Source organism: Durio zibethinus, chromosome 2 (genome assembly GCF_047325235.1).
Source record: "Durio zibethinus cultivar Kanyao isolate XHJ-2024 chromosome 2, ASM4732523v1, whole genome shotgun sequence".
NCBI classification, from domain to species: domain Eukaryota; kingdom Viridiplantae; phylum Streptophyta; class Magnoliopsida; order Malvales; family Malvaceae; genus Durio; species Durio zibethinus.
The window spans coordinates 21,629,194-21,701,282 of NC_143163.1; positions in this window are offsets into that span (position 1 = coordinate 21,629,194).

A 72,089-nucleotide genomic window follows, 5' to 3' on the forward strand; every position below is an offset into this window, starting at 1 on the left:
AGTCTAAGATCAGACCAGACCGAGGGTCATGGCAGCAAGATGGACAACATGCAGAGGGGGACTCGATCGATCCCCGGCTTGCGTATCCTGCCTCTCTGGCTGGCTGAGCGCCCGCACGCTCGTTTTGTGGGTTGACTTAGGCATATGGAGTTCATTCCTACTCTAAGCATAGGGAGTTCATTCCCAGTCTAAGATTGGACATGATCGAGGGTGGCGGCAGCACATACTGGGCTCGGGCATGTGTTGGTGCCGCATTTTTCTTCGTCGGGGCACCATCGCCAGAGCATCATCGGAGAACCTGACCGATGGAATTGGGGTTCCAACGATCGGGGGGCCGGGGGGTGTGCGGACATGATGTGCGATGGGTGCTGGTACTTGGCCCTTATATTAGCCCTCTATCCCTCATCAAATCTTAAGAACTCACACCCCCTTAAAGAGCATTTGAGGTTTTACAGGTTTGCTGCCAGTAGCCATTAAAGTGTCTGAAATGGGGACACTTTTTTCAAATGGTCACAAAATCTTGTACACTTCGAGTTTTTAGCTGAATTTTTTTTGCATGCTAAAAAAAATACAAGGATCACGTCTACCAAGTTTGGGGCTAAAAATCCTTTCAAAAAAATTTTAAAAAATCCCAAACCGTAAAATGTTTCAAAAATCATGAAAAATAGAAAATGAGTCATCTTGCCATGAAACTTCACGTGAAGGCTTAAGGGACCATTGTATGAATTTGCAAGCCATAAAAATGGCATTGGCACACAGAAATATGAAGATGTGTTTAAACCCACCTACCACCCTACCGATCCACGGCTTGCGTATCCCGTCTCTCTGGCCAGCGACTGCCCGCCCGCCCGCCTGCCCGCTCGTTTCGTCGGTTGGCTTAGGCATACGAAGTTCATTCCCAGTCCAAGATCGGACCAGACCGAGGGTTACGGCGGCAAGATTGATAGCAAGCAGAGGGGGACTCGGCTGATCCCCGACATGTGCAAGCCGCCCCTCTGGCCTCTGAGCGCCCGCAGGCTCATTTCGTGGTTTAACTTAGGCATACGGAGTTCATTCCCAGCCTAAGCATACGGAGTTCATCAGACTTTGTTTCTGAACGTGGTTTGACTTAAGGGACCATTGTACGAATTTACAAGCCATAAAAATGGCATTGGCACGTAGAAATATGAAGATGTGCCTAAACCCACCTAGCACCTTATCGATCCACGGCTTGCGCATCCCGTCTCTCTGGTCGACGTAGTGCCTGCCCACCCGTCTGCCCGTCCGCTCATTTCGTCGGTTCACTTAGGTATACGGAGTTCATTCCCAATCTAAGATTGGACCGGATCAAAGGTTACAATAGCAGGATCGACAGTACGCAAAGGGGGACCCGACTGATCCCCGGCTTGTGCATCCTGCCTCTCTAGCCAGCTGAGCACCTGCACGCTCGTTTCGTGGGTTGACTTAGGCATACGGAGTTCATTCCCAGTCTAAGCATACGGAGTTCATTCCCAGTCTAAGATCGGATTGGACTGAGGGTTGCGGCAGCACATGCTAGGCTCGGGCATGTGCTGGTGCCGTATTTTTCTTCGTCGGGGCACCATCGCCGGAGCATCACCGGAGAACCTGACTGGCGGCATTAGGGTTCCGACGATCGGGGGGGCCGGGGGGGTGTCGCACATGATGTGCGATGGGTGCTGGTACTTGGCCCTTATATTGGCCCCCTATCCTCATCAAACCTCGAGAACTCACACCCCCTTAAAAAGCATTTGAGATTTTACAGGTTTGCTGCCAGTAGCCATTAAAGTGTCTAAAATGGGGACACTTTTTTCAAATTGTCACAAAATCTTGTACACTTCGAGTTTTTACCTGAATTTTTTTGTGCATGCGAACAAAAATACAAGGATAATGTCTACGAAGTTTGGGGCCAAAACTTCTCGCGAAAAAATTTTAAAAAATCCGAAACCGCAAATTGTTTTGAAAATCGTGAAAAATAGAAAATGAGTCGTCTTGCCATGAAACTTCATGTGAAGGCTTAAGGGACCATTGTATGAATTTACAAGCGATAAAAATGGCATTGGCATGCAAAAATATGAAGATTTGCCTAAACCTACCTACCACCCTATCAATCCATGACTTACGCATCCCGTCTCTCTGGCAGGCGTAGTGCCCGCCCGTCCGCCCGCTCGTTTCATTGGTTGGCTTAGGCATACGAAGTTCATTCCCAGTCTAAGATCAGACCGAACCGAGGGTTGCGGTAGCAGGATCGACAGCACGCAGAGGGGGACCCGACCGATCCCCGGCTTGTGCATGCCGCCCTTCTGGCCAGCTGAGCGCCCGCACGCTCGTTTTGTGGTTTGACTTAGGCATACGGAGTTCATTCCCTGCCTAAGCATACGGAGTTCATCAGACTTTGTTTCTGAATGTGGTTTGACTTAAGGGACCATTGTATGAATTTACAAGCCAAAAAAATTGCATTGGCACGCAGAAATATGAAGATGTGCCTAAACCCACCTAGCACCCTATCGATCCACGGCTTGCGCATCCCGTCTCTCTAGTCGACGTAGTGCCCGCCCGCCCGTCCGCCCACCCGCTCATTTCGTCAGTTCGCTTAGGCATACAGAGTTCATTCCTAGTCTAAGATTGGATCGGATCGAGGGTTATGACAGTAGGATTGACAGTACGTAGAAGGGGACTCGACCGATCCCCGACTTGTGCATCCTGCCCCTCTAACCGGCTGAGCGCCTGCACGCTCGTTTCGTGGGTTGACTTAGGCCTACGGAGTTCATTCCTAGTCTAAGCATACGAAGTTCATTCCCAATCTAAGATCGGATTGGACCGAGGCTTACGGCAGCACATGTTAGGCTCAGGCATGTGCTGGTATCGCATTTTTCTTCATCGGGGCACCATCACCGAAGCATCATCGGAGAACCTGACCGGCGGCATTGGGGTTTCGACGATCGGGGGGGCCGGGGGGGTGTACGCACATGATGTGCGATGGGTGCTGGTACTTGGCCCTTATATTGGCCCCCTATCCCTCATCAAACCCCGAGAACTCACACCCCTTTAAAGAGCATTTGAGATTTTACAGGTTTGCTTCCAGTAGCCATTAAAGTGTCTGAAATGGGGACACTTTTTTCAAATGATCACAAAATCTTGTACACTTCGAGTTTTTAGCTGAATATTTTTGTGCATGCCAACAAAAATACAAGGATCACGTCTACCAAGTTTGGGGCCAAACCTCTTTTCGAAAAAATTTTAAAACATCTTGAACCGTAAAAAGTTTCAAAAATCATGAAAAATAGAAAATGATTCGTCTTGCCATGATACTTCACATGAAGGCTTAAGGGACCATTGTATGAATTTACAAGCCATAAAAATGGCATTGGCACATAGCAATATGAAGATGTGCCTAAACCCACCTATCACCCTACCGATCCATGGCTTGCGCATCCCGTCTCTCTGGCTGGCGTAGAGCCTGCCCGCCCGCTCTTTTCGTCGGTTGGCTTAGGCATACGGAGTTCATTCCCAGTCTACGATCAGACCAGACTGAAGGTTGCGGCAGCAAGATCGGTAGCACGCAAAGGGGGACCGGGCCGGTCCCCGGCTTGCGATCTCACCCCTCTGGCCGGCTGAACGCCCACACACTCATTTCGTGGGTTGACTTAGGGATACAGAGTTTATTCCCAGTCTAAGCATACGTAGTTCATTCCCAGTCTAAGATCGAACCAGATCGAGGGTTATAGCAGCACCTGCCGGGCTCGAGCATGTGCTGCTGTCACAATTTGCTTCGTCGGGGCACCATCGTCGGAGCATCGTCGGGGAACCTGACCGACGGCATGGGGTTTCGACGATCGGGGGGGCCGGAGGGGGGTGTGCGCACATGATGTGTGATGCATGCTGGTGCTTGGCCCTTATATTGGCCCCCTATCCCTCATCAAACCTCGAGAACTCACACCGCCTTAAAGAGCATTTGAGATTTTACAGGTTTGCTGACAGTAGCAATTAAAGTGTCTGAAATTGTGACACTTTTTTCAAAGGGTCACAAAATCTTGTACACTTCGGGTTTTTAGCTGAAATTTTTTGTGCATCCCAACAAAAATACAAGGATCACGACTACCATGTTTGGGGCCAAAACTTCTTCCGAAAAAATTTTAAAAAATCTCGAACCGTAAAAAGTTTTGATAATCGTGAAAAATAGAAAACGAGTCGTCTTGCCATGAAACTTCATGTGAAGGCTTAAGGGACCATTGTATGAATTTACACGCCATAAAATATAGCATTGGCATACAGAAATATGAAGATGTGTTTAAACCCACCTGCCACCCCATCGTTCCACAGCTTGCGCATCCTGTCTCTCTAACCGATGTAGTGCCCACCCGTCTGCTCGTTTCGTCGGCTGGCTTTGGTATATGGAGTTAATTCGTAGTCTAAGATCGGACCGGATCGAGGGTTGCACCAGCAAGATCGGCAGCACATAGAGGGGGACCCGATCGATCCCCAGCTTACGCATCGCAGCCCTCTGGCCGGCTGAGCGCCCGCACGCTCGTTTCATGGGTTGACTTAGGCATGCGAAGTTCATTCCCAGTCTAAGATTGGACCGGACAGAGGGTTACGGCAGCACATGCTGGGTTTGAGCATGTGCTGGTGCAGCATTTTTGTTCATCAGGGCACCATCGTCGGAGAACCTGACCGGTGGCATTGGGGTTCCGACGATCGGGGGGGCCGAGGGTGGTGTGCGCACATGATGTGCGATGGGTGCTGGTACTTGGCCCTTATATTGGCCCCCTATCCCTCAACAAACCTCGAGAACTCCCACCCCCTTAAAGAGCATTTGACATTTTACAGGTTTGCTGACAGTAGCAATTAAAGTGTCTGAAATGGTGACACTTTTTTCAAATGGTCACAAAATCTTGTACACTTCGAGTTTTTAGCTGAATTTTTTTGTGCATGCCAACAAAAATACAAGGATCATGTCTACCAAGTTTGAGGCCAAAACTCCTTCCGAAAGAATTTTAAAAAATCCTGAACCGTAAAAAGTTTTGAAAATCATGAAAAATAAAAAACGAGTTGTCTTGCCATGAAACTTCGCGTGAAGGCTTAGGGGACCATTGTATGAATTTACAACCCATAAAAATGGCATTGGCACACAGAAATATGAAGATGTGCCTAAACCCACCTACCGCCCTATCGATCCACGGCTTGCGCATCCCGTCTCTCTGGCCGGTGTAGTGCCCGCCCGCCCGCCCGCTCGTTTCGTCGGTTGGCTTAGACATACGGAGTTCATTCCCAGTCTAAGATCGGACCGAACCGAGGGTTGCGGTAGCAGGATCGACAGCACGTAGAGGGGGACACGACCGATCCCCGGCTTGCACATCCCGCCCCTCTGGCCGACTAATCGCCTGCACGCTCATTTCGTGGGTTGACTTAGGCATACAGAGTTCATTCCCAGTCTAAGCATACGGAGTTCTTTCCCAGTCTAAGATCAGACCAGATCGAGGGTTGCGGCAGCACATGGTGGGCTTGGACATGTGCTGGTGCCGCATTTTTCTTCACCGGGGCATCGCCGGAGAACCTGACAGGCGGCATTGGGGTTCCGACGATCGGGGCGGTCGGGGGGGGTGTGCGCACATGATGTGCGATGGGTACTGGTACTGGGCCCTTATAATGGCCCCCTATCCCTCATCAAACCTCGAGAACTCACACCACTTTAAAGAGCATTTGACATTTTACAGGTTTGCTGCCAGTAACCGTTAAAGTGTCTTAAATGGGGACACTTTTTTCAAATGGTCACAAAATATTGTACACTTCGAGTTTTTACCTGAATGTTTTTGTGCATGCCAAAAAAAAATACAAGGATCATGTCTACCAAGTTTGGGGCCAAAACCCCTTCGAAAAAAATTTTAAAAAATCCCGAACCGTAAAAATTTTCGAAAATCATGAAAAATAGAAAATGAGTCGTTTTGCCATGAAACTTCACGTGAAGGCTTAAGGGACCATTGTATAAATTTACAGGCCATAAAAATTGCATTGGCATGCAAAAATATGAAGATGTGCCTAAACCCACCTACCACCCTATCGATCCACGGCTTGCACATCCCGTCTCTCTGGTCGACGTAGTGCTCGCCCGCCCGCCCGTCCGCACGTTTCGTCGGCTGGCATAGGCATACAGAGTTCATTCCCAGTCTAAGATTGAACCAGACCAAGGGTTACGACAGCAAGATCAGTAGCACGTAGAGGGGGACCCGGTTGATCCCCGGCTTACGCATCCTGCCCCTCTTGCAGGCTGAGCACCCGCACGCTCGTTTCGTGGGTTGACTTAGGCATACGGAGTTCATTCCTAGTCTAAGCATACGGAGTTCATTCCCAGTCTAAGATCGGACCGGATCGAGGGTTGCGGCAGCACATGCTGGGCTTGGGCATGTGCTGGTGCAGAATTTTTCTTCATCGGGGCACCATCGCCGGAGAACCTGACCGGCGGCATTGGGGTTCCGGTGATTGGGGGGGCCGATGGGGTGTCGCACATGATGTGCGATGGGTGCTAGTACTTGGCCCTTATATTGGCCCCCTATCCCTCATCAAACCCCGAGAACTCACACCCCCTTAAAGAGCATTTGAGATTTTACAGGTTTGTTGACAGTAGCCATTAAAGTGTCTGAAATGGGGACACTTTTTTCAAATGGTCACAAAATCTTGTACACTTCGAGTTTTTAGCTGAATATTTTTGTGCATGCCAACAAAAATACAGGGATCATGTCTACCAAGTTTGGGGTGAAAACTCCTTTCAAAAAAATTTGAAAAAATCCTGAACCGCAAAAATTTTGAAAATCGTGAAAAATAGAAAACGAGTCGTCTTGCCATGAAACTTCACGTGAAGGCTTAAGGGACCATTGTATAAATTTATAAGCCGTAAAAATGGCATTGGCACATAGAAATGTGAAGATGTGCCTAAACCCACCTACCACCCTATCGATCCATGGCTTGCGCGTCCCGTCTCTCTAGCTGACGTAGTGCCCGTCTGCCCGCCCGCCCGCCCGCTTGTTTCGTCAGTTGGCTTAGGCATACGGAGTTCATTCCAAGTGTAAGATCAGGCTAGACTATGGGTTGCAGCAGCAGGATTGGCAGCACGTAGAGGGGGACTCGGTCAATCCTCGGCTTGCACATCCCACCCTTCTGGCCAGCTGAGCGCCCGTACACTCGTTTCGTGGGTTGACTTAGGCATACGGAGTTCATTCCCAGTCTAAGCATACAGAGTTCATTCCCAGTCTAAGATCAGATTAGATCGAGGGTTGTGGCAGCACATGTTGGGCTTGAGCATGTGCTGGTGCCGCATTTTTCTTCGCCGGGGCACCATCGTCGGAGCATCGTCGGAGAACCTGGCCGACGGCATTGGGGTTTCGACGATCGAGGGGGCTGGGGGTGTGCGCACATGATCTGTGATGGGTGCTAGTACTTGGCCCTTATATTGGCCCCCTATCCTTCATCAAACCTCGAGAACTCACACCCCCTTAAAGAGCATTTGAGATTTTACAGGTTTGCTGCCAGTAGCCATTAAAGTGTCTGAAATGGGGAGATTTTTTTCAAATCGTCACAAAATCTTGTACACTTCGAGTTTTTAGCCGAATTTTTTTGTGCAAGCCAAAAAAAATACAAGGATCACGTCTACCAGGCTTGGGGCCAAAAATACTTCCGAAAAAATTTTAAAAAATCCCAAACCATAAAAAGTTTCAAAAATCATGAAAAATAAAAAACGAGTCGTCTTTCCATGAAACTTCACGTGAAGGCTTAAGGTACCATTGTATGAATTTACAAGCCATAAAAATGGCATTGGCATGCAAAAATATGAAGATGTGCCTAAACCCACCTACCACCCTATCGATCCACGGCTTGCGCATCCGGTCTCTCTGGCCGACGTAGTGCCCGCCCGCTCGTTTCATCGGTTGGCTTAGGCATACGGAGTTCATTCCCAGTCTAAGATCGGATCAGACTGAGGGTTGCAGCAGCAGGATCAACAGCACGCATAAAGGGACCCAATCGATCCCCGGTTTGCACATCCCGCTCCTCTAGCCGGCTAAGCACCCGCACGCTAGTTTCGTGGGTTGACTTAGGCATTCGGAGTTCATTCCCATTCTAAGCATACGGAGTTCATTCCCAGAGTAAGATCAGACCTGACCGAGGGTTGTGGTAGCATATGCTGGGCTCTAGCATGTGCTGGTGTCGCATTTTTCTTTGCCGGGGCACCGTCGTCGGAGCATCACCGGAGAACCTGACCGACGGCGTTGGGGTTTCGATGATCGGGGGGCCGGGGGGTATACGCACATGATGTGCGATGGGTGCTGGTACTTGGCCCCTATCCCTCATCAAACCTCGAGAACTCACACCCCCTTAAAGAGCATTTTAGATTTTACAGGTTTGCTACCAGTAGCCATTAAAGTGTCTGAAATGGGGAAACGTTTTTCAAATGGTCACAAAATCTTGTAGACCTCGAGTTTGTAGCTGAATTTTTTTGTGCATGCCAAAAAAAAATACAAGGATCACGTCTACCAAGTTTGGGGCCAAAATTCCTTCTGAAAAAATTTTGAAAAATCCAGAACCGTAAAAAGTTTTGAAAATCATGAAAAATAGAAAACGAGTCGTCTTGCCTTGAAACTTAACGTGAAGGCTTAAGGGACCATTGTATGAATTTCCAAGCAACAAAAATGGCATTGGCACGCAGAAATATGAAGATGTGCCTAAAACCACCTACCACCCTATCGATCCACGGCTTGCGTATCTCGTCTCTCTGGCCGGCATAGTGCCCGCCCGTCCTTCCGCTCGTTTCGTCGGTTGGCTTAGGCATAGGAGTTCATTCCTAGTCTAAGATCAGACCGGACTGAAGGTAGCGGCAGCAAGATCGACAGCACGCAGAGAGGGACCCGGTCAATCCCTGGCTTGCGCATCCTGCCCCTCTGGCTGGCTGAGCACCCGCACGTTCGTTTCATGGGTTAACTTAGGCATACAGAGTTCATTCCCAGTCTAAGCATACAGAGTTCATTCCCAGTCTAAGATCGGACCAGACTGAGGGTTGCGACAGCACATGCTGGGCTCGGGCATGTGCTGCTGCCGTATTTTTCTTCGTCGAGGCACCATCATTGGAGAACCGGACCGGCGGCATTGGGGTTCCGGCAATCGGGGGGGCCGGGGGGGTGTGCGCCCATGATGTGCGATGGGTGCTAGTACTAGGCCCTTATATTGGCCCCCTATCCCTCATCAAACCTTGAGAACTCACACTCCCTTAAAGAGCATTTGAGATGTTACAGGTTTCCTGCTAGTAGCCATTAAAGTGTCTGAAATTGGGACACTTTTTTCAAATGGTCACAAAATCCTGTACACTTCGAGTTTTTGGCTGAATTTTTTTGTGCAGGCCAACAAAAATACAAGGATCATGTCTACCAGGCTTGGGGCCAAAACTCCTTCCGAAAAAATTTTAAAAAATCCCAAACCATAAAAAGTTTCAAAAATCGTGAAAAATAGAAAATGAGTCATCTTTCCATGAAACTTCAGTGAAGGCTTAAGGTACCATTGTATGAATTTACAAGCCATAAAAATGGCATTGGCACACAGAAATATGAAGATGTGCCTAAACCCACCTACCACCCTATCGATCCACGTCTTGCGCATCCGGTCTCTCTGGCCGACGTAGTGCCCACCCGCCCGCCCGCTCGTTTCGTCGGTTGGCTTAGGCATACGGAGTTCATTCCCAGTGTAAGATCGGATCAGACCGAGGGTTACGGCAGAAAGATCGACAGCACGTAAAAAAGGACCCGACCGATCCTCGGCTTGTGCATCCCGCCCCTCTAGCCGACTGAGTGCCCGTACGCTAGTTTTGTGGGTTGACTTAGGCATACGGAGTTCATTCCCAGTCTAAGATCAGACCGGACCGAGGGTTGTGGTAGCATATGCAGGGGCACCGTCGTCGGAGCATCACCGAAGAACCTGACCGGCGGCGTTGGGGTTCTGACGATCGGGGGGCTGGGGGGTGTGCGCACATGATGTGCGATGGGTGCTGGTACTTGGCCCCTATATTGGCCCCCTATCCCTCATCAAACCTCGAGAACTCACACCCCTTAAAGAGCATTTGAGATTTTACAGGTTTGCTGCCCGTAGCCATTAAAGTGTCTAAAATGGGGACACTTTTTTCAAATGGTCACAAAATCTTGTACACTTCGTGTTTTTAGCTAAATTCTTTTGTGCATGCCAAAAAAAATACAAGGATCATGTCTACCATGTTTGGGGCTAAAACTCCTTCCCAAAAAATTTTAAAAAATCCCAAATTGTAAAAAGTTTCAAAAATCGTGAAAAATAGAAAACGAGTCATCTTGCCATGAAACTTCACGTGAAGGCTTAAGGGACCATTGTATGAATTTACAAGCCATAAAAATGGCATTGGCAGGTAGAAATATGAAGATGTGCCTAAACCCACCTACCACCCTATTGATCTATGGCTTGCGCATCCCGTCTCTCTGGCCGGCGTAGTGCCCGCCCGCATCGCTGGAGAACCTGACCAATGGCATTGGGGTTCCGGCGATCGAAGGGGCCGGGGGTGTGTGCGCACATGATGTGTGATGGGTGCTGGTACTTGGGCCTTATACTGGCCCCCTATACCTCATCAAACCTTGAGAACTCACACCCCTTAAAGAGCATTTGAGATTTTACAGGTTTGCTGCCAGTAGCCATTAAAGTGTCTGAAATGGGGACACTTTTTGCAAATGGACACAAAATCTTGTACACTTCGAGTTTTTAGCTGAATTTTTTTGGGCATGCCAACAAGTATACAAGGATCACGTCTACCAAGTTTGGGGCCAATAATCCTTCTGAAAAAATTTTAAAAAATCCCAAACCGCAAAAAGTCTTGAAAATCATGAAAAATAGAAAACGAGTCCTCTTGCCGTGAAACTTCACGTGAAGGCTTAAGGGACCATTGTATGAGTTTACAAGCCATAAAAATGGCATTGGCATGCAGAGATATGAAGATGTGCCTAAACCCACCTACCACCCAATCGATCCATGGCTTGCGCATCCCGTCTCTCTAGTCGGCGTAGTGCCCGCTGGCTCGTCCGCCCGTTCGTTTCGTTAGTGGGCTTAGACATACGGAGTTCATTCCCAGTCTAAGATTGGACCAGATTGAAGGTTGAGGCAGCAGGATCGGCAGCACGCAGAGGTGGACCCGGTCGATCCTTAGCTTGCGCATCCCGCCCCTTTGGCCGGTTGAGCGCCCGCACGCTCGTTCCGTGGGTTGACTTAGGCATACGGAGTTTATTCCTAGTATAAGCATACGAAGTTCATTCCCAGTCTCGGATCAGATCGGACCGAGGGTTGTGGCAGCACATGCTGGGCTCGGGCATGTGCCGGTGCTGCATTTTTCTTCATCGGGGCACCATCGTCGGAGAACCTGACCGGTGGCATGGGGTTCCGACGATCGGGGGGGTCGGGGGGGTGTTCGCACATGATGTGCAATGGGTGCTTGTTCTTGGCACTTATTTTGGCCTCCTATCCCTCATCAAACCTCGAGAACTCACACCCCCTTAAAGAGCATTTGAGATTTTACAGGTTTGCTGCTAGTAGCTATTAAAGTGTCTGGAATGGGGACACTTTTTGCAAATGGTCACAAAATCTTGTACACTTCGAGTTTTGAGCTGAACTTTTTTGTGCATGCCAACAAAAATACAAGGATCATGTCTACAAAGTTTGGGGCCAAAACTATTTTCAAAAAAAGTTTAAAAATTCTTGAACCGTAAAAAGTTTAAAAAATCATGAAAAATAAAAAACGAGTCGTCTTGCCATGAAACTTCATGTGAAGGCTTAAGGGACCATTGTATGAATTTACAAGCCATAAAAATGGCATTGGCACACAGAAATATGAAGATGTGCCTAAACCCATGTACCACTCTATCGATCCACGGCTTCCGCATCCCGTCTTTCTGGCCGGCATAATGCCCACCCGCCCACCCGCTCATTTCTTCGGTTGGCTTAGGCATACGGAGTTCATTCCCAGTCTAAGATAGGATCAGACCGAGGGTTGCGGCAGCAAGATCGGCAGCACGCAGAGAGGGACCCGGCTGATCCTCGACTTGCGCATCCCGCCCCTCTGGCCGGCTGAGCGCCCGCACGCTCATTTCGTGGGTTGACTTAGGCATACGAAGTTCATTCCCAATCTAAGATCAGACCAGACCGAGGGTTGCGGCAGCACATGCTGGGCTCGGGCATGTGTTGATGCTGCATTTTTCTTCGCCGGGGCACCATCGTCGGAGCATCGTCGGAGAACCTGATCGACGGCATTGAGGTTCCGGCAATCAGGGGGGTCGAGGGGTGTGCGCGTATGATGTGCGATGGGTGCTGGTACTTGGCCCTTATATTGGCCCCCTATCCCTCATCAAACCTCGAGAACTCACACCCCTTTAAAGAGCATTTGAGATTTTACAGGTTTGCTGCCAGTAGCAATTAAAGTGTCTGAAATGAGGACACTTTTTTCAAATGGTCACAAAATCTTGTACACTTCGAGTTTTTAGCTGAATTTTTTTGTGCAAGCCAAAAAAAATACAAGGATCATGTCTACAAAGTTTGAGGCCAAAACTCCTTCCAAAAAAATTTTAAAAATTCCCGAACCGTAAAAAGTTTCAACAGTCGTGAAAAATAGAGAACGAGTTGTCTTGCCATGAAACTTCACGTGAAGGCTTAAGGGACCATTGTATGAATTTACAAGCCATAAAAATTGCATTGGCACACAGAAATATGAAGATGTGCCTAAACCCACCTACCACCCTATCGATCCACGGCCTGCGCATCTCGTCTATCTGGCCGACGTAGTGCCCGCCCGCCCGCCCGCTTGTTTCGTCGGTTGGCTTAGGCATACGGAGTTCATTCCCAGTCTAAGATCAGACCAGACCGAGGGTTGCGGTAGCAGGATCGACAGCACGTAGAGAGGGACCCGGCCGATCCTTGGCTTGCGCATCCCGCCCCTCTGGCCGGCTGAGCGCCCGTACGCTCGTTTCGTGGGTTGACTTAGGCATACGGAGTTCATTCCCATTCTAAGCATACGGAGTTCTTTCCCAGTCTAAGATCGGACTGCACCGAGGGTTACGGCAGCACATGCTGGGCTCTAAAATGTGCTGGTGCCGTATTTTTCTTCGTCAGGGCACCATCGCCGGAGCATCGCCAGAGAACCTGACAGGCGGCATTGGGGTTCCGACGATCGGGGGGGCCGGGGGGTGTGCACCCATGATGTACACTTCGAGTTTTTAGCTGAATTTTTTGTGCATGCCATCAAAAATAGAACGATCACGTCTACCAAGTTTGGGGCCAAAACTCCTTCCGAAAAAATTTTAAAAAATCCCGAACCGTAAAAATTTTCAAAAATCGTGAAAAATAGAAAACGAGTCGTCTTGCCATGAAACTTCAGGTGACGGCTTAAGGGACAATTGTATGAATTTACAAGCCATAAAAATGGCATTGGCATGCAAAAATATGAAGATGTGCCTAAACCCACCTACCACCCTATTGATCCACGGCTTGCGCATCCCGTCTCTCCGGCCGGTGTAGTGCCCGCCCGCCCGCCTGCTCGTTTCGTTGGTTGGCTTAGGCATATGGAGTTCACTCCTAGTCTAAGATCGGATTGGACCAGGGATTGTGGCAGCAGGATCGGTAGCACGCAGAGGGGGACCCGATCGATCCCCGGCTTGCGCATCCCGCCCCTCTGGTCGGCTGAGCGCCCGTACGCTCGTTTCGTGGGTTAACTTAGGCATACGGAGTTCATTGCCAGTCTAAGCATGCAAAGTTCATTCCCTGTCTAAGATCGGATCGGATCGAGGGTTGGGGCAGCACATGCTAGGCTCAGGCATGTGCTGGTGCCGCATTTTTCTTCGCCAGGGCATCATTGCCGGAGCATCGCCGGAGAACCTAACCGGCGGCATCGAGGTTGCGGAGATCGGGGGGGCCGGGGGGGTGTGCGCACATGATATGCGATGGGTGCTGATACTTGGCCCTTATATTGGCCCCCTATCCCTCATCAAACCTCGAGAACTCACACCCCCTTAAAGAGCATTTGAGATTTTACAGGTTTGCTACCAGTAGCCATTAAAGTGTTTAAAATGGGGACACTTTTTTCAAATGGTCACAAAATCTTCTACACTTCGAGTTTTTAGCTGAATTTTTTTGTTCATGCCAACAAAAATACAAGGATCATGTCTACCAAGTTTGGGGCCAAAACCCCTTCTGAAAAAATTTTAAAAAATCGCGAACCGTAAAAAATTTCAAAAATTGTGAAAAATAGAAAACGACTCGTCTTGCCATGAAACTTCACGTGAAGGCTTAAGGGACCATAGTATGAATTTACAAGCCTTAAAAATAGCATTGGAACACAGAAATATGAAGATGTGCCTAAACCCACCTATCACCCTATCAATAAACGGCTTGCGCAACCCGTCTCTCTGGTCGACATAGTGCCCACCCACCCGTCCGCTCGTTTCGTTGGTTGGCTTAGGCATACGGAGTTCATTCCCAGTCTAAGATCGGATCAGACCGAGGGTTCCGGCAGCACATGCTGGGCTTGAGCATGTGCTGGTGCCACATTTTTCTTCGCCGAGGCACCATCGTCGGAGCATCGCCGGAGAACCTGACCGGAGGCATTGGGGTTTCGGAGATTGGGGGGGCCGGGGGGTGGGCACACATGATGTTCGATGGGTGCTGGTACTTGGCCCTTATATTGGCCCCCTATCCCCCATCAAACCTCGAGAACTCACACCTCCTTAAAGAGCATTTGAGATTTTACAGGTTTGTTGCCAGTAGCAATTAAAGTGTCTCAAATGGGGACACTTTTTTCTAATGGTCACAAAATCTTGTACACTTCAAGTTTTTAGCTGAATTTTTTGTGCATGCCAAAAAAAATACAAGGATCATGTCTACCAAGTTTGGGGCCAAATCTCCTTCCGAAAAAATTTTAAAAAATCCCGAACCGTAAAAAGTTTCAAAAATTGTGAAAAATAGAAAACGAGTCGTCTTGCCATGAAACTTCACGTGAAGGCTTAAGGGACCATTGTATGAATTTACAAGCCATAAAAATGGCATTGGCATGCAGAAATATGAAGATGTGCCTAAACTAACCTACCACTCTATCGATCCAAGACTTTCGCATCTGGTCTTTCTGGCCGGCGTAGTGCCCGCCCGCTCGCCCGCCTGTTTGTTTCGTCGGTTGGCTTAGGCATACGGATTTCATTCCCAGTCTAAGATCAGACCAGACCGAGGGTTGCGGTAGCAGCATCGGCAACATGTAGAGGGGGACCCGATCGATCCCCGGCTTGCGCATCCCGCCCCTCGGCCGACTGAGCGCCCGCACGCTCATTTCGTGGGTTGACTTAGGCATACGTACTTCATTCCCCGTCTAAGCATACGTAGTTCATTCCCCGTCTAAGCATACGTAGTTCATTCCCAGCCTAAGATCGGACCATACCGAAGGTTGCGGCAGCACATGCTGGGCTCGGGCATGTGCTGGTGCAGCAGTTTTCTTCATCGGGGCACCATCGCCGGAGAACTTGACCGACGGTATTAGGGTTCCGACGATCGGGGGGGCCGGAGGGGCTGTGCGCACATGATGTGCAATGGGTGCTAGTAATTGGCCCTTATATTGGCCCCTTATCCCTCATCAAACCTCGAGAACTCACACCCCCTTAAAGAACGTTTGAGATTTTACAGGTTTGCTGCAAGTAGCCAATAAAGTGTCTGAAATGGGGACACTTTTTTCAAATGGTCACAAAATCTTGTACACTTCGAGTTTTTAGCTGAATTTTTTTGTGCATGCCAAAAAAAATGCAAGGATCACGTCTACCAAGTTTGGGACCAAAACTCCATCCGAAAAAATTTTAAAAAATCCAGAACCCCAAAAAGTTTTGAAAATCATGAAAAATAGAAAACGAGTCGTCTTGCCATGAAACTTCACGTGAAGGCTTAAGGGACCATAGTATGAATTTGCAAGTGATAAAAATGGCATTGGCATGCAGAAATATGAATATGTGCCAAAACCCACCTACCACCCTATCGATCCACGGCCCGCGCATCCCATCTCTCTAGCCGGCGTAGTGCCCGTCCGCGCGCTCGTTTCCTCAGTTGGCTTAGGCATACGGAGTTCATTCCCAGTCTAAGATCGGACCGAACAAAGGGTTGTGGCAGCAGGATCGGCAGCATGTAGAGGGGGACCCGGTCGATCCCCGGCTTGCACATCCCACCCCTCTGGCCGGCTGAGCGCCCGCACGCTCATTTCGTAGGTTGACTTAGGGATACGGAGTTCATTCTCTGTCTAAGCATACGGAGTTCATTCCCAGTCTAAGATCGGACCATACCGAGGGTTGCGACAGCACATGCTGGGCTCAGGCATGTGCTGGTGTCACATTTTTCTTCGCCGGGGCACCATCGTCGGAGCATCGCTGGAGAACCTGACCGACGGCATTGGGGTTCTGGTGATCGGGGGGGCCGGGGGGGTGTGGCACATGATGTGTGAAGGGTGCTGGTACTTGGCCCTTATATTGGCCCCCTATCCCTCATCAAACCTCGAGAACTCACACCCCCTTAAAGAGCATTTGAGATTTTACAGGTTTGCTACCAGTAGCCATTAAAGTGTCTGAAATTGGGACACTTTTTTCAAATTGTCACAAAATCTTGTATACTTCGAGTTTTTAGCTAAATGTTTTTATGCATGCCAACAAAAATACAAGGATCACGTCTACCAAGTTTGGGGCAAAAACTCCATCCGAAAAAATTTTAAAAAATCCCGAACCGCAAAAAGTTTTGAAAATCATGAAAAATTGAAAACAAGTCATCTTGCCATGAAACTTCACGTGAAGGCTTAAGGGACCATTGTATGAATTTACAAGCCATAAAAATGGCATTGGCACACAAAAATATGAAGATGTGCCTAAACCCACCTGCCACCCTATCGATCCATTGCTTGCGCATCCCATCTCTCTGGCCGGCGTAGAGCCTGCCCGCCCGCCCAGCCGCTCGTTTCGTCGGTCAGCCTAGGCATAGGGAGTTCATTCCCAGTCTAAGATCGGACCAGACCGATGGTTGCAGCAGCATGATCGGCAGCACGCAGAGGGGGACCCGATCGATCCTCACCTTGCGCATCCCGCCCCTCTAGCCGGCTGAGCACCCGTACACTCATTTCGTGGGTTGACTTAGGCATACGGAATTCATTCCCAGTCTAAGCATACGGAGTTCATCCCCAGTCCAAGATTGGACCGGACCGAGGGTTGCGATAGCACATGCTGGGCTCAGGCATGTGCTGGTGCCACATTTTTCTTCGCCGGGGCACCATCATCGCAACATCGTCGGAGAACCTGACTGGTGGCATTGTGGTTCCGACGATCGGAGGGGCCGGGAGGGGGGTGTGCACACATGATGTGCAATGGGTGCTGGTACTTGGCCCTTATATTGGCCCCCTATCCCTCATCAAACCTTCAGAACTCACATCCCCTTAAAGAGCATTTGAGATTTTACAGGTTTGCTCCTAGTAGCCATTAAAGTGTCTAAAATGGGGACACTCTTTTCAAACGGTCACAAAATCTTGTACACTTCGAGTTTTTAGCTGAATTTTTTTTTCCATGCCAACAAAAATACAGGGATCATGTCTACCAAGTTTGGGGCCAAAAATCCTTCCAAAAAAATTTTAAAAAATCCCAAACCTTAGAAAGTTTCAAAAATCATGAAAAATAAAAAATGAGTCGTCTTGCCATGAAACTTCACGTGAAGGCTTAAGGGACCATTGTATGAATTTACAAGCCATAAAAGTGGCATTGGCACGCAGAAATATGAAGATGTGCCTAAACCCACCTACCACCCTATCGATCCACGGCTTGCGCATCCTGTCTCCATGGCCGGCGTAGTGTCCGCCCACTCGTTTCGTCGGTTGCCTTAGACATACAGAGTTCATTCCCAGTCTAAGATTGGACCGGATCGAGGGTTGGGGTAGCAGGATCGGCAGCACGTAGAGGGGGACCCGTCCGATCCCCGACTTGCGCATCCCGCCCCTTCAGGCCGGTTGAGCGCCCGCACACTCATTTCGTGGGTTGACTTAGGCATATGGAGTTCATTCCCAGTCTAAGCATGTGGAGTTCATTCCCAGTCTAAGATCAGACCGGACCGAGGGTTGCCGCAGCACATGCTGGGCTCGGGCGTGTGCTAGTGCCGTATTTTTCTTCACAGTGGCACCATCGTCGGAGAACCTGACCGACGACATTGGGGTTCCAGCGATCGGGGGGCCGGGGGGTGTGCGCACATGATGTGTGATGTGTGCTGGTACTTGGCCCATATATTGGCCCCCTATCCCTAATTAAACCTCGGGAACTCACACCCCCTTAAAGAGCATTTGAGATTTTACAGGTTTGCTGCCTGTAGCCGATAAAGTGTTTGAAATGGGGACATGTTTTTCAAATGGCCACAAAATGTTGTACACTTCGAGTTTTTAGCTGAATTTTTTTATGCATACCAACAAAAATACAAGGATCACGTCTACCAAGGTTGGGGCCAAAACTCCTTTCGAAAAAATTTTAAAAAATCTCGAATCATAAAAAGTTTCAAAAATCGTGAAAAATAGAAAACGAGTCGTCTTGCCATGAAACTTCATTTGAAGGCTTAAGGGACCATTGTATGAATTTACAAGCCATAAAAATGGCATTGGCATGCAGAAATATGAAGATGTGCCTAAACCCACCTACCACTCTATCGATCCAGGGCTTACGCATCCCATCTCTCTGGTCGGCGTTGTGCCCTCCCGCCCGACCGCCCGCTTGTTTTGTCGGTTGGCTTAGGCATATGGAGTTCATTCCCAGTCTAGGCATACAGAGTTCATTCCCAATGTAAGATCAGACCGGACCGAGGGTTGCGACAGCACATGCTGGGCTCGGGCATGCGCTGGTGATGCATTTTTCTTCGTCGGGGCACTATCGTCGGAGAACCTAACCGACGGCATTGGGGTTCCGGCGATCGGGGGGGCCGGGGGTGTGTGCGCACATGATGTGCGATGGGTACTGGTACTTGGCCGTTATATTGGCCCCCTATCCCTCATCAAACCTTGAGAACTCACACCCCCTTAAAGAGCATTTGAGATTTTACAGGCTTGCTGCCAGTAGCCATTAAAGTGTCTGAAATGGGGACACTCTTTTCAAATGGTCACAAAATCTTGTACACTTCAATTTTTTAGCTGAATTTTTTTGTCCATGCCAACAAAAATACAAGTCGGTCGATCCCCGGCTTACGCATCTCACCCCATTGGCCGGTTGAGTGCCCGCACGCTCGTTTCGTGGGTTGAATTAGGCATGCGGAGTTCATTCCCAGTCTAGGCATACGGAGTTCATTCCCAGTGTAAGATCAGACCGGACCGAGGGTTGCGACAACACATGCTGGGCTCGGGCATGTGCTGGTGACGCATTTTTCTTCACCGGGGCACCATCACTGGAGAACCTGACCGACGACATTGGGGTTCCAGCGATCGGGGGGCCGGGGGGTGTGCGCACATGATGTACGATGGGTGCTGGTACTTGGCCCCTATAGTGGCCCCTTATCCCTCATCAAACCTTGAGAACTCACACCCCCTTAAACAACATTTGAGATTTTACAGGTTTGCTGCCAGTAGCCATTAAAGTGTCTGAAATGGGGACACTCTTTTCAAATGGTCACAAAATCTTGTACACTTCGATTTTTTAGCTGAATTTTTTTGTCCATGCCAGCAAAAATACAGGGATCATGTCTACCAAGTTTGGGGCCAAAAATCCTTTCGAAAAAATTTTAAAAAATCCCAAACCGTAGAAAGTTTCAAAAATCATGAAAAATAAAAAATGAGTCGTCTTGCCATGAAACTTCACGTGAAGGCTTAAGGGACCATTGTATGAATTTACAAGCCATAAAAGTGGTATTGGCATGCAGAAATATGAAGATGTGCCTAAACCCACCTACCACCCTATCGATCTACGGCTTGCGCATCCCGTCTCTCTGGCGGGCGTAGTGCCCGCCCGCCCGCCCGCTCGTTTCGTCGGTTGGCTTAGGCATACGGAGTTCATTCATAGTCTAAGATCGGTCCAGACCGAAGGTTGCGACAGTAGGATCGACAGCACGCAGAGGGGGACCCGGCCATTCCTGGCTTATGCATCTCACCCCACTGGTCGGCTGAACGCTCGCACGCTCGTTTCGTAATTTCAATTGGGCATACGGAGTTCATTCCCAACCTAAGCATACAGAGTTCATTCGCAATCTAAGATCGGACTGGACCGAGGGTTGCGGCAGCACATGCTGGGCTCGGGCATGTGCTGGTGCCACATTTTTCTTTGTCGGGGCACCATCGCCAAAGAACCTGACTGACGGCATTGGGGTTCCGACGATTGGGGGGCCGGGGGTGTGCGCACATGATGTGCGATGGGTGCTGGTACTTGGCCCTTATATTGGCCCCCTATGCCTCATCAAACCTTGAGAACTCACACCCCCTTAAACAGCATTTGAGATTTTACAGGTTTGCTGCTAGTAGCCATTAAAGTGTCTGAAATGGGGACACTCTTTTCAAATGGTCACAAAATCTTGTACACTTCGATTTTTTAGCTGAATTTTTTTGTCCATGCCAACAAAAATACAAGGATCATGTCTACCAAGTTTTGGGCCAAAAATCCTTCCAAAAAAATTTTAAAAAATCCCAAACCGCAAAAAGTTTCAAAAATCATGAAAAATAAAAAATGAGTCGTCTTGCCATGAAACTTCACGTGAAGGCTTAAGGGACCATTGTATGAATTTACAAGCCATAAAAATGGCATTGGCACACAGAAATTTGAAGATGTGCCTAAACCCACCTACCACCCTATCGATCCACGGCTTGCGTATCCCGTCTCTCTGGCCGGCGTAGTGCCTGCCCGCCCGCCCGTTCATTTTGTCAGTTGGCTTAGGCATACGGAGTTCATTCCCAGTCTAAGATTGGACCAGACCGAGGTTTGCGGTAGTAGGATCGGCAGCACGCAGAGAGGGACCCGATCGATCCCTGGCTTAGGCATCTCACCCCACTGGCCGGTTGAGCGCTCGCACGCTCGTTTCATAATTTGAATTGGGCATACAGAGTTCATTCCCAATCTAAGCATACAGAGTTCATTCCCAATCTAAGATCAGACTGGACTGAGGGTTTCGGCAGCACATGCTGGGCTCGGGCATGTGCTGGTGCCACATTTTTCTTCGTCGGGGCAAAATCGTCGGGGCACCATCGCAGGAGAACCTGACCGACGGAATTGGGGTTTCGACGATCGGGGGGGCTGGGGGTGTGCGCACATGATGAGCGATGGGTGCTGGTATTTGGCCCTTATATTGGCCCCCTATCCCTCATCAAACCGCGAGAACTCACACCCACTTAAAGAGCATTTGAGATTTTACAGGTTTGCTACCAGTAGCCATTAAAGTGTCTAGAATGGGGACACTCTTTTCAAATGGTCACAAAATCTTGTACACTTCGAGTTTTTAGCCAAATTTTTTTGTGCATGCCAACAAAAATACAAGGATCATGCCTACCAAATTTGGCACAAAAAATCATTCCGAAAAAATTTAAAAAAATCCCGAACAGCAAAAAGTTTTAAAAATCATGAAAAAGAAAAAATGAGTCGTCTTGCCATGAAACTTCACGTGAAGGCTTAGGGGACCATTGTATGAATTTAGAAGCCGTAGAATTGCCATTGGCATGCTAAAATATGAAGATGTGCCTAAAGCCACCTACCACCCTATCGATCCACGGCTTGCGCATCCCGTCTCTCTGGCCGACGTAGTGCCCGCCCGCCCATTCGTTTTGTCGGTTAGCTTAGGCATATGGAGTTCATTCCTAGTCTAAGATTGGACCAGACCGAGGGTTGTGGTAGTAGGATCGGTAGCACGCAGAGGGGGACCCGACCGATCCCTGGCTTACGCATCTCACCCCACTGGCCAGCTAAGCGCTCGCACGCTCGTTTCGTAATTTGAATTGGGCATACGGAGTTCATTCCCAATCTAAGCACAAAGAGTTCATTCCCAATTTAAGATCGGACTGGACTGAGGGTTGCGGCAGCACATGCTGGGCTCGGGCATGTGCTGGTGCCACATTTTTCTTCATTGGGGCACCATCGTCGGAGAACCTGACCGACGGAATTGGGGTTCTGGCGATAAGGGGGTCCGGGGGGGTGTGCGCACATGATGAGCGATGGATGCTGGTACTTGGCCCTTATATTGGCCCCCTATACCTCATCAAACCTCGAGAACTCACACCCCCTTAAAGAGCATTTGAGATTTTACAGGTTTGTTGCCAGTAGCCATTAAAGTGTATGGAATGGGGACACTTTTTTCAAATAGTTACAAAAGTTGTACACTTCAAGTTTTTAGCTGAATGTTTTTGTGCATGCCAACAAAAATACAAGGATCACGTCTACCAAGTTTGGGGCCAAAACTCCTTTCGAAAAAATTTGAAAAAATCCTGAACCATAAAAAGTTTTAAAAATCATAAAAAATTGAAAATGAGTCATCTTGCCATGAAACTTGTGCCACGACTAGTGCATCCCGTCTCTCTGGCCATCATTGTGCCTGCCGGCCCACTCGCCCGCTCGTTTCGTCGGTTGGCTTAGGCATAGGGAGTTTATTCCCAGTCTAAGATCAGACCAGATCGAGGGTTGCGACAGTAAGATCGGCAGCAGGTAGAGAGGGACCTGACCGATCCCGGGCTTGCGCATCCCACCCCTCTAGCCAGCTGAGCGCCTGCACGTTCGTTTCGGGGGTTGGCTTAGGCATACGAAGTTCATTCCCAGTCTAAGCACACGGAGTTCATTCTTAGTCTAAGATTGGACGGGACCGAGGGTTACGACAGCACATGCTTGGCTCGGGCTTGTTCTGGTGCCACATTTTTCTTCATCGGGGCACCATCGTCGGTGCATCGTCGAAGAACCTGACCGACGACATTGGGGTTCCGATGATCGGTGTGGCCGGAGGGGGTGTGCGCACATGATGTGTGATGGGTGCTGGTACTTGGCCCTTATATTGGCCCCCTATCGCTCATAAAACCTCGAGAACTCACACCCCCTTAAAGAGCATTTGAGATTTTACAGGTTTGCTGCCAGTAGCCATTAAAATGTCTAAAATGGGGACACTTTTTTCAAATGGTCACAATGTGTCTAAAATGGACACTTTTTTCAAAGCACACGGAGTTCATTCCCAGTCTAAAATCAGACCGGACCGAGGGTTGTCGAAGCACATGCTGGGCTCGGGCATGTGTTGGTGTCGCATTTTTCTTCGTCGGGGCACCATCGTCGGAGCATCACCAGAGAACCTGACCGGCGGCATTGGGGTTCCGGCGATCGGGGGGGCGGGGGGGTGGGCGCACATGATGTGTGATGGGTGCTGGTATTTGGCACTTATATTGGCCCCCTATCCCTCATCAAACCTCTAGAACTTACACCCCCTTAAAGAGCATTTGAGATTTTACAGGTTTGCTGCCTGTAGGCATTAAAATGTTTAAAATGGGGACACTTTTCTCAAATGGTCGCAAAATCTTGTACACTTCGAGTTTTTAGCTGAATTTTTTTGAGCATGCCAAAAAACATACAAGGATCACGTCTATTAAGTTTGGGGCCAAAACTCCATTTGAAAAAATTTTAAAAAATCCCGAACCATAAAAAGTTTCAAAAATCGTGAAAAATAGAAAACGAGCCGTCTTGCCATGAAAGTTAACGTGAAGGCTTAAGGGACCATTGTACGAATTTACAAGCCATAAAAATGGCATTGTCACACAGAAATATGAAGATGTGCCTAAACCCACCTACCACCCATCGATCCACGGCTTGCGCATCCCGTCTCTCTGGCTGACGTAGTGCCCGCCCGCCTGCCCGCCCTCTCGTTTCGTCGGTTGGCTTAGGCATACGGAGTTCATTCTCAGTCTAAGATCGGATCAGACCGAGGGTTCCGACAGCAGGATCGACAGCGCGCAGAGGGGGAACCGACCGATCCCTGGCTTGCACATCCCGCCACTCTGGCCGGCTGAGTTTTCGCACGCTCGTTTTGTGGGTTGACTTAGGCATACGGAGGTCATTCCCAGTTTAAGCATACAGAGTTCATTCCCAGTCTAAGATCTGAATGGACCAAGCGTTACGGTAGTACATGCTTGGCTCGGACATGTGTTGGTGCCGTAATTTTCTTCGCTGGGCACCATCGCCGGAGCATTGCCGGAGAACCTGACCGGCGGCATTGGGGTTCCGATGATCGGGGGGGTCGGGGGGGTGTGCACACATGATGTGCGATGGGTGTTGGGACTTGGCCCTTATATTGGCCCCCTATCCCTCATCAAACCTCGAGAACTCACACCGCCTTAAAGAGCATTTAAGATTTTACAGGTTTGCTGCCAGTAGCCATTATAGTGTCTGATATGGGCACACTATTTTCAAACGGTCACAAAATCTTGTACACTTCGAGTTTTTAGCTGAATGTTTTTGTGCATGCTAACAAAAATACAAGGATCACGTCTACCAAGTTTGGGACAAAAACTCCTTCTGGAAAAATTTAAAAAAATCCTGAACCGCAAAAAGTTTCAAAAATCATGAGAAATAGAAAACGAGTCATCTTGCCATGAAACTTCACGTGAAGATGTGCCTAAACCCACCTACCACCCTATCGATCCACGGCTTGGGCATCCCGTCCTCTGGCCGGGGTAGTGCCTGCCCACCTGCCCATTCATTTCATCGATTGGCTTAGGCATACGGAGTTCATTCCCAGTCTAAGATCTGACCAGACTGAGGGCTGCGGCAGCAAGATCGACAGCATGCAGAGGGGGACCCGATCGATCCCCGCCCCTCTGGCCGGCTGAGCGTTGCACGCTCGTTTCATGGGTTGACTTAGGCATACGGAGTTCATTACCAGTCTAAGCATACAGAGTTCATTCCCATATCGGACCGAGGGTTGCGGAAGCACATGCTGGGCTCAGGCATGTGCTGGTGCTGCATTTTTCTTTGTCGGGGCACCATCGTCAGAGCATCGCCATGATGTATGATGGGGGTGTGCACACATGATGTATGATGGGTGCTGGTATTTGGCCCTTATATTGGCCCCCTATCCCTCATCAAACCTCTAGAACTGACCCCCCTTAAAGAGCATTTGAGATTTTACAGGTTTGTTGCCAGTAGCCATTAAAATGTCTGAAATGGGGACACTTTTTTCAAATGGTCATAAAATCTTGTACACTTCGAGTTTTCAGCTGAATTTTTTTGTGCATGCCAAAAAAACTACATGGATCACGTCTATTAAGTTTGGGGCCAAAACTCCGTTCAAAAAAATTTTTTAAAATCCCGAACAACAAAAAGTTTCAAAAATCGTTAAAAATAGAAAACGAGCCGTCTTGCCATGAAACTTAACGTGAAGGCTTAAGGGACCATTGTAAGAATTTACGAGCCATAAAAATGCCATTGGCACACAGAAATATGAAGATGTGCCTAAACCCACCTACCACCCTATCGATCCGCGGCTTGCGCATCCCGTCTCTCTAGCCGACGTAGTGCCTGCCCGCCCGTCCACTCGTTTCGTCGGTTGGCTTAGGCATACGGAGTTCATTCTCAGTCTAAGATCAGACCAAACCGAGCGTTTTTGCAGCAGGATCAGCAACATGCAGAGGGGGACTCGATCGATCCCCAGCTTGCACATCCCACCCCTCTGGCCGACTGAGCTTCCGTACGCTCATTTTGTTTGTTGACTTAGGCATACGGAGTTCATTCCTAGTTTAAGCATACGGAGTTCATTCCCAGTGTAAGATCAGATCGGACCGAGGGTTACGGTAGCACATGCTGGGCTCGGGCATGTGCTGGTGCCACATTTTTCTTCGTCGGGCACCATCGTCGGAGCATCACCGGAGAACCTGACCGGCGGCATTGGGGTTCCGACGATCGGGGGGGCCGGGGGGTGTGTGCGCACAAGTTGTCCGATAGGTGCTGGTACTTGGCCCTTATATTGGCCCCCTATCCCACATCAAACCTCAAGAACTCACACCCCCTTAAAGAGCATCTTAGATTTTATAGGTTTGCTACCAGTAGCCATTAAAGTGTCTGAAATGGGGATACTTTTTTCAAATGGTCACAAAATCTTGTACACTTCGAGTTTTTAGCTCAATTTTTTTGTGCATGCCAACAAAAATACAAGGATCACATCTACCAAGTTTGGGGCTAAAACGCCTTTCGAAAAAATTTTAAAAAATCTCGAACCATAAAAAGTTTCAAAGATCGTGAAAAATAGAAAACGAGTCGTCTTGCCATTAACTTCACGTGAATGGTTAAGGGACCATTGAATGGATTTACAAGCCATAAAAATGGCATTGGCACATAGAAAATGAAGATATGCCTAAACCCACCTACCACCCTATCGATCCACGACTTGTGCATCCCGTCTCTCTGGCCAACATTGTGCTTGTCGGTTGGCTTAGGCATAGGGAGTTCATTCCCAGTCTAAGATCAGACCAGATCGAGGGTTGCGGTAGTAAGATCGGCAGCAGGTAGAGAGGGACCCGACCGATCTCGGGCTTGCACATCCCGTCCCTCTGGCCAGCTGAGCGCCCGCACGCTTGTTTCGGGGGTTGACTTAGGCATACGAAGTTCATTCCCAGTCTAAGCACACGGAGTTCATTCTTAGTCTAAGATTGGACAGGACTGAGGGTTACGGTAGCACATGCTTGGCTCGGGCTTGTTCTGGTGCCACATTTTTCTTCGCCGGGGCACCATCGTCGGTGCATCGTCGGAGAACCTGACCGACGGCATTGGGGTTCTGACGATCGTGTGGTCGGAGGGGGTGTGCGCACATGATGTGCGATGGGTGTTGGTACTTGGCCCTTATATTGGCCCCCTATCCCTCATAAAACCTCGAGAACTCACACCCCCTTAAAGAGCATTTGAGATTTTACAGGTTTGCTGTCAGTAGCCATTAAAGTGTCTAAAATGGGGACACTATTTTCAAATGGTCACAAAATCTTGTACACTTCGAGTTTTTAGCTGAATGTTTTTGTACATGCCAGCAAAAATACAAGGATCACGTCTACCAAGTTTGGGACAAAAACTCCTTCTGGAAAAATTTTAAAAAATCTTGCCATGAAACTTAACGTGAAGGCTTAAGGGACCATTGTATGAATTTACAAGCCATAAAAATGGCATTGGCATGCAGAAATATGAAGATGTGCCCAAACCCACCTACCACCCTGCCGATCCACGGCTTGCGCGTCCCGTCTTTTTGGCCGGCGTAGTGCCCGCCCGCCCGCCCACCCGCTCGTTTCATCGGTTGCCTTAGGCATACGGAGTTCATTCCCAGTCTAAGATCAGACCAGACCGAGGGTTACGGCAGCAGGGTTGGCAGCACGTAAAGGGGGACCCGATCGATCCTCGGCTTGCGCATCCCACCCCTCTGGCCGGCTGAGCGCCCGCACGCTCATTTCGTGGGTTGACTTAGGCATACGGAGTTCATTCCCAGTCTAAGTTCGGACCTGACCAAAGGTTGCGGCAGCACATGTTGGGCTCGGGCATGTGCTGGTGCCACATTTTTCTTCGCCGAGGCACCATCGCCGGAGCATCACCGGAGAACCTGACCGGCAGCATTGGGGTTCCGACGATCGGGGGGGCCGGGGGGCTGTGCGCACATGATGTGTGATGGGTGCTGGTACTTGGCCCTTATATTGGCCCCCTATCCCTCATCAAACCTTGAGAACTCACACCCCCTTAAAAAGCATTTGAGATTTTACAGGTTTCTTGCCAGTAGACATTAAAGTGTGTAAAATGAGGACACTTTTTTCAAATGGTCACAAAATCTTGTACACTTCAAGTTTTTAGCTGAATGTTTTTGTGCATGCCAAAAAAAATATAAGGATCACGTCTACCAAGTTTGGGGCCAAAACTGCTTCCGAAAAAATTTGAAAAAATCTCGAACCGCAAAAAGTTTTGAAAATCATGAAAAATAGAAAACGAGTCGTGTTGCCATGAAACTTCTCGTGAAGGCTTAAGGGACCATTGTATGAATTTTCAAGCCAAAAAAAATGGCATTGGCACACAGAAATATGAAGATGTGCCTAAACCCACCTACCACCCTATCGATCCACGGCTTCCGCATCCCGTCTCTTTGGCCGGCGTAGTGCCCACCCGCCCGCCCTCTCGTTTCATCGGTTTGGCTTAGGCGTATGGAGTTCATTCCCAGTCTAAGATTGGACTAGACCAAGGGTTGCGGTAGAAGGATCGGCAGCGCAAAGGGGGACCCGACCGATCCCCGGCTTGCGCATCCCGCCCCTCTGGCCGGCTGAGCACCCGCAAGCTCGTTTCGTGGGTTGACTTAGGCATACGGAGTTCATTCCCACTCTAAGATCGGACCGGCCGAGGGTTGCGGCAGCACATGCTGGGCCCAGGCATGTGTTGTGCCGCATTTTTCTTCGTCGGGGTACCATCGTCGGAGCATCGCCAGAGAACCTGACCGGCGGCATTGGGGTTCCGGAGATCGGAGGGGCGGGGGGTGTGCGCATATGATGTGCGATGGGTGCTGGTACTTGGCCCTTATATTGGCCCCCTTTCCCTCATCAAACCTCGAGAACTCACACCCCCTTAAAGAGCATTTGAGATTTTACAGGTTTGCTTCCAGTAGCCATTAAAGTGTCTGAAATGGGGACACTCTTTTCAAATGGTCACAAAATCTTGTACACTTCGAGTTTTTAGCTAAATTTTTTTGTGCACGCCAACAAAAATACAAGGATCACGTCTACCAAGTTTAGGGCCAAAACTCCTTTCAAAAAAATTTAAAAAAATCCTAAACTGCAAAAAGTTTTGAAAATCGTGAAAAATAGAAAACGAGTCATCTTGCCATGAAACTTCACGTGAAGGCTTAAGGGACCATTGTATGAATTTACAAGCCATAAAAATGACATTGGCATGCAGAAATATGAAGATGTGCCTAAACCCACCTATCACCCTATCGATCCACGGCTTACGCATCCCGTCTCTCTAGCCAGCGTAGTGCCCGCCTGCCCTCTCGTTTCGTCGGCTGGCTTAGGTATACAGAGTTCATTCTCAGTGTAAGATCGGACCGGACTGAGGGTTGCGGCAGTAGGATCGGTAGCACGCAGAGGGGGACCCGGTCGATCCTCGACTTGCGCATCCCGCCCCTCTGGCCGGCTAAGCGCCCGCCCGCTTGTTTCGTGGGTTGACTTAGGCATACATAGTTCATTCCCAGTCTAAGCATACGGAGTTCATTCCCAGTCATGATCCAATCGGACCGAGGGTTACGGCAGCACATGTTGGGCTCGGGCATGTGATGGTGCCGCATTTTTTTTCGTCGGAGCATCGTCGGAGAACCTGACCGGCAGTATTGGGGTTCCGACGATCGGGGGGGCCAGGGGGTGTGCGCACATGATGTACGATGGGTGCTGGTACTTGGCCCTTATATTGGCCCCCTATCCCTCATCAAACCTCGAGAACTCACACCCCCTTAAAGAGCATTTGAGATTTTACAGGTTTGCTGTGAGTAGCCATTAAAATGTCTGAAATGGGGACACTTTTTTCAAATGGTCACAAAATCTTGTACACTTCAAGTTTTTAGCTGAATTTTTTTGTGCATGCCAACAAAAATACAAGGATTGTATCTACCAAGTTTAGGGCCAAAACTCCTTCCAAAAAAAGTTTAAAAAATATCGAACTGTAAAAAGCTTCAAAAATCATGAAAAATAGAAAATGAGTCGTCTTGCCATGAAGCTTCACGTGAAGGCTTAAGGGACCATTGTATTAATTTTCAAGCCATAAAAATGGCATTGGCACACTGAAATATGAAGATGTGCCTAAACCCACCTACCACCCTATCGATCTACGGCGTGCGCATCCCGTCTCTCTGACAGGCGTAGTGCCCACCCGCTCGTTTCGTCAGTTGGCTTAGGCATACGGAGTTCATTCCTAGTTTAAGATTAGACCGAACCAAAGGTTGCAACAGTAGGATTGGCAGTACACGGAGGGGGACTCGATCGATCCCCGACTTGCGTATCCCGCCCCTCCGGCCGGCTGAGCGCCCGCACGTTCATTTTGTGGGTCGACTTAGGCATACAGAGTTCATTCCCAGTCTAAGCATACGGAGTTCATTCCCAATCTAAGATCGGATCAGACCGAGGGTTGTGGCAGCACATGCTGGGCTCGAGCATGTGCTGCTGCCGCATTTTTCTTCACCGAGGCACCATCGCCGGAGCATCGTCGGAGAACCTGACCGGTAGTATTGGGGTTTCGGTGATCGGGAGGGCCGAGGGGGGTGTACGCACATGATGCGCGATGGGTGCTGGAAATTGGCCCTTATATTGCCCCCCTATCCCTCATCAAACCTCAAGAACTCACACCCCCTTAAAGAGTATTTGAGATTTTACAGGTTTGTTGCGAGTAGCCATTAAAGTGTCTGAAATGGGGACACTTTTTTCAAATAGTTACAAAATCTTGCACACTTTGAGTTTTTAGCTGAATTTTTTTTGCATGCCAACAAAAATAAAAGGATTATGTCTACCAAGGTTGGGGCCAAAAATCCTTCTGAAAAATTTTTAAAAAATCCCGAACCGTAAAAAGTTATGAAAATCGTGAAAATAGAAAACGAGTCCTCTTGCCATGAAACTTCAAGTGAAGGCTTAAGGGACCATTGTATGAATTTTCAAGCCATAAAAATGGCATTGGTACGCAGAAATATGAAGATGTGCCTAAACCCACCTACCACCCTATCGATCCATGGCTTGAAAATCCCATCTCTCTGGCAGGCATAGTGCCCGCCTGCTCGTTTCGTCGGTTGGCTTAGGCATACGGAGTTCATTCCTAGTCTAAGATCAGACCGGACCGAAGGTTGCAACAGTAGGATTAGCAGCATGCAAAGGGGGACCCGATCGATCCCTGGCTTATGGATCCCACCCCTCTGGCCGGCTGAGCGTCCGCACGCTCATTTCATGGGTTGACGTAGGCATACGGAATTCATTCCCAGTCTAAGCATACGGAGTTCATTCCCAGTCTAAGGTCGGACTGGGCCGAGGGTTGTGGCAGCACATGCTGGGCTCAGGCATGTGCTAGTGCCGTATTTTTCTTCGCCAGGGCACCATCACCGGAGCATCGTCGGAGAACGTGATCGGTGGCGTTGGGTTTTCGACGATCGGGGGGGTCGGGAGGGGGTGTGCACACATGATGTGCGATGGGTGCTGGTACTTGGCCCTTATATTGGCCCTCTATCCCTCATCAAACTTTGAGAAGTCACACCCCCTTAAAGAGCATTTGAGATTTTATAGGTTTGCTGCCAGTAGCAATTAAAGTGTTTGAAATGGGGACACATTTTTCAAATGGTCACAAAATCTTGTACACATCGAGTTTTTAGCTGAATTTTTTTTTGCATGCCAACAAAAATACAAGGATTATGTCTACCAAGTTTGTTACCAAAACTCCTTCTGAAAAATTTTTAAAAAATCCTGAACCGCAAAATGTTTTGAAAATCATGAAAAATAGAAAACGAGTCGTCTTGCCATGAAACTTCACGTGAAGGCCTAATGCGTCATTGGGGTTCCGGTGATCGGGGGGGTCGGGGGGCTCTGCGCACATGATGTGCGATGGGTGCTGGTACTTGGCCCTTATATTGGCCCCCTATCCCTCATCAAACCTCGAAAACTCACACCCCCTTAAAGAGCATTTGAGATTTTACAGGTTTGCTGTGAGTAGCCATTAAAATGTCTGAAATGGGGACACTTTTTTCAAATGGTCACAAAATCTTGTACACTTTGAGCTTTTAGATGAAGTTTTTTGTGCACGCCAACAAAAATACAAGGATCACGTCTACCAAGTTTGGGGCAAGAACTCCTTCCGAAAAAATTTTAAAAAATCCCGAACCACAAGAACTTTTGAAAATCGTGAAAAAAAGAAAACGAGTCGTCTTGCCATCAAACTTCACGTCAAGGCTTAAGGGACCCTTGTATGAATTTACAAGCCAAAAAAATGGCATTGGCATGCAGAAATATGAAGATGTGCCTAAACCCACCTACCACCCTATCGATCCACGGCTTGTGCATCCCGTCTCTCTGGCCGGCATAGTGCCCACCCGCCCGCCAGCCCGCTTGTTTCGTCAGTTGGCTTAGGCATACGAAGTTCATTCCTAGTCTAAGATCAGATCGGACCGAGGGGTGCGGTAGCAGGATCGGTAGCATGTAGACGAGGACCAGGCTGATCCTCGGCTTACGCATCCCGCCCCTCTGGCCGGCTGAGCATCCGTACGTTCGTTTCATGGGTTGACATAGGCATAAGGAGTTCATTCCAGTCCAAGATCAGACCAGACTTAGGGTTGGGACAGCACATGCTGGGCTCAAGCATGTGCTGGTGCCGCATTTTTCGTCGTCGGGGCACCATCGTCGGAGCATCACCGGAGAACCTGACAGACGACATTGGGGTTCCGGTGATCGGGGGGGCCGGGGGAGGTGTGCGCACATGATGTGCATTGGGTGCTGGTACTTGGCCCTTATATTGGTCCCCTATCCCTCATCAAACCTTGAGAACTCACACCCCCTTAAAGAGCATTTGAGATTTTACAGGTTTTCTGCCAGTAGCCATTAAAGTGTCTGAAATGGGGAAACTTTTTTCAAATGGTCACAAAATCTTGTACACTTAAAGTTTTTAGGTGAATTTTTTTATGCATACCAATAAAAATACAAGGATCACATCTACCAAGTTTGGGGCCAAAACTCCTACTGAAAAAATTTTAAAAAATCTCGAACTGCAAAAAGTTTTAAAAATGGTGAAAAATAGAAAACGAGTCGTCTTGCCATGAAACTTCACGTGAAGGCTTAAGGGACCATTGTATGAATTTACAAGCCATAAAAATGGCATCGGCACGTAGAAATATGAAGATGTGCATAAACCAACTTACCACCCTATCGATCCATGGCTTGCGCATCTCGCATCTCTGGTTGGCGTAGTGCTCGCCCGCCCGATTGCCCGCTCGTTTCGTCGGTTGGCTTAGGCATACGGAGCTCATTCCCCATCTAAGATTGGACCAGACTGAGGGTTGTGGTAGCAGCATCCGCAACACGCAAAGGGGGACCCGATCAATCCCCGGCTTACGCATCCCGCTCCTTTGGCCGGTTGAGCACCTGCACGCTCATTTCATGGGCTGACTTAGGCATACAGAGTTCATTCCCAGTCTAAGCATACGGAGCTCATTCCCAGTCGAAGATCAGACTGGATCGAGAGTTGCGACAGCACATGATGGGCTCGGGCATGTGCTGGTGCCGCATTTTTCTTCACCGGGGCACCATCGTCGGTGTATCATCGTAGAACCTGACCGGCGGCATTGGGGTTCCTGTGATCGTGGGGATCGGGGGGTGTGCGCACATGATGTGCGATGGGTGCTTGTACCTGGCCCTTATATTGGCCCCCTATCCCTCATCAAACCTCGAGAACTCACACCCCCTTAAAGAGCATTTGAGATTTTACAGGTTTCCTACCAGTAGCCATTAAAGTGTCTGAAATGGGGACACTTTTTTCAAATGGTCACAAAATCTTGTACATTTCAATTTTTTAGCTGAATTTTTTTGTGCATGCCAATAAAAATACAAGGATCATGTCTACCAAGTTTGGGGCCAAAACTCCTTTTGAAAAAATTTGAAAAAATTTGAAAAAATCCCGAACTGCAAAAAGTTTTAAAAATCGTGAAAAATAGAAAACGAGTCGTCTTGCCATGAAACTTCATGTGAAGGCTTAAGGGACCATTGTTTGAATTTACAAGCCATAAAAATGGCATTGGCATGCAAAAATATGAAGATGTGCCTAAACCCACCTACCACCATATCGATCCACGGCTTGCGCATCCCGCATCTCTGGCCGACGTAGTGCCCGCCCGCCCGCACACCCGCTCGTTTCGTCGGTTGCCTTAGGCATACGGAGTTCATTCCCAGTCTAAGATTGGATCGGACTGAGGGTTGTGGTAGTAGGATTAGTAGCATGCAGAGGGCGACCCGGCCGATCTCCGGCTTACACATCCCGCCCCTCTGGCCGGCTGAGCGCCCGCACGCTCATTTCGTGGGTTGACTTAGGGATACAGAGTTCATTCCCAGTCTAAGCATACGGAGTTCATTCACAATCTAAGATTGAATCAGACTAAGGGTTACGGCAGCACATGCTGGGCTCGGGCATGTGCTGGTGCCACATTTTTCTTCGTCGGGGCACCATCACCGGAGAACCTAACCGGCGGCATTGGGGTTCCGGCGATCGGGAGGTCGGGAGAGGCGTGCGCACATGATGTGCGGTGGGTGCTGGTACCTGGCCCTTATATTGGCCCCCTGTCCCTCATCAAACCTTAAGAACTCACACCCCCTTAAAGAGCATTTGAGATTTTACTGGTTTGCTGCCAGTAGCCATTAAAGTGTCTGAAATGGGGACAGTTTTTTCAAATGGTCACAAATCTTGTACACTTCGAGTTTTTGGCTGAATTTTTTTGTGCATACCAAAAAAAACACAAGGATCATGTCTACCAAGTTTGGGGCCAAAAATCCTTTTGAAAAAATTTGAAAAAATCCCGAACCGTAAAAAGTTTTGAAAATCGTGAAAAATAAAAAACGAGTCGTCTTGCCATGAAACTTCACGTGAAGGCTTAAGGGACCATTGTATGAATTTAGAAGCCATAAAAATGGCATTGGCATGTAGAAATATGAAGATGTGCCTAAACCCACCTACCACCCTATCGATCCACGGCTTGCGCATCCCGTCTCTCTGGCCGACGTAGTGCCCGCCCGCTCGCCCGCCCGCTCGTTCTGTCGGTTGGCTTAGGCATACGGAGTTCATTCCCAGTCTAAGATTGTACCAGACTGAGGGTTACGGCAGCAGGATCAGCAGCACATAGAGGGGGACCCGATCGATCCTTGACTTACGCATCTCGACCCTCGGCCGACTGAGCGCCCGCACGTTCGTTTCGTGAGTTGACTTAGGCATACGGAGTTCATTCCCAGTCTAAGCATACGGAGTTCATTCCCAGCCTAAGATCGGACCAAACCGAGGGTTGCGATAGCACATACGCACCTCGGGCATGTGTTGTGTCGTATTTTTCTTCGCTGGGGCACCATCGTCGGAGCATCATCGGAGAACCTGACCGGCGGCATTGGGGTTCTGGCGATCGGGGGGGCCGGGGGGTGTGCGCACATGATGTGCGATGGGTGCTGGTACTTGGCCCTTATATTGGCCCTCTATCGATCATAAAAAATTGAGAACTCACCCCCTCTTAAAGAGCATTTGAGATTTTACAGGCTTGCTGCCAGTAGCCATTAAAGTGTCTGAAATGGGGACACTTTTTTCAAATGGTCACAAAATCTTGTACACTTTGAGTTTTTAGCTGAATGTTTTTGTGCATGCCAACAAAAATAAAAGGATCACGTCTACCAAGTTTGGGGCCAAAAATCCTTTCAAAAAAATTTTAAAAAATCCTGAACCGCTAAAAGTTTCAAAAATCATGAAAAATAAAAAACGAGTCATCTTGCCATGAAACTTCACGTGAACGCTTAAGGGACCATTGTATGAATTTTAAAGCCATAAAAATGGCATTGGCATGCAGAAATTTGATGATGTGCCTAAACCCACCTACCACCCTATCGATCCACGGCTTGCGAATCGGATCTTTCTGGCTGGTGTAGTGCCAGCCCGCCCGTCCGCTCACTCGCTCGTTTTGTCAGTTGGCTTAGGCATACGGAGTTCATTCCCAGTCTAAGATCAGACCGAACCGAGGGTTCCGACAGCAAGATTGATAGCATGCAGAGGGGGCCCCGGTCGATCCCCGTCTTGCACATCCCGCCCCTCTGGCCGGCTGAGCGCCCGCACGCTCGTTTTGTGGGTTGACTTAGACATACAGAGTTCATTCCCAATCTAAGCATACGGAGTTCATTCCTAGTCTAAGATCCGACCAGACCGAGGGTTGTGGCAGCCCATGCTAGGCTCGAACATATGCTGGTGCCGCATTTTTCTTCGTCGGGGCACCATCGTCGAAGCATCATCAGAGAACCTAACCGACGGCATTTGGGTTCCGGTGATCGGGGGGGCCGGGGGGTGTGCGCACATAATGTGCGATGGGTGCTAGTACTTGGCCCTTATATTGGCCTCCTATCCCTCACCAAACCTTGAGAACTCACACCGCCTTGAAGAGCATTTGAGATTGTACAGGTTTCCTGCTAGTAGCCATTAAAGTATCTGAATGGGGACACTTTTTTCAAAAGGTCACAAAATCTTGTACACTTTGAGTTTTTAGCTGAATTTTTTTGTGCATGCCAACAAAAATACAAAGATCACGTCTACCAAGTTTGGGGCCAAAAGTCCATCCGAAGAAATTTTAAAAATTCCCGAACCGCAAAAAGCTTCAAAAATTGTGAAAAATAGAAAACGAGTCGTCTTGCCATTAAACTTCATGTGAAGGCTTAAGGGGCCATTGTATGAATTTAGAAGCCATAAAAATGGCATTGGCATGCAGAAATATGAAGATGTGCCTAAACCCACCTACCACCCTATCGATCCACGGCTTGCGCATCCCGTCTCTCTGGCGGGCGTAGTGCCCGCCTGCCCGCTCATTTTGTCGATTGGCTTAGGCATATGGAGTTCATTCCCAATCTAAGATCAGATCGGACCAAGGGTTACAGCAGTACGCAAGATCGGTAGCATGCAAAGGGTAACCCGGCCGATCCCCGGCTTGCGTATCCCGCCCCTCTGGCCTGCTGAGCGCCCGCACGCTCATTTCGTCGGTTGACTTAGGCATACGGTGTTCATTCCCAGTCTAAGCATATGGAGTTCATTCCCAATCTAAGATAGGACTGGACAGAGGGTTACGACAGCACATGCTGGGCACGAGCATGTGCTGGTGCCGCATTTTTCTTCGTCGGGGCACCATCGCGGGAGCATCACCGGAGAACCTGACCGACGACATTGAGGTTTCGGTGATCGGGGGGCCGGGGGGTGTCCGCACATGATGTGCGATAGGTGCTGGTACTTGGCCCTTATATTGGCCCCCTATCCCTCATCAAACCTCAAAAACTCACACTCCCTTAAAGAGCATTTGAGATTTTATAGGTTTGCTGCCAGTAGCCATTAAAGTGTCTGAAATGGGGACACTTTTTTCAAATGGTCACAAAATCTTGTACACTTCGAGTTTTTAAATGAATTTTTTTGTGCATGCCAACAAAAATACAAGGATCATGTCTAAGTTTGGGGCCAAAACTCCTTCCAAAAAAATTTTAAAAAATCTCGAACCACAAAAAGTTTTGAAAATCGTGAAAAATAGAAAACGAGTTGTCTTGCCATGAAACTTCACGTGAAGGCCTAAGGGACCATTGTATGAATTTAGAAGCCATAAAAATGGCATTGGCATGCAGAAATATGAAGATGTGCCTAAACCCACCTACCACCCTATCGATCCACGGCAGGATCGACAGCACGCAGAGGGCGACCCTAGCGATCGCTGGATTACGCATCCCGCCCCTCTGGCCGGTTGAGCGCCCGCACGCTCATTTCGTCGGTTGACTTAGGCATACGGAGTTCACTCCTAGTCTAAGCATATGGAGTTCATTCCCCGTCTAAGATCAGACTGGACAGAGGGTTACGGCAGCACATGCTGGACTCGGGCATGTGCTGGTGCCGTATTTTTCTTCGTCGTGGCACCATCACGTGAGCATCACCGGACAACCTGACCGGCGGCATTGAGGTTTTGGCGATCGGGGGGCCGGGGGGGTGTGCGCACATGATGTGCGATGGGTGCTGGTACTTGGCCCTTATATTGGCCCCCTATCCCTCATCAAACCTCGAGAACTCACACCCCCTTAAAGAGCATTTGAGATTTTATAGGTTTGTTGCCAGTAGCCATTAAAGTGTCTGAAATGGGGACACTTTTTTCAAATGGTCACAAAATCTTGTACACTTTGAGTTTTTAAATGAATTTTTTTATGCATGCCAACAAAAATACAAGGATCACGTTTAAGTTTGGGGCCAAAACTCCTTCCGAAAAAATTTTAAAAAACCTCGAACCGAAAAAAGTTTCAAAAATCGTGAAAAATAGAAAACGTGTCGTCTTGCCATGAAACTTCACGTGAAGGCTTAAGGGACCATTGTATGAATTTAGAAGCCATAAAAATGGCATTAGCATGCAGAAATATGAAGATGTGCCTAAACCCACCTACCACCCTATCAATCCATGGCTTGCGCATCCCGTTTCTCTGGCCGACGTAGTGTCTGCCCGCTTGCCCGCCCGTCCGCTCGTTTCGTCGGTTGGCTTAGGCATACGGAGTTCATTCCCAGTCTAAGATCGGACCGGACCAAGGGTTGTGGTAGTAGGATTAGCAGCATGCAGAGGGCGACCCGGTCGATCCCCGGCTTACGTATCCCGCCCCTCTGGCCGGCTGAGCGCCCCCACGCTCATTTCGTGGGTTGACTTAGGCATACGGAGTTTATTCCCAGTCTAAGCATTTGGAGTTCATTCCCAGTCTAAGATCGGACCGGACAAAGGTTTACGACAGCACATGCTGGGCTCAGGCATGTGCTGGTGCTTCATTTTTCTTCACCAAGGCACCATCGCGGGAGCATCGTCGAAGAACCTGACCAGCGGCATTGAGGTTTCGGCGATCGGGGGGCTGGGGGGTGTGCGCACATGATGTGCGATGGGTGCTGGTACTTGGCCCTTATATTGGGCCCCTATCCCTCACCAAACCTCGAGAACTCACACCCCCTTAAAGAGCATTTGAGATTTTACAGGTTTGCTGCCAGTAGCCATTAAAATGTCCGAAATGAGGACACTTTTTTCAAATGGTGACAAAATCTTGTACACTTCGAGTTTTTAGCTGAATTTTTTTGTGCATGCCAAAAAAAATATGAGGATCACGTCTACCAAGTTTGGGGCAAAAATTCCTTCTGAAAAGAGTTTAAAAAATCCCGAACAACAAAAAGTTTCGAAAATCGTCAAAAATTGAAAATGCGTCGTCTTGCCATGAAACTTCACGTGAAGGCTTAAGGGACCATTGTGTGAATTTACAAGCCATAAAAATGGCATTGGCATGCAGAAATATGAAGATGTGCCTAAACCCACCTACAACCCTACCGATCCACGGCTTACGCATCCTGTCTCTCTGCCCGACGTAGTGCCCGCCCGTCCGCTCGCCCGCTCGTTTCATCGGTTGGCTTAGGCATACGGAGTTCATTCCCAGTCTAAGGTCATATCGGATCGAGGGTTAGGGTAGTAGTATCGACAGCACGCAGAGAGGGACCCGATCGATCCTTGGCTTACGCACCCTACCCCTCTGGCCGGTTGAGCGCTCGGACGCTCATTTTGTGGGTTGACTTAGGCATACGGAGCTGTTTCCCAGTGTAAGCATACGGAGTTCATTCCCAATCTAAGATCGGACTGGATCGAGGGTTACGACAGCACATGCTGGGCTCAGGCATGTGCTGCTACCGCATTTTTCTTCGTCTGGGCACCATCCCGAAGCATCGTCGGAGAACCTGACCGACGACGTTGGGGTTCCGACGATCGGGGGGGCCGGGGGGGGTGTATGCACATGTTGTGCAGTGGGTGCTGGCACTTGGCCCTTATATTGGCCCCCTATCCCTCATCAAACCTTGAGAACTCACACCCCCTTAAAGAGCATTTGAGATTTTACAGGTTTGCTGCCAGTAGCCATTAAAGTAATGAAATGGGGACACTTTTTTCAAATGGTCACAAAATCTTGTACACTTTGAGTTTTTAGCTGAATTGTTTTGTGCATGCCAAAAAATATACAAGGATCACATCTACCAAGTTTGGGGTGAAAACTCCTTCCAAAAACATTTTTAAGAAAACCTGAACCGCAAAAGTTTCACAAATCATGAAAAATAGAAAATTAGTCGTCTTGCCATGAAACTTCACGTGAAGGCTTAAGGGACCATTGTATGAATTTAGAAGCCATAAAAATGGCATTGGCATGCAGAAATATGAAGATGTGCCTGCACCCACCTTCCACCCTATCGATCCATGGCTTGTGCATCCCGTCTCTCTGGCCGGCGTAGTGCCCGCCCGCCCGCCCGCTCGTTCGTTTTGTCGGTTGGCTTAGGCATACGGAGTTTATTCCCAGTCTAAGCATATCGAGTTCATTCCCAGTCTAAGATAGGACCGGACAGAGGTTTATGGCAGCACATGATAGACTCAGGCATGTGCTGGTACCGCATTTTTCTTCACCGAGGCACCATCGCGGGAGCATCGCCAGAGAGCCTGACCGACGGCATTGAGGTTTCGGCGATCGGAGGGGCCGGGGGGTGTGCGCACATGGTGTGCGATGGGTGCTGGTACATGGCCCTTATATTGGCCCCCTATCCCTCATCAAACCTCAAAAACTCACACCCCCTTAAAGAGCATTTGAGATTTTACAGGTTTGCTGCCAGTAGCCATAAAAGTGTCTGAAATGGGGACACTTTTTTCAAATGGTCACAAAATCTTGTACACTTTGAGTTTTTAAATGAATTTTTTTGTGCATGCCAATAAAAATACAAGGATCACGTCTAAGTTGGGGGCCAAAACTCCTTCCAAAAAAATTTTGAAAAACCCCAAACTGTAAAAAGTTTCAAAAATCGTGAAAAATAGAAAACGAGTCGTCTTGCCATGAAACTTCACATGAAGGCTTAAGGGACCATTGTATGAATTTAGAAGCCATAAAAATGGCATTGGCATGCAGAAATAAGAAGATGTGCCTAAACCCACCTACAACCCTATCGATCCACGGCTTGCGCATCCCGTCTCTCTGGCCGGCATAGTGCCCGCCCGCCTGCCCGCCCGCTCATTACGTCAATTGGCTTAGGCATACGGAGTTCATTCCCAGTCTAAGATTGGACCGGACTGAGGGTTGCAGCAGCAGGATCAGTAGCACACAGGGGGTGACCCGGCTGATCCCCGGCTTGTGCATCCCGCCCCTTTGGCCGGCTGAGCGCCTGCACGCTCATTTCGTCGGTTGACTTAGGCATACGGAGTTCATTCCCATTCTAAGCATACGGAGTTCATTCCCAGTCTAAGATCAGACGGGACAGAGGTTTACGGCAGCACATGCTGGGCTCGGGCATGTGCTGGTGCCGTATTTTTCTTCGTCGGGGCACCATCCCGGGAGCATCGTCGGAGAACCTGACCGGTCGCATTAAGGTTTCGACGATCGGGGGGGCCGGGGGGGTGTGCGCACATGATGTGCGATGGGTGCTGGTACTTGGTCCTTATATTGGGCCCCTATCCCTCATCAAACCTTGAGGACTCACACCCCCTTAAAGAGCATTTGAGATTTTACAGGTTTGCTGCCAGTAGCCATTAAAGTGTTTGAAATGGGGACACTTTTTTCAAATGGTCACAAAATCTTGTACACTTCGAGTTTTTAGCTGAATTTTTTTGTACACGCCAACAAAAATACAAGAATGACGTCTATGAAGTTTGGGGACAAAACTCCTTTCAAAAAAATTTTAAAAAATCCCAAACCGCAAAATGTTTCAAAAATCATGAAAAATAGAAAACGAGTCGTCTTGCCATTAAACTTCACGTGAAGGCTTAACGGACCATTGTATGAATTTACAAGCCATAAAAATGGCATTGGCACGTAGAAATATGAAGATGTGCCTAAACCCACCTACCACCCTATCGATCCACGGCATGCGCATCCCGTCTCTCTGGCCGACGTAGTGCCCGCCCGCCCGCCTGCCCGTTTGTTTCATCGGTTGGCTTAGGCATACGGAGTTCATTCCCAGTCTAAGATTTGACCAAACCAAGGGTTGCGGTAGCAGCATCGGCAACACGCAGAGGGGGACCCGACCAATCCCCGACTTGTGCATCCCGCTCCTCTGGCCGACTGAGCGCCCGCGCGCTCGTTTCGTGGGTTGACTTAGGCATATGGAGTTCATTCCCAGTCTAAGCATACGGAGTTCATTCCCAGTCAAAGATCAGACCGGATCGAGGGTTACGACAGCACATGCTGGGCTCGGGCATGTGCTGGTGCCGTATTTTTCTTTGTCGAGGCACCATCGTCGGAGCATCATTGGAGAACCCGACCGGCGGCATTGAGGTTCCGGCGATCGGGGGGCAGGGGGTATGCGCAAATGATGTGCGATGGGTGCTGGTACTTGGCCCTTATATTGGCCCCCTATCCCTCATCAAACCCCAAGAACTCACACCCCCTTAAGGAGCATTTGAGATTTTATAGGTTTGCTACCAGTAGCCATTAAAGTGTCTAAAATGGGGACACTTTTTTCAAATGGTCACAAAATCATGAAAAATAGAAAATGAGTTGTCTTGCCATGAAACTTCACGTGAAGGCTTAAGGGACCATTGTATGAATTTACAAGCCATAAAAATGGCATTGGCACGCAGAAATATGAGGATGTGCCTAAACCTACCTATCACCCTATCGATCCATGACTTCGCATCCCGTCTCTCTGGCCAACGTAGTGGCAGCCCGCCCGTCCGCCCGCTCGTTTCGTCGGTTGGCTTAGGCATACGGAGATATTCCCAGTCTAAGATCAGACCAGATCGAGGGTTGCGGTAACAGGATCGGCAACACACAGAGGGGGACCCAGCCTATCCCCGACTTACGCTTCCCATCCCTCTGGCCGATTGAGCGCCCGCACGTTCGTTTCATGGGTTGACTTGGGCATACGGAGTTCATTCCCAGTCTAAGCATACGGAGTTCATTACCAGTCTAAGATCGGACTAGATCAAGGGTTGCAGCAGCACATGCAAGGCTCGGACATGCGCTGGTGCCACATTTTTCTTCGTCGGTGCACCATCGTTGGAGCGTCGTCGGAGAACCTGACCGACAGCATTGAGGTTTCGGCGATCGGGGGGGCCGGGGGGCTGTGCGCACATGATGTGCGATGGGTGCCGGTACTTGGCCCTTATATTGGCCCCCTATCCCTCATCAAACCTCGAGAACTCACACTCCCTTAAAGAGCATTTGAGATTTTACAGGTTTGCTGCCAATAGCCATTAAAGTGTCTGAAATGGGGACACTTTTTTCAAATGGTCACAAAATCTTGTACACTTCGAGTTTTTAGTTGAATTTTTTTGTGCATGCCAAAAAAAAATATGAGGATCACGTCTACCAAGTTTGGGGCCAAAACTCCTACCGAAAAAATTTTAAAAAATTTCTAACAACAAAAAGTTTTGAAAATCATCAAAAATAGAAAACGAGTTGTCTTGCCATGAAACTTCACGTGAAGGCTTAAGGGACCATTGTGTGAATTTACAAGCCATAAAAATGGCATTGGCATGCAGAAATATGAAGATGTGCCTCAACCCACCTACAACCCTATCGATCCACGGCTTGCGCATCCCGTCTCTCTGGCTGGCATAGTGCCCGCCCGCCCGCCCGCCCGTCCGCTCGTTTTGTCGGTTGGCTTAGGCATACGGAGTTCATTCCCAGTCTAAGGTCAGACCAGACCAAAAGTTATGGTAGCAGTATCAGTAGCACGCAGAGGGGGACCCGACCGATCCTCGACCTGCGCATCCCACCCTTCTGGCCGACTGAGCGCTCGCACGCTCCTTTCGTTGGTTGACTTAGGCATACGGAGTTCATTCCCAGTGTAAGCATATGGAGTTCATTCCCAATCTAAGATTGGACTGGATCGAGGGTTGTGGCAGCAAATACTGGGCTCGGGCATGTGCTGCTGCCGTATTTTTCTTCGTTGGGGCACCATCCCAGAGCATCGTCGGAGAACCGGACCGGCGACATTGGGGTTCCGCCCATCGGGGGGGCCGGGGGGGTGTGCGCACATGATGTGCGGTGGGTGTTGGTAGTTGGCACTTATATTGGCCCCCTATCTCTCATCAAACCTCTAGAACTCACACCCCCTTAAAGAGCATTTGAGATTTTACAGGTTTGCTGCCAGTAGCCATTAAAGTGTCTGAAATGGGGACATTTTTTTCAAATGGTCACAAAATCTTGTACACTTCAAGTTTTTAGGTGAATTTTTCTGTGCATGCCAACAAAAATACAAGGATCATGTCTACCAAGTTTGGGCCCAAAACACTTTCCAAAAAAATTCTAAAAAATCTTGAGCCTCAAAAAGTTTTGAAAATTGTGAAAAAAAGAAAACGAGTCGTCTTGCCATGAAACTTCACGTGAAGGCTTAAGGGACCATTGTATGAATTTACAAGCCATAAAAATGGCATTGGCATGAAGAAATATGAAGATGTGCCTAAACCCACCCACCACCCTATCGATCCACGGCTTTTGCATCCCCTGTCTCTGGCCGGCGTAATGCCCACTCGCCCGCCCGCTCGTTTCATCGTTGGCTTAGGCATACGGAGTTAATTCCCAGTCTAAGATCAAACTGGACTGAGGGCTGTGGCAGCAAGATTGGCAGCACGTAGAGTGGGACCCGATCGATCCCTGGCTTGCGCATCCCGCCCCTTTGGCTAGCTGAGGGCCCGCACGCTCGTTTAATGGGTTAACTTAGGCATACAGAGTTCATTCCCAGTCTAAGCATATGGAGTTCATTCCCAGTCTAAGATCGGACCGGACCGAGGGTTACGGTAGCACATGCTGGGCTCGGGGCATGTGCTGGTGCTGCATTTTTGTTCACTGGGGCACCATCGCCAGAGCATCGCGGGAGAACCTGACCGACGGCATTGGGGTTCCGACGATCGGGGGGTGTGCGCACATGATGTGCGTTGGGTGCTGGTATTTGGCCCTTATATGGGCCCCCTATCTCTCATCAAACCTCGAGAACTCACACCCCCTTAAAGAGCATTTGAGATTTTACAGGTTTACTGCCAGTAGCAATTAAAGTGTCTGAAATGGGGACACTTTTTTCAAATGGTCACAAAATCTTGTACACTTCGAGTTTTTAGCTTAATTTTTTTGTGCTTGCCAACAAAAACAAAAGGATCACGTCTACCAAGTTTGGGCCCAAAACTCCTTCCAAAAAAATTTTAAAAAATCTCTAACCGTAGAAAGTTTCAAAAATCGTGAAAAATAGAAAACGAGTCGTCTTGCCATGAGACTTCACGTGAAGGTTTAAGGGACCATTGTATGAATTTACAAGCCATAAAAATGGCATTGGCATGCAGAAATATGAAGATGTGCCTAAACCCACCTACCACCCTATCGATCCACGGCTTACGCATCCCGTCTCTCTAGTCGGCGTAGTGCCTGCCCACCCGCCCGCCCGCTCATTTCGTCGATTGGCTTAGGCTTACGGAGTTCATTCCTAGTCTAAGATTGGACCAGATCGAGGGTTGCGATAGCAGGATCGGTAGCACGCAGAGGGGGACCTGGTAGATCCCCGACTTGCATATCCCGCCCCTCTGGCTGGTTGAGCGCCCGCACGCTCGTTTCGTGGGTTGACTTAGGCATACGGAGTTCATTCCCAGTCTAAGATCAGCCCAGACCGAGGGTTGCGGCAGCACATGCTGGGCTTGGGCATGTGCTGGTGCCACATTTTTCTTCATCGGGGCACCATCGTCAGAGCATCACCGGAGAACCTGACCGGCTGCATTGGGGTTCCGACGATCGAGGGTGCCAGGGGGGTGTGCCAACATGATGTGCGATTGGTTCTAGTACTTGGCCCTTATATTGGCCCCCTATCCCTCATCAAACCTCTAGAACTCACACCCCCTTAAAGAGCATTTGGGATTTTACAGGATTGCTCCGAGTAGCCATGAAAATGTATGAAATGGGGACACTTTTTTGAAATGGTCACAAAATCTTGTACACTTCGAGTTTTTAGCTTAATTTTTTTTGTGCTTGCCAACAAAAACAAAAGGATCACGTCTACCAAGTTTGGGCCCAAAACCACTTTCCGAAAAAATTTTAAAAAATCCCTAACTGTAAAAAGTTTCAAAAATCGTGAAAAATAGAAAATGAGTTGTCTTGCCTTGAAACTTCACGTGAAGGTCTAAGGACCATTGTATGAATTTACAAGCCATAAAAATGGCATTGGCACACAGAAATATGAAGATGTGCCTAAACCCACCTACCACCCTATCGATCCACGGCTTGCGCATCCCGTCTCTTTAGTCGGCGAAGTGCCTGCCCGCCCACCCACCCGCTCGTTTCGTCGGTTGTCTTAGGCTTACAGAGTTCATTCCTAGTCTAAGATTGGACCAAATCGAGGGTTGTGGTAGTGGGATTGACAGCACGCAGAAGGGGACCCGGTCGATCTACAGCTTGCGCATCCCGCCCCTCTGGCCGGCTAGGCGCCCGCACGCTCGTTTTATGGGTTGACTTAGGCATACGGAGTTCATTCCCAGTCTAAGATTAGACCGGACCGAGGGTTGCGACAGCACATGCTGGGCTTGGGCATGTGCTGGTGCCACATTTTTCTTCGTCGGGGCACCATCGTCAGAGCATCACTGGAGAACCTGACCGGCTGCATTGGGGTTCCGACATCGGGGGTGCCAGGGGGTGTGCCAACATGATGTGTGATTGGTTGTAGTACTTGGCCCTTATATTGGCCCCTTATCCCTCATCAAACCTTGAGAACTCACACCCCTTAAAGAGCATTTGAGATTTTACAGGATTGCTGCGAGTAGCCATTAAAGTGTATGAAATGGGGACACTTTTTTCAAATGGTCACAAAATCTTGTACACTTCGAGTTTTTAGCTGAATTTTTTTGTGTATGCCGAAAAAAATACAAGGATCACACCCACCAAGTTTGGGGCCAAAAATCCTTCCTAAAAAATTTTAAAAAATCCCGAACCGCAAAAAGTTTAAAAAATATGAAAAATTGAAAACGAGTCGTCTTGCCATGAAACTTCACGTGAAGGCTTAAGGGACCATAGTATGAATTTACAAGCCATAAAAATGGCATTGGCACACAGAAATATGAAGATGTGCCTAAACCCACCTACCACCCTATCGATCCAAGGCTTACGCATCTCGTTTCTCTGGCCGACGTAGTGCCCGCCCGCCCACTCATTTCGTCAGTTTATCTTAGGCATACGGAGTTCATTCCCAGTCTAAGATTGGACCAGACTGAGGGTTGTGGCAGCAGGATCGGCAGCACGCAGAGGGGGACCCAGTCGATCCTCGGCTTGCGCATCTCGCCCCTCTGGCCGATGGAGCGGCCGCACGCTCGTTTTATGGGTTGACTTAGGATACGGATTTCATTCCCAGTCTAAGCATACAGAGTTCATTCCCAGTCTAACGTCAGATCGAATAGAGGGTTCCGATAGTACATGCTGGGCTCGAGCATGTGCTGGTGCCGCATTTTTCTTCCCAGGGGCACCATGACCGGAGCATCGTCGAAAAACCTGACCGACGGCATTGGGGGTTCTGACGATCGAGGGGGCCGGGGGGGTGTGCGCACATGATGTGCGATGGGTGCTGGCACTTGGCCCTTATATTGGCCCCCTATCCCTCATCAAACCTTGAGAACTCACACCCCCTTAAGGAGCATTTGAAATTTTACATGTTTGCTGCCGGTAGCCATTAAAGTGTCTGAAATTGGGACACTTCTTTCAAATGGTGACAAAATCTCGTACACTTCGATTTTTTAGCTGAATTTTTTTGTGCATGCCAACAAAAATACAAGGATCACGTCTACCAAGTTTGGGGTGAAAAATCATTCCAAAAAAATTTTAAAAAATCCGGAACTGCAAAAAGTTTTCAAAATCTTGAAAAATAGAAAACGAGTCGTCTTGCCATGAAACTTCACGTGAAGGCTTAAGGGACCATTGTATGAATTTACAAGCCATAAAAATGGCATTGGCATGTAGAAATATGAAGATGTGCCTAAACCCACCTACCACCCTATCGATCCACGTCATGCGCATCCCGTCTCTCTAGCCGGTGTAGCGCTCGCCCGCCCACCCACCCGCTCATTTCGTCGGTTGGCTTAGGCGTACGGAGTTCATTCCTAATCTAAGATCAAACCAGATTGAGGGTTGCTGTAGCAGAATCAGCAGCATGTAGAAGAGGACCTGGCCAATTTTCGGCTTGCGCATCCCACCCCTCTGGCCGACTGAGCGCCCACACACTCGTTTTGTGGGTTGACTTAGGCATACGGAGTTCATTCCCATTCTAAGCATACGGAGTTCATTCCCAGTCTACGATCGGATGGACCGAGGGTTACGACAGCACATGCTGTGCCTGGGCATGTGCTGGTGCGGCATTTTTCTTCGTCGGGGCACCATCGTCGGAGCATCGTCGGAGAACCTGACCGGCGGCATTGGGGTTCCAGCGATCGGGGGGGCCAGGGGGTGTGCGCACATGATGTGCGATGGGTGCTGGTACATGGCCCTTATATTGGCCCCCTATCCCTCATCAAACCTCGAGAACTCACACCCCCTTAAAAAGCATTTGAGATTTTACAGGTTTGCTGCCAGTAAGCATTAAAGTGTCTGAAATGGGGACACTTTTTTCAAATGGTCACAAAATCTTGTACACTTCGAGTTTTTGGCTGAACTTTTTTGTGTACGCCAACAAAAATACAAGGATCATGTCTACCAAGTTTGGGGCCAAAACTCCTTCCAAAAAAATTTTAAAAAATCCCGAACCCAAAAAGTTTCAAAAATCATGAAAAATAGAAAAAGAGTCGTATTGCCATGAAACATCACGTGAAGGCTTAATGGACCATTGTATGAATTTACAAGTCATAAAAATGGCATTGGCATGCAAAAATATGAAGATGTGCCTAAACCCACCTACCACCCTATCGATCCATGGCTTGGGCATCCCGTCTCTCTGGCCGACGTAGTGCCCGCTCGCCCGTCCGCTCTTTTCGTTGGTTGGCTTAGGTATATGGAGTTCATTCCCAGTGTAAGATCAGATCGGACTGAGGGTTGCGACAGTAGGATCGATAGCACACAGAGAGGGACCCGATTGATCCCTAACTTGCGCATCTCGCCCGTCTGGCCGACTGAGCGCCCGCACGCTCGTTTCATGGGTTAACTTATGCATACGGAGTTCATTCCTAGTCTAAGCATACGGAGTTCATTCCCAGTCCAAGATCGGACCGTACCGAGGGTTGCGGTAGCACATACTGGGCTCGGGCTTGTGTTGGTGCCGCATTTGTCTTCATCAGGGCACCATCACCGGAGAACCTGACCGACGATATTGGGGTTCCGACGATCAGGGGGGCCAGGGGGGTGTGCGATGATGATCAGGGGGACCAGGGCGGGCCGGAGGGTGGTGTGCGCACATGATGTGTGATGGGTGCTGGTACTTGGCCCTTATATTGGCTGCCTATCTCTCATCAAACCTTGAGAGCTCACACCCTCTTAAAGAGCATTTGAGATTTTACAGGTTTGCTGCTAGTAGCCATTAAAGTGTCTGAAATGGGGACACTTTTTTCAAATGGTCACAAAATCTTGTACACTTTGAGTTTTTAGCTGAATTTTTTTGGGCATGCCAGCAAAAATACAAGGATCACGTCTACCAAGTTCGAGGCCAAAACTCCTTCCGAAAAAATTTTAAAAAATCCCAAACCGTAAAAAGTTTCAAAAATTGTGAAAAATAGAAAACGAGTCGTCTAGCCATGAGACTTCACGTGAAGGCTTAAGGACCATTGTATGAATTTACAAGCCATAAAAATGGCATTGGCATGTAGAAATATGAAGATGTGCTTAAACCCACCTACCATCCTATCGATCCACGGCTTGCGCATCCTGTCTCTCTAGCCGGCGTAGTGCCTGCACGCCTGCCCGCCCGCTCGTTTCGTCAGTTGGCTTAGGCATACGAAGTTCATTCCCAGTCTAAGATCAGATCGGACTGACGGTTGCGGCAACTGGATTCGTAGCACGCAGAGGGAGACCCGACCGATCCCCGGCTTGTGCATCCCACCCCTCTAGTCGACTGAGCACTCGCACGCTCGTTTCGTGGGTTGACTTAGGCATACGGAGTTCATTCCCAGTCTAAGCATACGGAGTTCATTCCCAATCTAAGATCAGACCGGATCGAGGGTTACGGCAGCCCATGCTGGGCTCGAGCATGTGCTGGTGCCGCATTTTTCTTCGTTGGGGCACCATCGCCGGAGAACCTGACCGGCGACTTTGGGATTCCGATGATCGGGGGGGTCGGGGGGGTATGCACACATGATGTGCGATGGGTGCTGGTACTTGGCCCCTATATTGGCCCCCTATCCCTTGTCAAACCTCGAGAACTCACACACGCTTAAAGAGCATTTGAGATTTTACAAGTTTGCTGCCATTAGCCATTAAAGTGTCTGAATTGGGGACACTTTTTTCAAATGGTCACAAAATCTTGTACACTTCGGGTTTTTAACTGAATTTCTTTGTGCAAGCCAAAAAAAATACAAGGATCACGTCTACCAAGTTTGGGGCCAAAACTCCTTCCGAAAAAATTTTAAAAAATCTCGATCCATAAAAAGTTTTGAAAATCGTGAAAATAGAAAACGAGTCGTCTTGCCATGAAACTTCACGTGAAGGCTTAAGGGACCATTGCATGAATTTACAAGCCTCTAAAATGGCATTGGCATGCAGAAATATGAAGATGTGACTAAACCCACCTACCACCCTACCAATCCACGGCTTGCGCATCCCGTCTCTCTGGCCGGCACAGTACCCGCCCGCCCACCCGCTCGTTTCGTCGGTTGGCTTAGGCATACTGAGTTCATTCCCAGTCTAAGATTGGATCAGATTGAGGGTTGCAGCAGCAGGATCGACAACACACAGAGGGGGACCCGATCGATCCCCGGCTTGCGCTTCCCGCCCCTCTGGCCGGCTGAGCACCCACACGCTTGTTTCGCGGGTTGACTTAGGCATATGGAGTTCATTCCCAGTCTAAGATCGGACCAGACCGAGGGTTACGGTAGCACATGCTGGGCTCGGGCATGTGCTGGTGCCGTATTTTTCTTCATCGGGGCACCATCGTTGGAGCATCACTAAAAAACCTGACCGGCGGCATTGGGGTTCCAGAGATCGGGGGGCTGGGGGGTGTGCGTGCATGCTGTTCGATGGGTGCTGGTACTTGGCCCCCTATCCCTCAACAAACCTCGAGAACTCACACCCCCTTAAAGAGCATTTGAGATTTTACAGGTTTGCTGCCAGTAGCCATTAAAGTGTCTGAAATGGGGACACTTTTTTCAAATGGTCACAAAATCTTGTACACTTCGAGTTTATAGCTAAATTTCTTTATGCATGCCAACAAAAATACAAGGATCACATCTACCAAGTTTGGGGCCAAAACTCTTTCTGAAAAAATTTAAAAAAATCATGAAAAATAGAAATCGAGTCGTCTTGCCATGAAACTTCATGTGAAGGCTTAAGGGACCATTGTATGAATTTACATGCCACAAAAATGGCATTGGCAAACAGAAATATGAATGTGTGCCTAAACCCACTTGCCACCCCATCGATCCACAGCTTGCGCATCCCGTCTCTCTGGCTGACGTAGTGCCCGCCCATCCGCTCGTTTCGTCGTTTGGCTTAGGCATACGGAGTTCATTCCCAGTCTAAGATCAGACCGGATCAAGGGTTACGGTAGCAAGATCGGCAGTACGTAGAGGGGGACCCGACCGATCCCCGGCTTGCACATCCCGCCCCTCTGGCCGGCTGAGCGCCCGCATGCTTGTTTCGTGGGTTGACTTAGGCATACGGAGTTCATTACCAGTATAAGCATATGAAGTTCATTACCAGTCTAAGATCAGACCGGACTGAGGGTTGCGGCACCACATGTTGGGCTCGGGCATGTGCTGGTGCCGCATTTTTCTTCGTCGGGGCACTATCGTCGAAGCATCGTCGGAGAACCTGACCGACGTCATTGGGGTTCCGACGATCAGGGGGCCAGGGGGTGTGCGCACATGATTTGCGATGGGTGCTGGTACTTGGCCCTTATATTCACCCCCTATCCCTCATCAAACCTTGAGAACTCACGCCCCCTTAAAGAGCATTTCAGATTTTACAAGTTTGCTGCCAGTAGCCATTAAAGTGTCTACAATGGGGTTACTTTTTTCAAATGGTCACAAAATCTTGTACACTTCAAGTTTTTAGCTGAATTTTTTTGTGCATGCCAACAAAAATACAAGGATCACGTCTACGAAGTTTACGGCCAAAACTCCTTTCGAGAAAATTTTAAAAAATCCCAAACCGTAAAAAGTTTCAAAAATCATGAAAAATAGAAAACGCGTCGTCTTACCATGAAACTTCACGTGAAGGCTTAAGGGACCATTGTATGAATTTACAAGCCATAAAAATGGCATTGGCATGCAGAAATATGAAGATGTGTCTAAACCCACCTACCACCCTATCGATCCACGGCTTGCGCATCCCGTCTCTCTAGCCGGTGTAATGCCCGTTCGTCTGCCCGCCAACTCATTTCGTCGGTTGGCTTAGGCATACGGAGTTCATTCCCAGTCTAAGATTGGACCGGATTGAGGGTTACGACAGCAAGATCAGCAGCACGCAGAGAGGGGCCCGATCGATCCCCGACTTACGCATCCCCCCTGGCTGGTTGAGCGCCCGCACGCTCGTTTTATGGGTTAACTTAAGCATACGGAGTTCATTCCCAGTCTAAGGATACGGAGTTCATTCCCAGTCTAAGATCAAACCGGACTGAGGGTTACGGTAGCACATGCTAGGCTCGGGCATGTGCTGGTGCCGTATTTTTCTTCACCGGGGCACCATCACCGGAGCATCGCTAGAGAATCTGACCGGCGGCATTGGGGTTCCGGTGATCGGGGGGGCCGGGGGGGTTGTGGGCACATGATGTGGAATGGGTGCTGGTACTTGGCCCTTATATTTGCCCCATATCCCTCATCAAACCTCGAGAACTCACACCCCCTTAAAGAGCATTTGAGATTTTACAGGTTTGCTGCAAGTAGCCATTAAAGTGTTTGAAATGGGGACACTTTTTTCAAATGGTCACAAAATCTTGTACACTTCGAGTTTTTAGCTGAATTTTTTATGCATGCCAACAAAAATACAAGGATCAGGTCTACCAACTTTGGGGCCAAAACTCCTTTCAAAAAAATTTTAAACAATCCCGAACCGTAAAAAGTTTCAAAAATCGTGAAAAATAGAAAACGAGTCATCCTACCATTAAAACTTCACGTGAAGGCTTAAGGGACCATTGTATGAATTTACAAGCCACAAAAATGACATTGGCACGTAGAAATATGAAAATGTGCCTAAACCCATCTACCACACTATCGATTCACGGCTTGCGCATCCTGTCTCTCTGGCCGACGTAGTGCCCGCTCGCCCGCCCGCTCGTTTCATCGATTGACTTAGGCATACAGAGTTCATTCCTAGTCTAAGATTGGACCGGATTGAGGGTTGCGGCAGCAGGATTGACAGCACGCAGAAGGGGACCTGGCCGATCCCTGGCTTGCGCATCCTGCCCCTCTGGCCGGCTGAGTGCCCGCACGCTCGTTTCGTGGGTTGACTTAGGCATACGGAGTTCATTCCCAATCTAAGCATACGGAGTTCATTCCCAGTCTAAGATCGGACCGGATCGAGGGTTGTGGCAGCACATGTTGGCCTCTGGCATGTGCTGGTGCCGCATTTTTCTTCGTCGGGGCACCATCGCTGGAGAACTTGACCGGCAGTATTGGGGTTCTAACGATCGGGGGGGCGGGGGGGCTGTGCGCACATAATATGTGATGGGTGCTGGTACTTGGCCCTCATATTGGCCCCCTATCCCTCATCAAACCTTGAGAACTCACACCCCCTTAATGAGCATTTCAGATTTTACAGGTTTGCTGCCAGTAGCCATTAAAGTGTCTGAAATGGGGACACTTTTTTCAAATGGTCACAAAATCTTGTACACTTCGAGTTTTTAGCTGAATTTTTTTGTGCGTGCCAACAAAAATACAAGGATCAGGTCTACCAAGTTTGGGGCCAAAACTCCTTCCAAAAAAATTTTAAAAACTCTGGAACCGTAAAAAGTTTCAAAAATCGTGAAAAATAGAAAACGAGTCGTCTTGCCAGGAAACTTCGCGTGAAGGCTTAAGGGACCATTGTATGAATTGACAAGCCATAAAAATGGCATTGGCAAATAGAAATATGAAGATGTGCCTAAACCCACCTACCACCCTATTGATCCACGACTTGCGCATCCCGTATTTCTGGCCCGCGTAGTTCCCGCCCGCCCACCCACCCGGTCGTTTCGTCGGTTGGCTTAGGCATAGGAGTTCATTCCCAGTCTAAGATCGGACCGGACCGAGGGTTGTGGCAACAAGATCAGCAGCACGCAGAGGGGGACCCCGCCGATCCCCGGCTTGCGCATCCCGCCCCTCTGGCCGACTGAGTGCTCGCACGCTCATTTCGTGGGTTGACATAGGCATACGGAATTCCTTCCCCGTCTAAGATCGGATCGGACCGAGGGTTGGGGCAGCATATGCTGGGCTCAGGCATGTGCTGGTGCCGCATTTTTCTTCGTCGGGGCACCATCGTCGGAGCATCGCCGGAGAACTTGACTGGCGGCATTGGGGTTCCGACGATCGGGGGGGTCGAGGGGGTGTGCGCACATGATGTGCGATGGGTGCTGGTACTTGGCCCTTATATTGGCCCCCTATCCCTCATCAAACCTCGAGAACTCACACCCCCTTAAAGAGCATTTGAGATTTTATAGGTTTGCCGCCAGTAGCGATTAAAGTGTTTGAAATGGGGATACTTTTTTCAAATTTTCACAAAATCTTGTACACTTCGAGTTTTTAGCTAAATTTTTTTGTGCATGCCAACAAAAATAAAAGGATCACGTCTACCATGTTTGGCGCCAAAACTCCTCCCGAAAAAATTTTAAAAAATCTCGAACCGTAAAATGTTTCAAAAATCGTGAAAAATAGAAAACCAGTCGCCTTGCCATGAAACTTCACGTGAAGGCTTAAGGTACCATTGTATGAATTTACAAGCCATAAAAATGGCATTGGCATGTAGAAATATGAAGATGTGCCTAAACCCATCTACCACTCGTTCGATCCACGGCTTGCACATCCCGTCTCTCTTACCGGCGTAGTGCCCGCCCACCTGCTCGTTTCGTCGGTTGGCTTAGGCATACGGAGTTCATTCCCAGTCTAAGCATACGGAGTTCATTCCCAATCTAAGATCGGACCGGACCGAGGGTTACGGCAGCACATGCTAGGCTCGGGCATGTGCTGGTGCCACATTTTTCTTCGCCAGGGCACCATCGCCGAAGCATCATCAGAGAACTTGACCGGTGGCATTGGGGTTCCGACGATCGGGGGGTCGGGGGGGTGTGCACTCATGATGTACGCTTCGAGTTTTTAGCTGAATTTTTTTGTGCATGCCATCAAAAATACAAGGCTCACGTCTACCAAGTTTGGGGCCAAAACTCCTTCCGAAAAAATTTTAAAAAATCTTGAACTGCAAAAAGTTTCAAAAATCGTGAAAAATAGAAAACGAGTCGTCTTGCCATGAAACTTCAGGTGAAGGCTTAAGGGACAATTGTATGAATTTATGAGCGATAAAAATGGCATTGGCATGCAGAAATATGAAGATGTGCCTAAACCCACCTACCACCCTATCGATCCATGGCTTACGCATCCCGTCTCTCTGGTCAGCGTAGTGCCCACCCGCCCACCCGCCCGTTAGTTTCATCGGTTGGCTTAGGGATACGGAGTTCATTCCCAATCTAAGATTGGACCAGATCGATGGTTGCGGCAGTAGGATCAGTAGCACGGAGAGTGGGGCCCGACCGATCCCCGGCTTGCGCATCCCGCCCCTCTGGCCGGCTGAGCGCCCGTACGCTCCTTTCGGGGGTTGACTTAGGCATACGGAGTTCATTCCCAGTCTAAGATCGGACCGGACCGAGGGTTACGGCAGTAGTTGCTGGGCTCGGGCATGTGCTGGTGCCACATTTTTCTTCGTCGAGGCACCATCGTCGGAGCATCACCGGAGAACCTGACCGATGGCATTGAGGTTCCAGCAATTAGGGGGCCGGGGGGCTGTGCGCACATGATGTGCGATGGGGGCTGGTACTTGGCCCCTATATTGGCCACCTATCCCTCATGAAACCCCAAGAACTCACACCCCCTTAAAGAGCATTTGAAATTTTACAGGTTTGCTGCCATTGGCCATTAAAGTGTCTGAAATGGGGACACTTTTTTCAAATGGTCACAAAATCTTGTACACTTCGAGTTTTTAGCTGAACTTTTTTGTGCATGCCAAAAAAAATACAAGGATCACGTCTACCAAGTTTGGGGCTAAAAATCCTTCTGAAAAGATTTTAAAAAATCCTGAACCGCAAAAAGTTTCAAAAATCGTGAAAAATAGAAAACGAGTCGTCTTGCCATGAAACTTCACTTGAAGGCTTAAGGGACCATTGTATGAATTTACAAGCCGTAAAAATGCCATTGGCATGCAAAAATATGAAGATGTGCCTAAACCCACCTACCACCCTATCGATCCACGGCTTGCGCATCCCGTCTCTCTTGCCAACGTAGTGCCCGCCCGCCCGCCCACTAGTTTCATCGGTTGGCTTAGGCATACGGATTTCATTCCCAGTCTAAGATCGAACTGGATTGATGGTTGCGACAGCAGGATTGGTAGCACGCAGAGGGTGACCTGACCGATCCGTAGCTTGCGCATCCCGCCCCTCTGGTCGGCTGAGCGCCGGCACGATCGTTTCGTGGGTTGACCTAGGTATACGGAGTTCATTTCCAGTCTAAGATCGGACCAGACCGAGGGTTACGACAGCACTTGCTGGGCTCGAGCATGTGCTGGTGCCACATTTTTCTTCGCCAGGGGACCATCGTCGGAGCATCACCGGAGAACCTGACCGGCGGCATTGGGGTTCCGGCGGTCGGGGGGGCCGGGTGGTGTGCGCACATGATGTGCGATGGGTGCTGGTACTTGGCCCTTATATTTGCCCCTTTTGCCTCATCAAACCTCAAGAACTCACACCCCCTTAAAGAGCATTTGAGATTTTACAGGTTTGCTGCCAGTAGCCATTAAAGTGTCTAAAATGGGGACACTTTTTTCAAATGGTCACAAAATCTTGTACACTTCGAGTTTTTAGCTGAATTTTTTTGTGCATGCCAACAAAAACACAAGGATCACGTCTACCAAGTTTGGGGCCAAAAATCCTTCCCAAAAAATTTTAAAAAATCCCGAACAATAAAAAGTTTCAAAAATCGTGAAAAATAGAAAATGAGTTGTCTTGCCACTAAACTTCACGTGAAGGCTTAAGGGACCATTGTATGAATTTACAAGCCATAAAAATGGCAATTCCTTGCAGAAATATGAAGTTTTTGTGCCAAAACCCATCTACCACCCTATCGATCCATAGCTTGCGCATCCTGTCTCTCTGGCCGGCATAGTGCCCGCCTGCCCGTCCGCTCATTTCGTCGATTGGCTTAGGCATACAGAGTTCACTCTCAATCTAAGATTGGACCAAACCGAAGGTTACGGCAGCAGGATCAGCAGCACACAGAGGGGGACCCGACCGATCCCCGGCTTTTGCATCCCTCCCCTCTGGCTGGCTGAGCGCCCGTATGCTCATTTCGTGGGTTGACTTAGGCATACGAAGTTCATTCCCAGTCTAAGCATACGGAGTTCATTCCCAGTATCAAATCAAACTGGACCGAGGGTTGCGATAGCACATGTGGGCTCGGGCATATGCTAGTGTCCCATTTTTCTTCATTGGGGCACCATCGCCGGAGCATCGCCGGAGAACCTGGCCGACGGTATTGGGGTTCCGACGATCCGGGGGGCCGGGGGTGTGCGGACATGATATGCGATGGGTGTTGGTACTTGGCCCTTATATTGGCCCCCTATCCCTCATCAAACCTCGAGAACTCACCCCCCCTTAAAGAGCATTTGAGATTTTACAGGTTTGCTGCCCGTAGCCATTAAAGTGTCTGAAATAAGGACGTTTTTTTCAAATGGTCACAAAATCTTGTACATTTTGAGCTTTTACTTGAATTTTTTTATGCAAGGCAAAAAAATACAAGGATCTCGTCTACCAAGTTTTGGGCCAGAACTCCTTGCAAAAAAATTTTAAAAAATCCTGAACCGTTAAAAGTTTCAAAAATCATGAAAAACAGAAAACGAGTCGTCTTGCCATGATAAGGGACCATTGTATGAATTTACAAGCCGTAAAAATGGATTGGCACATAGAAATATGAAGATGTGCCTAAATCCACCTACCACCCTATCGATCCACGGTTTGCGCATCCCGTCTCTCTGGTCGGCATAGTGCCCGCCCGCCTGCTCACCCGCCCGCTCGTTTCGTCAGTTGGCTTAGGCATACAGAGTTAATTCCCAGTATAAGATCAGACCCACCGAGGGTTACGGCAGCAGGATCGACAGCACACAGTTGGGGTCCCAGTCGATCCCCGGCTTGCGTATCCCGTCCCTCTGGCCGGCTGAACGCATGCACGCTCATTTCATGGGTTGACTTGGGAATACGGAGTTCATCCCCAGTCTAAGATCGGACCGGATCGAGGGTTCCAACAGCACATGCTGGGCTCGGGCATGTGCTGGTGCTGCATTTTTCTTCGTCGAGACACCATCGCCGGAGATCCTGGCCGAGGGGGGTGTGCGCACATGATGTGCGATGGGTGCTGGTACTTCGCCCTTATATTGGCCCCCTATCCCTCATCAAACCTCGAAAACTCACAACCTCTTAAAAAGCATTTGAGATTTTACAGGTTTGCTGCCAGTAGCAATTAAAGTGTCTGAAATGGGGACATTCTTTTCAAATGGTCACAAAATCTTGTACATTTCGAGTTTTTAGCTGAATTTTTTTGTGCATGCCAAAAAAAATACAAGGATTGTGTGTACCAAGTTTGGGGTCAAAACGCCTTCCGAAAAAATTTTAAAAAATCTCAAACCGTAAAAATTTTCAAAAATCATGAAAAATAGAAAACGACTTGTCTTGCCATGAAACTTCACGTGAAGGCTTAAGGGACCATTGTATGAATTTACAAGCCATAAAAATGGCATTGGCATGCAGAAATATGAAGATGTGCCTAAACCCACCTACCACCATATCGATCCACAGCTTGCGCATCCCGTCTCTCTAGCCGATGTAGTGCCCGCTCGCCCGTCCGGCCGCTCGTTTCATCGGTTGGATTAGGCATACAGAGTTCATTCCAGTCTAAGATCAGACCGGACCGAGGGTTGAGGCAGCAGGATCGACAGCACGTAGAGGGATACCCGACCGATCCCCGGCTTGTGCATCCCGCCCCTCTGGCCGGCTGAGCGCCCGCACGCTCGTTTCGTGGGTTGACTTAGGCATACAGAGTTCATTCCCAGTCAAAGCGTACGGAGTTCATTCCCAGCCTAAGATCGGACCGCACCGAGGGTTGTGATAGCACATGCTGGGCTCGGGCATGTGCTGGTGCCGCATTTTTCTTCACCGGGGCACCATCACCGGAGAACCTGACCAGCAGCATTGGGGTTCCGGCGATCGGGGGGCGGGGGGGTGTGCGCACATGATGTGCGATGGGTGCTGGTACTTGGCCCTTATATTGGACCTCTATTCCTCATCAAACCTCGAGAACTCACACCTCCTTAAAGAGCATTTGAAATTTTACAGGTTTGTTGCCAGTAGCAATTAAAGTCTTTGAAATGGGGACACTTTTTTCAAATGGTCACAAAATCTTGTACACTTCGAGTTTTTAGCTGAATGTTTTTGTGCATGCCAACAAAAATACAAGGATCACCTCTACCAAGTTTGGGGCCAAAACTCCTTCCAAAAAAATTTCAAAAAATCCCGAACCGCAAAAACTTTCAAAAATCATGAAAAATAGAAAATGAGTCGTCTTGCCATGAAACTTCACGTGAAGGCTTAAGAGACCATTGTATGAATTTACAAGCCGAAAAAATTTCATTGGCACTTAGAAATATGAAGATGTGCCTACACCCACCTACCACCCTGTCCATCCACGACTTGTGCATCCCGTCTCTCTGGCCGACGTGGTGCCCGCCCGCCTGCTCGTTTCATTGGTTGGCTTAGGCATACGAAGTTTATTCCCAGTATAAGATCAGACCGGACCGAGGGTTGTGGTAGCAGGATCGGCAGCATGCAGAGGGGGACCTGATCGATCCTCGACTTACGCATCCCGCCCCTCTGGCCGGTTGAGCGCCCGCACGCTCGTTTCGTGGGTTGACTTAGGCATACAGAGTTCATTCCCAGTATAAGGATACGGAGTTCATTCCCAATCTAAGATCAGATCGGATCAAGGGTTGTGACAGCACATGCTGGGCTTGGGCATGTGCTGGTGCTACATTTTTCTTTGCCAGGGTACCATCCACGGAGCATCACCAGAGAACTTGACCGGCGACATTGGGGTTCCAGCGATTGGGGGGGTCGGGGGGTGTGCGCACGTGATGTGCGATGGGTGCTGGTACTTGGCCCTTATATTGGCCCCCTATCCCTAATCAAACCTCAAGAACTTACACCCCCTTAAAGAGCATTTGAGATTTTACAGGTTTGCTGCCAGTAGCCATTAAAGTGTTTAAAATGGGGACACATTTTTCAAATTGTCACAAAATCTTGTACACTTCGAGTTTTTAGCTGAATGTTTTTGTGGAAGCCAACAAAAATACAAGGATCACGTCTAAGAAGTTTGGGACCAAAACCCCTTCCGAAAAAATTTCAAAAAATCTCGAACCGCAAAAAGTTTCAAAAATCGTGAAAAATAGAAAACGAGTCGTCTTGCCATGAAACTTAACATGAAGGCTTAAGGGATCCACGGCTTGGGCATCCCGTCTCTCTGGCTGATGTGGTGCCCGCCTGCCCGCTCATTTCGTCGGTTGGCTTAGGCATACAAAGTTCATTCCCAGTATAAGATCAGACCAGACTGAGGGTTGCGGTAGCAGGATAGGCAGCACGTAGAGGGGGACCCGGTCGATTCCCGGCTTGCGCATTCTGCCCTTCTGGTCGGTTGAGCGCCCGCACGCTCGTTTCGTGGGTTGACTTAGGCGTACGGAGTTCATTCCCAATCTAAGCATACGGAGTTCATTCCCAATCTAAGATCAGATCGGATCAAGGGTTGCAACAGCACATGCTGGGCTCGGGCATGTGCTGGTGCCGCATTTTTCTTCGTCGGGGCACCATCCACAGAGCATCACCGGAGAACTTGACCGACGGCATTGGGGTTCAGCGATCTGGGGGTCGGGGGTGTGCGCATGTGATGTGCGATGGGTGCTGGTACTTGGCCCTTATAATGGCCCCCTATCCCTCGTCAAACCTCAAGAACTTACACCCCCTTAAAGAGCATTTGAGATTTTATAGGTTTGCTGCCAGTAGCTACTAAAGTGTCTAAAATGGGGACACATTTTTCAAATGGTCACAAAATCTTGTACACTTTGAGTTTTTAGCTGAATGTTTTTGTGGAAGCCAACAAAAATACAAGGATCACGTCTAAGAAGTTTGGGACCAAAACCCCTTTCGAAAAAATTTCAAAAAATCTCGAACCGCAAAAAGTTTCAAAAATCGTGAAAAATAGAAAACGAGTCGTCTTGCCGTGAAACTTCACGTGAAGGCTTAAGGGACCATTTTATGAATTTACAAGCCATAAAAATGGCATTGACACTCAAAAATATGAAGATGTGCCTAAACCCACCTACCACCCTATCCATCCACGGCTTGGGCATCCCGTCTCTCTGGCTGACTTGGTGCTCGCCCGCCTGCTTGTTTCGTCGGTTGGCTTAGGCATACAGAGTTCATTCCCAGTATAAGATCAGACCGGACCAAGGGTTATAGCAACAGGATCGACAGCATGCAGAGGGGGACCCGATCGATGCCCGGCTTATGCATCCCGCCCCTTTGGCCTGCTGAGCGCCCGCACGCTCATTTCATGGGTTGACCTAGGCATACGGAGTTCGTTCCCAGTCTAAGCATACGGAGTTCATTCCCAGTCAAAGATCGGACCGGATCGAGGGTTACGGCAGCACATGCTGGTCTCGAGCATGTGCTGGTGCCGCATTTTTCTTCGTCAGGGCACCATCGTCGGAGCATCGTCGGAGAACCTGATCGGCGGCATTGGGGTTCCGACGATCGGGGGAGCCAGGGGGTGTGCGCACAAGATGTGCGATGGGTGCTGGTACTTGGCCCTTATATTGGCCCCCTATCCCCCATCACACCTCCGGAACTCACAACCCCTTAAAGAGCATTTGAGAATTTACAGGTTTGCTACCAGTAGCCATTAAAGTGTCTGAAATGGGGACACTTTTTTCAAATGGTCACAAAATCTTGTAGACTTCGAGTTTTCAGCTGAATTTTTTTATGCATTCCAATAAAAATACAAGGATAACATCTACCAAGTTTAGGACCAAAACTCCTTCCAAAAAATTTTAAAAAATCCCGAACCGTAAAAAGTTTTGAAAATCGTGAAAAATAAAAAACGAGTCGTCCTGCCATGAAACTTCACGTGAAGGCTTAAGGGACCATTGTATGAATTTGCAAGCCATAAAAATGGCATTGGCATGTAGAAATATGAAGATGTGCTTAAACCCACCTACCACCCTATCGATCCACGGCTTGCGCATCCCGTCTCTCTGGCCAGCATAGTGCCCGACCACCCGTCCGTCCGATCATTTCATCGGTTGGCTTAGGTATACGGAGTTCATTCCCAGTCTAAGATCAGACCAGACTGAGGGATGCGACAGTAGGATCAGCAGCATGCAGACGGGGACCCGACCGATCCCCGACTTGCGCATCCCGCCCCTCTGGCCGGCTGAGCGCCCGCACGCTCGTTTCATGGGTTGACTTAGGCATACAGAGTTCATTCCCAGTCTAAGCATACGGAGTGCATTACCAGTCTAAGATCAAACCGGATGGAGGGTTGCGGCAGCACATGCTGGGCTCGGGCATGTGCTGGTGTCGCATTTTTCTTCACCGGGGCACCATCGCCGGAGCATCACCGGAGAACCTGACCGACGGCATTGGGGTTCTTGCGATCGGAGGGGCCGGGGAGGGGGTGTGCACACATGATGTGTGATGGGTGCTGGTACTTGGCCCTTATATTGGCCCTCTATCCCTCATCAAACCTCAAGAACTCACACCCTCTTAAAGAGCATTTGAGATTTTACAGGTTAGCTGCCAGTAGCCATTAAAGTGTCTGAAATGGGGACACTTTTTTCAAATGGTCACAAAATCTTGTACACTTCGAGTTTTTAGCTGATTTTTTTGTGCACGCCAACAAAAATACAAGGATCACGTCTACCAAGTTTGGGGCCAAAACTCCTTTCGAAAAAATTTTAAAAAATCCTGAACAGTAAAAAGTTTTGAAAATCGTGAAATATAGAGAACGAGTCGTCTTGCCATGAAACTTCACGTGAAGGCTTAAGGGACCATTCTATGAACTTACAAGCCATAAAAATGGCATTGGCATGCAGAAATATGAAGATGTGCCTAAACCCACCTACCACCCTATCGATCCATGGCTTGCGCATCTCGTCTCTCTGGCCGATGTGGTGCCCACCCGTCCGCTCGTTCCATCAGTTGGCTTAGGCATATGGAGTTCGTTCCCAGTCTAAGATCAGACCGGACCAAGGGTTACAGCTACAGGATTGGTAGCACACAGAGGGGGACCCGATCGATCCCCGGCTTGCGCATCCCGCCCCTCTGGCCGGCTGAGCGCTCACACGATCGTCTCGTGGGCTCACTTAGGCATACAGAATTCATTCATAGTCTCAGATCAGACCAGATCGAGGGTTACGATAGAACATGCTGGGCTCGGGCATGTGCTGGTGCCGCATTTTTCTTCATCGGGGCACCATCGCCGGAGCATCGCCGAAGAACCTGACTAGCAAAATTGGGGTTCTGACGATCGGGGGGGCCGGGGGGGTGTGCACACATGATGTGCGGTGGGTGCTGGTACTTGGCCCTTATATTGGCCCCCTATCCCTCATCAAACCTCGAGAACTCACACCCCCTTAAAGAGCATTTGAGATTTTACAGGTTTGCTGCCAGTAGCCATTAAAGTGTCTGAAATGGGGACACTTTTTCAAATGGTCACAAAATGTTGTACACTTTGACCTTTTGGCTAAATGTTTTTGTGCAAGGCAACAAAGATACAAGGATCACATCTACCAAGTTTGGGGCAAAAACTCCTTTCGAAAAAATTTTAAAAAATCTCGAACCGTAAAAGGTTTTGAAAATCGTGAAAAATAGAAAACAAGTCATCTTGCCATGAAACTTCACGTGAAGGCTTAAAGGACCATTGTATGAATTTACAAGCCATAAAAATGGCATCGGCACGTAGAAATATGAAGATGTGCCTAAACCCACCTACCACCTTATCGATCCGTGGCTTGCGCATCCCGTCTCTATAGTCGACGTAGTGCTCGCCCGCCCACCCTCCCGCTCGTTTCGTCAATTGGCTTAGGCGTAGGGAGTTCATTCCCAGTCTAAGACTGGACCAAACTGAGGGGCGCGGCAGCATGATCGGCAGCACGTAGAGGGGGACCCGATCGATCCCCGGCTTGTGCATCCCGTGCCTCTGGTCGATTGAGCGCCCGTAAGCTCATTTCGTGGGTTGACTTAGGCATACAGAGTTCATTCCTAGTCTAAGCAGACGGAGTTCATTCCCAGTCTAAGATTGGATCAGACCGAGGTTTGTGGCAGCACGTGCTGGGCTCGAGCATGTGCTCGTGCTGTATTTTTCTTCGTCGGGGCACCATTGTCGGAGCATCGTCGAAGAACCTGACCGACGACATTGGGGTTCCGACGATCGGGGGGACCAGGGGGTTGTGCACACATGATTTGCAATGGGTGCTGGTACTTGGCCCTTATATTGGCCCCCTATCACTCATCAAACCTCGAGAACTCACACCCCCTTAAAGAGCATTTGAAATTTTACAGGTTTGCTGCCAGTAGCCATTAAAGTGTCTGAAATGGGGACACTTTTTTCAAATGGTCACAAAATGTTGTACACTTTGACTTTTTGGCTAAATGTTTTTGTGCAAGGCAACAAAAATACAAGCTCATTTCGTGGGTTGACTTAGGCATGCGGAGTTTATTCCCAGTCGAAGCATACCAAGGGTTGCGGCAGCACATGCTGGGCTCGAGCATGTGCTGGTGCTGCATTTTTCTTCATCGGGGCACCATCGCCGGAGCATCGCCAGAGAACCTGACCGGCGGCATTAGGGTTCCGACGATTGGGGGTGCCAGGGGGTTGTGCGCTGTGATGTATGATGCGTGCTGGTACTTGGCCCGTATATTGGCCCCCTATCCCCCATCAAACCTCGAGAACTCACACCCCCTTAAAGAGCATTTGAGATTTTACAGGTTTGCTGCCAGTGGCCATTAAAGCGTTCGAAATGGGGACACTTTTTTCAAATGGTCACAAAAATCTTGTACACTTCGAGTTTTTAGCTGAATTTTTTTGTGCGTGCCAACAAAAATACAAGGATCACATCTACCAAGTTTGGGGTTGAAAATCCTTCCGAAAAACTTTTAAAAAATCCCGAACCGCAAAAAGTTTCAAAAATGATGAAAAATAGAAAACGAGTCATCTTGCCATGAAACTTCACGTGAAGGTTTAAGGGACCATTGTATGAATTTACAAGCCATAAAAATGGCATTGGCACGTAGAAATATGAAATGTCCCTAAACCCACCTACCACCCTATCGATCCACGGCTTGCGCATCCTGTCTCTCTAGCCGACGTAGTGCCCGCCCGCCCGCCCGCCCGCTCGTTTCATCGGTTGGCTTAGGCATACAGAGTTCATTACCAGTCTAAGATCGGACCGAACCGAGGGTTGCGGTAGCAGGATTAGTAACATGCAGAGGGGGACCCGACCGATCCCCGGCTCGTGCATCCAGCCCCTCTGGTCGATTGAGCACCCGCACACTCGTTTCATGGGTTGACTTAGGCATACGGAGTTCATTCCCAGTCTAAGCAAACGAAGTTCATTCCCAGTCTAAGATCGGATCAGACTGAGGTTTACGGCAGCACATGCTGGGCTTGGGCATGTGCTGGTGCCACATTTTTCTTCCTCGGGGCACCATCGCCAAAGCATCACCGGAGAACCTGATCGGCGGTATTGAGGTTTCGGCGATCGGTGGGGCCAGGGGGGTATGCGCACATGATGTACGATGGATGCTGGTACTTGACCTTTATATTGGCCCCCTATCCCTTATCAAACCTCGAGAACTCACACCCTCTTAAAGAGCATTTGAGATTTTACAGGTTTGCTGCCAATAGCCATTAAAGTGTCTGAAATGGGGACATGATGTGTGATGGGTGCTGGTGCTTGGCCCTTATATTGGCCCCCTATCCCTCATTAAACCTCAAGAACTCACACCTCCTTAAAGAGCATTTAAGATTTTACAGGTTTGCTTTCAGTAGCCATTAAAGTGTTTGAAATGGGGACACTTTTTTCAAATGGTCATAAAATCTTGTACACTTCGAGTTTTTTGCTAAATATTTTTTTGCATGCCAACAAAAATACAAGGATCACGTCTACCAAGTTTGGGGCCAAAACTCCTTCCAAAAAAATTTTAAAAAATCTCGAATCACAAAAAGTTTCAAAAATCATGAAAAATAGAAAACGAGTCGTCTTGCCATGAAACTTCACGTGAAGGCTTAAGGGACCATTGTATGAATTTGCAAGCCATAAAAATGGCATTGGCATGCAGAAATATGATGATGTGCCTAAACTCACCTACCACTCTATCGATCCACGGCTTGCGCATTCCGTCTCTCTGGCAGGCGTAATGCCCGCCTACCCGCCCGCTTGTTTCGTCGGTTGGCTTAGGCATATGGGGTTCATTCCTAGTCTAAGATTCGACTGAACCGAGGGTTATGGCAGCAGAATTGGCAGTAGGCAGAGGGGGACCCGGTCGATCCCTGACTTGCACATCTCGCCCCTCTGGCCGGCTGAGCGCCCGCACGCTCGTTTCATGGGTTGACTTAGGCATATGGAGTTCATTCCCAGTCTATGATCAGACCAGATCAAGGGTTGCGATAGCACATGCTGGGCTCGGGCATGTGCTGGTGCCGTATTTTTCCTCGTCGGGGCACCATCACCAGAGCATCGTCGGAGAAACTAACCGGCGGCATTGTGGTTCCTACGATCGAGGGGCCAGGGGGTGTGTGCACATGATGTGCGATGGGTGCTCGTACTTGGCCCTTATATTGGCCCCCTATCCCTCATCAAACCTCGAGAACTCACAACCCCTTAAAGAGCATTTGAGATTTTACAGGTTTACTGCCAGTAGCCACTAAAGTGTCTGAAATGGGGACACTTTTTTTAATTGGTCACAAAATCTTTCGTCAGTTGGCTTAGGCATATAGAGTTCATTCCCAGTTTAGGATCGAACCGGATAGAGGGTTACAGCAGCAGGATTAGCAGCACGCATAAGGGGACCTGGCCGATCCTCGGCTTGCGCATCCCACCCCTCTGGCCGGCTGAGTGCCCGTACACTCATTTCATGGGTTGACTTAGGCGTACGGAGTTCATTCCCATTCTAAGCATACGGAGTTCATTCCTAGTCTAAGATCAGACCGGATCGAGGTTTGCTGCCAGTAGCCACTAAAGTGTCTAAAATGGGGACATTTTTTTTAATTGGTTACAAAATCTTTCATCAGTTGGCTTAGCCATATAGAGTTCATTCCCAATTTAGGATCAAACTGGACAGAGGGTTGCAGCAGCAGGATCAGCAGCACGCATAGGGGGACCTGGCCGATCCCCGGCTTGCGCATCCCACCCCTCTGGCCGGCTGAGCGCCCGTACACTTGTTTCATGGGTTGACTTAGGCGTACGGAGTTCATTCCCATTCTAAGCATACGGAGTTCATTCCTAGTCTAAGATCAGACCAGATCGAGGGTTACGACACCACATGCTGGGCTCAAGCATGTGCTGGTGCCACATTTTTCTTCGTCGGGGCACCATCGTCGGAGCATCATCAAAGAACCTGACCGACGGCATTGGAGTTCCGGCGATCGGGGGGGCCTGGGGGTGTGCGCACATGATGTGCGATGGGTGCTGGTACTTGGCCCTTATATTAGCCCCCTATCCCTCATCAAACCTCAAGAACTCACCCCCCTTAAAGAGCGTTTGAGATTTTACAGGTTTGTTGCCAGTAGCCATTAAAGTGTCTGAACTGGGGACACTTTTTTTAATTGGTCACAAAATCTTGGACACTTCGAGTTTTTAGCTGAATTTTTTTGTGCATGCCAACAAAAATACAAGGATCACGTCTATGAAGTATGGGGCTAAAACGCATTCCGAAAAAATTTTAAAAAATTGTGAACCGCAAAAAGTTTCAAAAATCGTGAAAAATAGAAAACGAGTCATCTTGCCATGAAACTTCATGTGAAGGCTTAAGGGACCATTGTATGAATTTACAAGCCATAAAAATGGCATTGGCACACAGAAATATAAAGATGTGCCTAAACCCACCTAACACCCTATCGATCCACGGCCTGTGCATCCTGTCTCTCTGGTCGACATAGTGCCCGCCCCTCCGTCCGCCCGCTCGTTTCGTCGGTTGGCTTAGGCATACAGAGTTAATTCCCAGTCTAAGATCAGACCAACCGAGGGTTGAGGTAGTAGGATTGGTAGCACACAGAAGGGGACCCAGCCGATCCCCGGCTTGCGCATCCCACCCCTTTGGCCTATTGAGCGCCCGCACGCTCGTTTCGTGGGTTCACTTAGGCATACGAAGTTCATTCCCAGTCAAGCATATGGAGTTCATTCCCAGTCTAAGATCGGACCAGATCGAGGGTTGCGACAGCACATGCTGGGCTCAGGCATGTGTTGGTGCCGCATTTTTCTTCCTCGGGGCACCATCGTCGGAGCATCGCTGGAGAACCTGACCGACGGTTTTGGGGTTTCGGTGATCGGGTGGGCTGGGGGGGGCATGCGCACATGATGTGCGATGGGTGCTAGTACTTGGCCCTTATATTGGCCCCATATCCTTCATCAAATCTTGAGAACTCACACCCCCTTAAAGAGCATTTGAGATTTTACAGGTTTGCTGCCAGTAACCATTAAAATGTCTGTAATGGGGACACTTTTTTCAAATGGTCACAAAATCTTGTACACGTTGAGTTTTTAGCTGAATTTTTTTGTGCATGCCAACAAAAATACAAGGATCACATCTACCAAGTCTGGGGCCAAAACGCGTTTTGAAAAAATTTTAAAAAATCCCGAACCGTAAAAAGTTTTGAAAATCTTGAAAAATAAAAAACGAGTCGTCTTGCCATGAAACTTCACGTGAAGGCTTAAGGGACCATTGTATGAATTTAGAAGCCATAAAAATGGCATTGGCATGCAGAAATATGACGGTGTGCCTAAAACCACCTACCACCCTATCGATCCACGGCTTGCGCATCCCGTCTCTCTGGCCGGCATAGTGCCCGCCCACCCGCCCGCCCGCTCTTTTCGTCGGTTGGCTTAGGCATACGGAGTCCATTCCCAGTCTAAGATCAGACCAAACTGAGGGTTACGGTAGCAAGATTGATAGCATGCAGAGTGGGACCCGGTCGATACCCGGCTTGCGCATCCCACCCCTCTGGCCGGCTGAGTGTCCGTGTGCTTGTTTCGTGGGTTGACTTAGGCATACGGAGTTCATTCCCAGTATAAGCATACCAAGTTCATTCCCAGTCTAAGATCGGATCGGACCGAGGGTTGTGGCAGCACATGCTGGGCTCGGGCATGTGCTGGTGCCACATTTTCCTTCGTCGGGGCACCATCGTCGGAGCATCATCGGAGAACCTGACCGGCGGCATTGGGGTTCCGACGATCGGGGGGGTTGTGCGCACATTATGTGCGATGGGTGCTGGTACTTGGCTCTTATATTGGCCCCTTATCCCTCATCAAACCTCAAGAACTCACACCCCCTTAAAGAGCATTTGAGATTTTACAGGTTTGCTGCCAGTAGCCATTAAAGTGTCTGATATGGGGACACTTATTTCAAATGGTCACAAAATCTTGTACACTTTGATTTTTTAGCTGAATTTTTTTATGCATGCCAAGAAAAATACATGGATCATGTCTACAAAGTTTGGGGCCAAAAATCCTTTCAAAAAAATTTTAAAAAATCCCGAACCGTAAAAAGTTTTGAAAATCGTGAAAAATTGAAAACGAGTAGTCTTGCCATGAAACTTCACGTGAAGGGTTAAGGGACCATTGTATGAATTTCCAAGCCATAAAAATGGCATTGGCACATAGAAATATGAAGATGTGCCAAAACTCACCTACCACCCTATTGATCGACGACTTGCGCATCCCGTCTTTCTGGCCGGCCTAGTGCCCGCTCGCTCGTTTTGTCAGTTGGCTTAGGCATACGGAGTTCATTCCCAGTCTAAGATTAGACCGGACTGAGGGTGGCAGCAGCAGGATCAGCAGCACGCAGAGGGGGATCTGGTCGATCCCCGGCTTGCGCATCCCTCCCCTCTGGCCGGCTGAGCGCCCGCACGCTCGTTTCATGGGTTGACTTAGGCATACGGAGTTCATTCCTAGTCTAAGCATACGGAGTTCATTCCCAGTCTAAGATCGGATTAGACCGAGGGTTTCGACAGCACATGCTGGGCTCGGGCATGTGCTGGTGTCGTATTTTTCTTCGTCGGGGCACCATCACCGGAGAACTTGACCGACGGCATTGGGGTTCTGGCGACCGGGGGGGTCGCGGGGCTGTGTGCACATGATGTGTGATGGGTGCTGGTACTTGGGCCTTATATTGGCCCCCTATCCTTCATCAAACCTCGAGAACTCACACCCCCTTAAAGAGCATTTGAGATTTTACAGGTTTGCTGCCAGTAGCCATTAAAGTGTTTGAAATGGGGACACTTTTTTCAAATGGTCACAAAATCTTGTACACTTTGAGTTTTTAGCTGAATTATTTTGTGCGTGCCAAAAAAAATACAAGGATCACGTCTACCAAGTTTGCGGCCAAAACTCCTTCCGAAAAAATTTTAAAAAATCTCAAACCGTAAAATGTTTCAAAAATCGTGAAAAATAGAAAACGAGTCGTCTTGCCACGAAACTTCACGTGAAGGCTTAAGGGACCATTGTATGAATTTACAAGCCATAAAAATGGCATTGGCACGTAGAAATATGAAGAAGTGCCTAAACCCACCTACCACTCTATCGATCCACGACTTGTGCATCCCGTCTCTCTGGCCGGCGTAGTGCCCGCCCGCCTGCCCGCGCCCTCGTTTCGTCTGTTGGCTTAGGCATACGGAGTTCATTCCCGGTCTAAGATCAACCGGACCAAGGGTTATGATAGCAAGATCGACATCACGTAGAGGGGAACCGGGCTGATCCTCGGCTTACGGATCGCGCCCCTCTGGCCGAATGAGCTCCCGTATGCTCGTTTCATGGGTTGACTTAGGCTTACAGAGTTCATTCCCAGTCTAGGCATACGGAGTTCATTCCCAGTCTAAGATCAGACCAGACTGAGGGTTGCGGTAGCACATGCTGGGCTCGGGCATGTGCTGGAGCCATATTTTTCTTTGCCGGGGCACCATCGTCGGAGCATCATTGAAGAACCTTACCGGCGGCATTAGGGTTCCAACGATCGGGGTGGTTGGGGGGGTGTGCGCACATAATGTGCGATGGATGCTGGTACTTGGCCCTTATATTGGCCCCTATCCCTCATCAAACCTCGAGAACTCACACCCCCTTAAAGAGCATTTGAGATTTTACAGGTTTGCTGTCAGTAGCCATTAAAGTGTCTGAAATGAGGACACTTTTTTCAAATGGTCACAAAATCTTGTACACTTTGAGTTTTTAGCTGAATTTTTTTGTGCATGCCAAAAAAATTGCAAGGATCAGGTGTACCAAGTTTGGGGCAAAAACTCCTCCTGAACCGTAAAAAGTTTTGAAAATCATGAAAAATAGAAAACAAGTCATCTTCCATGAAACTGCACGTGAAGGCTTAAGGGAGCATTGTATGAATTTACAAGCTATAAAAATGGCATTTGCATGCAGAAATATGAAGATGTCCCTAAACATACCTACCACCCTATCAATCCACAGCTTGCGCATCCCATCTCTCTCGCCGGCGTAGTGCCCGCCCGTCCGCTCGTTTCGTCAGTCGGTTAGGCATACGGAGTTCATTCCCAGTCTAAGATCGGATCAGACCGAGGGTTGCGACAGCAGGATTGACAACACACAAAGGGGGACCCGGTCGATCCCCGGCTTGCGCATCCCTCCCCTTTGGCCAGCTGAGCGCCCGCACGCTCGTTTTGTTGATTGG